Below are 57,596 nucleotides of genomic sequence, written 5' to 3'. Positions count from 1 at the left end.
CTTTGAAAGTATGAAACTTAGGACTTGTACACTCTAGCGCTTACTTTTTAACTTAAGTTGCTCAGAGATGTGGAAATGCCACCCCTTGAGCGATGTAAGTGACATCAATCTAAGTGCTAATGTGGACACCTCTATGTTGGTGGGAGATACTCTCCCACTGCCATAGGTACCGCTGCTTGGGGAGGTGGAGTAATTATGCCAGTGGGAGAGCTCGCTTTCATTGGCATAGAGTGTCTACACCAGCAGCGCTACAGCGGCGCAGCTACATCAGTATAGCTGTGCTGCTGTAGCAATTCTAGTGTAGACTAGCCCTAAGTAGTTAAGGGGAAAGTCTCCAGCATTCCTTGCCATCACATCACCTACAACATAGTAACAGGCTCCCTAAGACATTCACTTCTATCTCCAGCACGAACTGCGAAGCACTACACATCACAGCTTCACTAAACTCTGTGCTCTGATTCAAAATTTTAGCTGTTGGGCCAGCCTGCCGCAAAGCCAGTCTCTTGGCAACCTAATGAGCACAGCTGGCCCTGATTGAAGTTGGCTGACTGCACCACCTGATTGGGTGCAGGAGTCAGCAGGCTGATATCTAAGCTCAGCAGCTGGCCAGTGGCTGCTCAACGCGTTCTTCACCCAGCTGTGCTTGGCTCTCTACCTCGGTTATCTATAGCCTTGCTCCAATCCCAGCTTGTACTGGCTTGTACTCCAGCCTCCAGCTTCTTCCTGGTTTCTGATTCCCAGTCCTGACTGCAACTCTGGTTAACCCTTTGATTTTGGCTTCTGACTCCCAGTTCCGCATCACTTCTGGACTGGCCCCCTTTGGATTCAGCTCTACCTGGTAGGCTGGACTTTTGCTACAACCATTAGGCAAGACCACCCATGACTTGATCACCTGACAGGGACTACCTCATTCTTTCTTGTATTGACAGACTGACACATCTGACTGTCAAGCAGTCAGGTCACTTGAAAGTTATTCTGCTTTGACACTTTAAACGTGGTTGTTGTGATTTTGCATGACAGTGCACATTCGATGAAGTTGGGGTATGTATTACTTACAGAATTTATTGGAGATGGGAGTGCCTTAGGGAGTATTGTGCTCTACAGCTGTGTGAAATGTTACATTAGTAAAAGGCACATTGATAAATATTTTGTTCACATTATCTCAACTTCCTTCCTTTAGACTCGTGATTCTTAACCTGTGGCTTGTGGCTCAATCAGCACACAGTTGCGGCTCATGTGACATCCTCAGGGCCATACAGGTAGTATATATATTGTGTGGATGCAGTCAATATAACACAGAGAGCTGCATATGAGGCCCACAATGGTAAATAGGTGAGAACCACTGCTTCAGACTCTAAACCCTCTGAAGCAGAGATCATAGATTCATAGACTCTAGGACTGGAAGGGACCTCGAGAGGTCATCGAGTCCAGTCCCCTGCCCTCATGGCAGGACCAAATACTGTCTAGACCATCCCTGATAGACATTTATCTAACCTACTCTTAAATATCTCCAGAGATGGAGATTCCACAACCTCCCTAGGCAATTTATTCCAGTGTTTAACTACCCTGACAGTTAGGAACTTTTTCCTAATGTCCAACCTAAATCTCCCTTGCTGCAGTTTAAGCCCATTGCTTCTTGTTCTATCATTAGAGGCTAAGGTGAACAAGTTTTCTCCCTCCTCCTGATGACACCCTTTTAAATACCTGAAAACTGCTATCATGTCCCCTCTCAGTCTTCTCTTTTCCAGACTAAACAAACCCAATTCTTTCAGCCTTCCTTCATAGGTCATAGATTGTCTCTTCTAAGGATAAAATTCAGCAATGTGCTTAAAATGTAGCATATAGTTTACATTTAATTACATGAGTAGTCTAATTGACTTCAGTGGGACTATTTGTGTGGTTTAAGTTAAGCAGTTGCTTAAGCGTTTTGTTGCATCCAGGCCTATAATTGTAAAGTTCAGCCAATGGGGTACCAATCCCTATAGGGATTTTTAAGCGATATCTGGTGTGACAGATCCAAACCAGTGGGGTACAGGAGTCTGGTAGAGGGCAAATATACTGGTCCTGGATGAGCAGTTTTCTGTTCCCTGAGTGACCAGAGCAGGGGCTGCGCTAGAGTAATCAGGAACCTGCTAGAACCAATTAAGGCAGACAGGCTGATTAGCTCACCTGCAGCCAATCAACGCAGGCTAACCAGGGCACCTGGGTTTAAAAAGGAGCTCACTGCAGTCAGGAGAGGGGGAGCCAGAGGAGAGGAAGTGCGTGTGAGGAGCTGGGAGCAGGAGGCGGAAGGAGCTGAGAGTGAGAGGGTGTGCTGCTGGAGGACTAAGGAATACAAGCGTTATCAGACACCAGGAGGAAGGTCCTTGGTGAGGATAGAGAAGGTATTTGGAGGAGGCCATGGGGAAGTAGCCCAGGGAGTTGTAGCTGTCATGCAGCTGTTACAGGAGACACTATAGACAGCTGCAATCCACAGGGCCCTGGACTGGAACCCGGAGTAGAGGGCAGGCCCGGGTTCCCTCTAAACCTCCCAACTCCTGATCAGACATAGGAGAAGTTGACCCAGACTGTGGGGAAGATCACTGAGGTGAGCAAATCTGCCAAATAAGCGCAGGACCCACCAAGGTAGAGGAGGAACTTTGTCACACCGGATATAAATATTTGCTACAATTACTACAGGCAATATGTACTTTCATGTTACGGTCCTCCAAATACACACAAGCTTCATTGGACAAAACTAGTTTGATTCTATTTAAAGAACAGCATATGTTAAAACTGTGTTTTCAGAACATAAGTCTAAATAGGATACAATACGGTACTTTATTGTTATGCTTAGCATATTGGGTGTGTTTCTACACTTCCTTATATTGGTTTTATGTTTTGAGAACAATGTTATCCGTATAAAATTGATGTGCGGGAGGAGTGGTGAACCAGGGCTATTTAAGTTTTTAATGAAAATCTGCTGTGAAGTTTTCTACTGAAAATACATTAAATAGATTGAAATTGTTTATAATCATGAAATAGTCATGAATCTACACTTAAAAACTAGTGTTCTTGTTCTGATTTGAACTGTGTGCCTGCTGTTAACTTATTTAAATATTTTCAAAACTTAAGACCCATTTTTGAAGTCCTTATTCTGACAGATGTCCCATTAATGTCAATGGAATGCTGTGTGAATAAGGGCCAGAGGATCAAACCCTAATTTGTTCCATTTTTGGTTTGAGTAGCACAGAGGAAAGAGAGAAGTAATTTAACATTCTGGCTAACCCAACTGGAAAGGAAGGTCTCATTACAGCTTTGTCTTAGCATATAGTTTGGTTTAATTACAAGTCCTGATTTTTTCACACAAGCTAAGTCAGTTTCGCTTGTGCACAGTGGCCCAGCAGGGGAAATGACTGAAAATGAATGGCTTCCTATCACCACCAGTATGGAGTAAGGCCTGGTCTACACCTAAAACTTAAGTCGACCTAGCTATGTCACCCCTGAGAGGTAGTTAAATTGATCTAAGCCCTGGTGTAGATGCTGCTAGGTTGACAGAAGAATTTTTCCATCAACATAACCTACCTGTTGAGGGGAGGAGTTTACAACAGCAATGGGAAAACCATTTCTGTTACTATGCTACAGTGTTACAGTGGTGTAGCTGCAGCGTGACTGTGGTGCTTGTAGTGCAGCCATACCTTTACTGAACGATTTTCCAGCAGGGAAATGTTATAGTGCCCTGGTCTACACTGTGAGTTTAGGTTGAATTTAGCAGCATTAGATTGATTTAACCCTGCACCCGTCCACACGACGAAGCCATTTTTGTCAACGTAAAGGGCTCTTAAAATCGATTTCTATACTCCTCCTCGACAAGGGAATTAGTGCTGAAATGGACCCTACTGGGTTGAATTTGGGGTAGTGTGGATAGAATTTGATGGTATTGGCTCTGGGAGCTATCCCAGAGTGCTCCATTGTGACCGCTCTGGACAGCACTCTCAACTCAGATGCACTGACGAGGTAAACAGGAAAAGCCCCACAAACTTTTGAATTTCATTTCCTGTTTGGCCAGCGTGGCGAGCTGATCAGCACAGGTGACCATGCAGAGCTCATCAGCACAGGTGACCATGGAGTCCCAGAATTGCAAAAGAGCTCCAGCATGGACCGAACAGGAGGTACTGCATCTGATCGCTGTATGGAGGGATGAATCTGTGCTATCCAAACTCCGTTCCAAAACACGAAATACCGGAATATTTGAAAAAATCTCCCAGGGCATGAAGGGCAGAGGTTATAACAGGGACCCGCAGCAGTGCCGCATGAAACTTAAGGAGCTCCAGGAAGCCTACCAAAGAACCAGAGAGGCAAACGGCCGCTCCGGGTCAGAGCCCCAGACATGCTGCTTCTATGATGAGCTGCATGCCATTCTAGGGTGCCCCTACAACTACCTCACCCCTGTGCTTCCTTCCTATCCCACCCCTCCTGGGCTACTTTGGCAGTTATCCCCCCATTTGTGTGACGAATTAATAAAAAATGCATGAATTTGAAACAACAATGACTTTATTGCCTCTGCAAGCGGAGATCAAAGGGGGGAGGGGAGGGTGCTTGACTTACAGGGAAGTAGAATGAACCAAAGGGGCGGGTTTTCATCAAGGAGAAACAAGCAGAACTTTTACACCGTAGCCTGGCCAGTCATGAAACTGGTTTTCAAAGCTTCTCTGATGCACAGCATGCCCTGCTGTGCTCTTCTAACTGCCCTAGTGTCTGGCTGTGCTTAATCAGCGATCAGATGATTTGCCTCAATCTCCCATCCCGCCATAAATGTCTCCCTCTTACGCTCACAGATATTGTGGACCACACAGCAAGCAGTAATAACAATGGGAATATTGGTTTCGCTGAGGTCTAACTGAGTCAGTAAACTGTGCCAGCGAGCTTTTAAACATACAAAGGCACATTCTACCACTATTATGCACTTGCTCAGCCTATAGTTGAACTGCTCCTTACTACTGTCCAGGCTTCGTGAACCATGGGAGCAACGGGTAGGCTGGGGTAGGTGTGACCATGTGGTGCTGCCGACTGGGAAAGCAGCCTGAGGCAGAAGCCTCCAGCTGACAAGATATTCCAGGCAGGTCTGAATCTCCATTAGACGAAACTTATAGAAGAGAATGACCTGGAGTCATTCCCATTTTTGTCCAGGCGCCCCCAACCGACCTCACCAAGGTCGGCCAGGAATACCCATGTCTGCCCAAGACGCCTCCAGCCAACCTAACTGAGGTTGGCTAGGAGCACCTATGGGACGATGACGACAGTTAGCAGTTGTATTGCACCGTCTGCTGTCCGCAAGGCAAGGCAAGGAGATGCTGCTGTGTAGCACTGCAGTACTGCATCTGCCAGCAGCACCCAGGAGACATACAGTGACAGTGATCTGAGCAGGCTCCATGCTTGCTGTGGTATGTTGTCTGCACAGGTAACCCAGGAAAAAAGGCAAGAAACAATTTTTTGCCGTTGCTTTCATGGACTACATGTACTCTGAACCACCTGCGACAATGTTTTTGCCCCATCAGGCATTGGGAGCTCAACTCAGAACGCCAATGGGCAGTGGAAGCTGATAGCTACCACAGTACAGCGCTTCAAAAATCGAAACTAGCTTCCATACTGTGGATGCACACTACTGACTTAATGCGCTTAGTGGGGACACATACAATTGACTGTATCAAATCGATTTCTAAAAAAAGACTTCTATTAAATCGACCTAATTTCGTAGTGTAGACATACCCCGTGTTTGTGGAAGAGGGAAAGGAACATTTTGTTGTCATGCAGGCAGGGACGAGCAGCACACAGATGCATGTGCATCTACAAACAGGTGTAAGAGCTTTACTGAAGACCACGTGGAAGTGCCCCACACAAACACAGCCTGGTTTTGTCTAGGAACTGGATGACCAAGAGCTGTATGACTTAACTCCACACCTCCCTTTCTTTGTCATTTTAAACCTTTCTCATACCCAAGAATACAAGCCAGTAATAAAATTAATCTCCTTCAGAGCTATTTAGATGAATCTTTAAACCTCGAGTCAAACTTTCTGCCATAGGTCAACTGTTTTAATGCTTAGTTTTGATGCTAGACATTATTTTGTTGCTACTGAATTTTTTAACTGCAGCATTTTCCTTTGTCACTCCCTAACTATGGCCATTGCACCCCACCCCCAGCTGGGACCCCCATCCTACTGCTCTTGTCAGAACCCAACTGATTTGGGGAGAAATTTGAAAACTGGGAATGCCTGATTTTAGTGGAAATCAGGATTTTCAGATTCCTCCTTCGCAAAAATCAATAGGGTTCTGACCAGGATGGGTGGGTGAGGGGTCCAGCTATAGTGGGGCTGATGTCCTAGCTGGGTGTACAGGTTGGCCTATGTGAACAACAAAGTGTGTGACCCTCAAGTAATTTAATTATCATCTTCTATCTACGTTTTCAGATGATTTCTAGAGTCCTCAATCCAAGCAAAGAAAATGGATGAACTCCTTCTAAATGCTCTGGAGAATCTCTCAGAGGAAAACCTTAAAAAATTTAAATTTAAATTATTATATACTAATTATGAAGAAAAAGGGACTATCTCCAAACATCAGCTGGACAAGGCTGCTCATGTCACAGATCTTGTGCAGCTCTTGATAGAATTCTATAGTGAAGATGCTGTGGATGCAACTTTATATTTTTTTGACAAAATCTGTGTGAGAGATTCTGCTGCTAGACTCAGAAAGGCTATAGAGAAAGGTAAGAAAACCTAAAATTACTGCAACTTTTGAATCTTTCCCTTTGGCTGATGTGTATGCACAAACTGAGGAAGTGGAACTCTATGTGGGAGAGATGTGAGCCCAAATTCTGCTCAGTTGCCCCAATGTAAACAGACTAAATCCAGTTTCTTCAATATGATTTTTAATTCCTATGGAGCTGGGCAAGACCTAAATAGGTGCCCTAAAGATGAAAGGCTCTGTAGTTAATCAGCAATGCCCTAGAGCATCCAGTCTTCTGGATAAGCTAGTGTTACATCTATTGAGAATAAAAGCTCGTTTTCTAGAAATATACATTTGTTAAGTCAAATTTGGATTCTTTTGAAGTGTTCACAATCAGGGTCTTCATTGTCTGGACTAGGGGCGGCTCTAGGTATTTTGCCACCCCAAGCATGGCAGGCAGGCTGCCCTCAGTGGCTTGCCTGCGGGAGGTCCCTGGTCCCGCTAATTTGGCAGCACGTCTGCAGGAGGCAGCCACCGGCAGACCAGCGACCGGCAGAGTGCCTCCCTTGGCTTGCTGCCCCAGGCATGCACTTGGTGTGCTGGTGCCTGGAGCCGCCCCTGCTCTGGACACACGAACAAAATCTCCCATGCAAAGCTCACTATCTCCTGAAAACAGAGTCTATAATCAAGAGTCACAGACTATTTTTAATAGGACTGCTCTCATTAACCAAAATGCAAGCACTAAAGATACATTACCACAAATATTAAAACATTACAATTTACTTTTAAGTACAATGTTTTTGAATATATGATCTTTCCAGCAATTATTCCAAGCTCCTTAAGCTTTTTAAAAAAAACTACATATATATTGTTATGGCAAGTGCCACTATTCCTGGAAAAAAGGATTGCCCTGCATGTGATCACCTCTGTTCCAAGGCTGGTGCTTTATTTACACACACGTTACATTTACAGTTTATCCAGACTCCATATCACTGATTTCTTCTCCTTATGGAAAGCCACCTTGCAAGGCCCTGAACATCTGCTACTGCTCCATAGAAGGGCAATGCTGGTGTCAGGAAAAAAAGCAACACTTTTCATATGTATTCCAATCACCTCCCCTCATCAGCAGGGTTTAACACCCTCAGTCTTTGAATCTGCAGCACAGACCTCTTCAACGTTTGCCCTAGGAGTAACTGGCAGTGGAAAAACATAATAGTTACAGACAGTATCACCAAGTGTAATACCATGGTGGACATCTGTGGGGATTGAACACCAGACCTCTGAATATAAATGTATGAACCTTCACCACTTCAGCTAAAGGGTCAGCCTTTTTTGGATGAAGGTAATAGCACCTCTTCACCAGGAGGGTGATACAGAGCCTCTCTCTCTCACACACTCTCTCTCTGTCTTCTGGAAGTCACTGTGACAAAGTGGAAGAGATTTGGATCTATTGGATACCTGGTTTCTATGTCTAGCTGTTCCTGCAGTGGCCTTGTGCAAGGTCTTGGGTGTCTTATTTGTAAAGTCTGGGAATGATTATTGCCTCCACTAAGTAGCTGTATGAGGCCATAGACATACTAACGGCAGTTGGGGAAGGGCTAGGACTAGAACTCACAATGGTCTGTCTTGAACCTCCATGGGCCTTCCCTTATGCTTGCTTGAGTGAGACTCTCCCTTCTCTATCCCCTTATGTTTTTATGAATTCCTGGAGGAATCCCAATCACATGACTTGCAATATCTGTGCTGCAGTGCTCAAGAGTCAGGTTTCAAAACCTGCTGATGGTACATGATGGGGGGGCTGTTACAATAGTTACATACTACATTTGTGTAATGTGGGTAATCACTTGTGATTGACAAGTTGCTGCATTTCAGCGGTAGTTGAAAGGATTAATTCTTGTACATGGCCCCAATTCAGCAAAACACTTGTACTTGCACATGTATAACTTTAAGCTAGGGCTGCAGAATCTGGAACATAGATAGATGATCTGAGATCCTCTAGGATAAAATACATTTTATGTACTCTTATTATTATGATTTTAAATAGAAAAATATTTCATTTGTTAAAATTAAGGTCTCAGCTCCTAGTTCATTTTTTGTTTGTAATGCTTCTTGTCACTGATTTAGATTACAGGGTGAAGTATAAAGAACATATTAAAAAACAGTACCAGTTAATAAAAGAAAGGAACTCTCGTCTCGGTGAGAATGTGAATCTAAGCAAAAGATATACAAAACTGACTATTATAAGCAAGCTTCGTTGCAAAAAGGAGAGAGAACATGAAATAATGGCCTCCGGATGGAGACATGCAAAAATCATGACTGAACGAACTCGTTCTTCTGTTACCATGAACTCCTTATTTGATCCTGATGAAAATGGACAAACACCACAAATTGTTGTTCTGCAGGGTGCTGCAGGTATTGGAAAAACAATGACTGCAAAAAAGATCATGTTAGACTGGGCTTCTGGAGAAGTTTATGAGAACAGATTTGCATACATTTTCTACATAAATTGTAGAGAAATAAACTATGGAAGTAAGCAAGGAACAGTGATTGACTTAATTACTAAAAATTGTCCTGACAAAAATGTACCAATTGAAGAGATTTTGTTAAATCAAGAAAAACTTCTCTTCATAATTGATGGTTTTGATGAACTGAGGTTTTCCTTTGATCGAAAGGAAGATAGTCTGTGCACAGATCCAAGGAAGGAGATGCCAATGAAAGATACATTGAGCAGTTTATTTAGGAAAAAGTTGCTTCCTAAATCCTACTTAATGATCACTACGAGACCTACTGCTCTGGAGAAACTCCAACAATGTATGGAGTGTTCACGTTATGCAGAGATACTGGGATTTTCTAAAGATGACAGGAAGGAATATTTCCACAAGTTTTTTGGGAATAATATTGATGCAACAAGAGCCTTTGATATTGTGAAACAAAATGAGATGCATTTCACCATGTGCTTTGTCCCCATTGTGTGTTGGATCACCTGCACTGTTATGAAACAACAGCTGGAGGCAGGTAAAGATTTTGCACAAAATTCAAAAACACTCACTGCTGTGTATGTGCTTTTCTTATACAGTTTATTAGAGCCACACAGCAACAGTCCAAACCAAAATATGCAAGATAATCTGAAGAAACTTTGTTCTTTGGCTGCAGATGGAATTTGGAATCAGAAAATACTGTTTGGGGAGGAAGAAATAAAGGAGTACAGTTTAGATGAATTCTACTCTCTCCCCCTCTTTCTGAATGAGAGTGTTTTTAAAAGGGACATTGATTGTGTAAGTGTCTACAGCTTCATTCACTTAAGCTTTCAGGAGTTTTTTGCTGCATTGTTTTATGTACTGGAGGAAGATAAACAAATGAAATATTCAGTGACTCCTAACAGAGATGCAAAACTGTTATTAGAAAACTATGGAAAATCTGGAAATTATTTAATGTTAACAGTACGATTTCTGTTTGGTCTCTTAAATGAAGAGACAATGAAGGACATCAAGAAAAAAATTGGCTTGAAGATTTCACCTAAAATAAAGCCAGATTTACTGAAATGGGTAAAAACAAAACAAAAAAAATTATCGTTTTCCTCTTCACATGATGAGCTGATTTACAAGCTTGAAGAATTTCATTGTTTATATGAGATCCAAGAAGAAAGTTTTATGAAAAATGCTTTGGATCATTTCACTGAAATAGATATAAGTAATTACTCTTTAACCCAAATGGATCAAATGGTTATTTCATTCTTTGTAAAGAACTGTCCTACACTGAAGTCACTTTGGCTCTCTGGATGTAGATTTGGAGTTGAAATCAAGAATGGAGAATTAGCTCCACCACCAGCTAAGCGGTTATGTCTGTAAGTATTATCTGAGTGCCACCAACCCTTTGCAAAGTTTCTTTAATAGTGGAAATCTGTTTCTTTCTTGTTTTAATAACTCATAAATGACTTAAGTGACCCACCAAAAAAAAAAAACCCCAACCCAATTTTAATTTCAGAAAGTTAGTGACACAATTGTGGAAGCTTCTCTGGGTGTTATTATCAACAAAAACACTGATCCTATAAGCAGAAACTTGCACCCATATAGAACATTATTTAAGCCCATTGGAGGATAGAAGGGGAAGAAGGGTCAGACACTCCATCTGTATGAACCATTGGGGCCAAAGTTACCTTACTCTTTTGTCTAACACTTTTTTGTTTGTTTGTTTTTGCCCTCTTAGTGACTGGGACAGACAGCTGTTTCATCTTCCGTATGCATATCACATACCAGATAAAATAAGATAGCTATCGATTGGCAGGTTCTACTAGTCTAAAAAAAAAGATACAATTGTTAACCCTGAGATTTATTTTATTGAGCCTGATTCTTATTTATGCTAAGGCTACTTTATATCACCGTGGTAAAGGGTATACAACCCTTACACTCAAAGTGAGAGGACTTAGTTTAAATGGGAATGAGGCCTGTTCTTTATGCTTTAATATTGACAGTAGTGTTACTTTTGCTAGCTGAAAGGCATAAACTAGTTCTCAGTTTTTGTTTCAGGTGCATTGTATGATTGATATATAATTCTGTACAATAAAAATAGAACACATCACAAAAACTCTTATAGCCAGCAAAGTATTTTTTTAAAAGCTAAAGATGCCTGAAAATGTCTAAGAATTAGTTTCTTCCATTTATAATTCTAATAACTGATACAAAGCTATGACATGAAATGTACATATGGCATTGTATATTTTCACACCAAAAATTTCATCAAGGTTCATGAGTATATTTTCTTCCAACACAAACAACTATCCAGGATTTGACTAAGTCAGGGCGTGGTGGTGGTGGCAACAGAAGTGTTATTTTCCACCAAAATATACCAATTTCCTAAGGCTACAGAGAGCTATAAAACAATTAGCAATGCTTTAGAGTGTAAATATGCATGTGTCGTTTCTTTAAATCTGTAAGAGGAAGGCAGGCTACAGGAAACTGGGAGAAGTTCCAGGCCAACATCTACAGGGAAGCAGAAATAAACAGTAGCTTTGGGGATAAAATTGTTTGCTTTATTCTTTTTTCAATGTGAAAAGTTAGTAATTCTTTCTGTGATTCTCTAGCTCGGCCATATGACATGGTGTCATTGACTATCCAATCAAAGCCTACCTTTATGGATTGTGCAAATGTGTTTTTCGTTAGTGAGGTGTATTTTCTTGCCTTGTATGTATTTTCAGTTCCCTGCTATTTCAGTGCTAAAGCTAGCTTAACAGTAGTTTCAATGTGTTTTTAAATATTGAGATGTAAAAGGTCGGCAATGTTTGTCTGAGAATCCTGTCATTTAACAGGAGTTGATCCCACTGAAAGATTTTAAGTATTGACTCAGTGTTGCATGTATCTGTCTAATAATAATAATAATAATACTGTTCCATCACTATATATATTTTTACAAGTGTCCTAACCCTTCCAATATTGCACCAACTAGACTGCTTTATTCCCTACCTTCTTTTTGTCCAATAACATGGTCATAGGGATACAAAGTCCCTCCTACTCTTTTCTCCCTTTCTGGACCCACTAGGTATCACTTGTTGGCTGGTATGCATTTTTGGCACTATTCAGACATTTTGAAAGATGCTATTTTTTCTTCTATTTAATTAAACCTCACAAGAATCATTACAAATATATTTTATGCTTTTTTCTCTTCAGAGGGAAATAGGTTAATGCATTTAGCACACATTCTAAACAAAATTTATTTGTGCAAAGCTGCTAGTATAGTTCTTAAATACGTTAAATAAATGAAACAAGGCAGAACGCTGGAATTAAATAAAGGCAATAAGACACAAAGTATTAGAATGAGAAAAGAACTTCTATATTGCACTTACATATGTCTGGGAGGGGATTGTTCCACATACTTTGAGAAATATTTTTATCAAAATTTGTCCCACTGTACTACTTATATATATGTGCTGTGTGATGGGGCAAGGCCAGATGGTTACAGTAAAGTACTGAGAAACAGGTATGTTAGCCTCAGGCTAAACAAATCCCTAGTACCCTGGTAACCAAATGGCAGTTGCTCCAGGTTAATCAAGGCACCTGGGGCCAATTAAGATCTTTCTAGAAGGCAGTGGAGATAGCTACTTTAATTAGAACACCTGCAGCCAATCAAGACAGGCTAATCAGGGCACCTGGGTTTAAAAAGGAGCTCACTCCAGTCAGACAGGGAGGCGCCAGAGGAGAAGGAGTGTATGTGAGGAGCTGGGAGCAAGAGGGAAAGGAGCTGACAGTGAGAGAGTGTACTGCTGGAGGACTGAGGAGGACGAGCGTTATCAGACACCAGGAGGAAGGTCCTGTGGTGAGGATAAAGAAGGTGTTTGGAGGAGGCCATGGGGAAGTAGCCCAGGGAGTTGTAGTTGTCATGTAGCTGTTACAGGAGACACTATAGACAGCTGCGATCCACAGGGTCCTGGGCTGGAACTTGGAGTAGAGGACGGGTTCGGGTTCCCCCCCAAACCTCCCAACTCCTGATCAGACACGGGAGGAGCTGACCCAGACTGTGGGTTCCACAAGAGGGGAGGATCACTGAGGTGAACAAATCCGCCAATAAGCGCAGGACCCACCAAGGTAGAGGAGGAACTTTGTCACAACTGTCATAAAATGTCCATGACCTGTGCTGCTCTCTGATGTCAGGACCTTTCTGATAACTGAAATGATGATAAACTCAGTACAGTGTACTTGGGGTTATGCTTTTTTAAGTTAAATCACTATAAGGCTTTAAGCAAAATTCCTCTGATTTTTTTTATTGCATCTTTAAAAGTGTTAAGCAATTAGGGCTTGAGTTTCAGAAGCACTAAGCGCCAGCATCTCCAGTTGATATCAATAGTGGCTGCTCAGCGTCAGTGAAAACCAGACTCTTGTTCACGAACCCAAAGGCATGTAATCTTTGCAGAGACCACAACTTGCGTGAATGCCTAATACAGCATGTGAATGTTCAAATAACCACTGTACTGCAAGTAGAGAAAATGAACTGGTTGCACTTAGAACAGATTGTACAATTTGATTGTGATATTGAAAGTACATCTTTCTGAGCTAAACACATTTTTGTTTAGGGGAGCTTACAATGAACTGCAAATGTAGCAAAATCCATATCGTCATATAGAAGCCCCATTCAAAGTACCATGTTCAGGGAAAAAAAATAAAAATCTATTTTCCATTTTTTCTAGGCAAGAACAGGCTGAACCAAATAATTCACCTGTCTACCTGCTGTGTCAAGCACTGAAGGATCCAAACTGCAAATTAAAGAAACTGAAGTAAGAAACTTTCTCCTTTCCCTGTTTTAAAATCTTCTTTTTACTTATCTCAGAGGGGTAGCCATGTTAGTCTGGATCTGTAAAAAGCAACAGAGTCCTGTGGCACCTTATAGACTAACAAATGTATTGGAGCATGAGCTTTCATGGGTGAATACCTACTTTGTCAGGCGCATGTTGCTTTTTACTTATATTTTCCCAGAAATTAATTAAGAAATTAACCGTGTAGATGCTGATTGGTCAGTGAGTTGTGGCTGCCAGGGAAGGCCCACTTGTTAGAACAGCCATAACATATGTTCTCTCTGTGCTCCATTCTTCTGCAGGTTAGAGATGTGCAGTCTCACAGTTGCTTGTTATAGGGACCTATCCTCTGCTCTCAGCATTAATCAGACCCTGAGAGAGCTGGACCTGAGCTATAATGACCAGGGAAACCTAACAGTGCCGGACCTATGTAAGGGACTAAAACATCCAAACTGCAAACACTCAGGTAAGTAGCCACAAGTATGTACATAGCCCCCCCTCGGTGTGTGAGGATTTTAGGTGTGTGAGGAGACTGAAAACCGAGTGTGTGTCTAGCACTTAACATGTCAGTAGTTCACATTGGGTGTGCATCCTGGAAGGTTTATAACATAGCGATTTTAGAGAAGCGTGGGTTTAAACAAGAGCACTGTATCTGAACCTCTCTGAAATCAAGGGAAAACAGTTCAAACTTTTTAATAAAGAAAATCTCTCAATGCATTTTCCAAGAAAAATTGGAACATCATATTACTCTTTCCGATAATAGCCTACTTTAAGTACTTGTTGTTTTAAAAGTTACTTTACATTCATTTTCATTTAAAACAAATAAAGCACAGAGTCCCATGGTACCTGAGAATCCTAAATATCTCAATAGGCTTAATTTATGTCTGACAGGCATCATCCCATGATGATAGCCTGGTGCATGATAAAACCTTTGAACAAAGACTGGTACATTTACAAGTGGTCTGTGATAAGCTAAAGGGCTGCCGTTCTGGAACTGAACCCAAAGAGATGTGAATAGTTCCAAAAAGAGATATTCAGTCAGTGACGGGGGTTGGGAATTTCCACTGACAGAAAACTGAAGCTTTGCAGAGCTCGCAGACACTCACAGATGTGCAGAGGTTTGTAGGGCTCTGCTTCAATTACAGAAGGGTCCTCCTTGGGTTTACCAAAGGATTGCATTGGCAGGGTGAGAGAAGGAAACTGTTGGAGTGCTCAGCAGTGTGAGATTTAGCATTTTTAGAGTTGAAATGCTTGTGACTGCTCCTATCTTGGCCTAGCCACGTTACAAAACCCCTTACATACTGCAAACAGATGCTAGTGCTTATGATTTGGGGATAGTGTTGACACAAGAACACAACAGATTTGAAAAGGTGGTGGCTTATTACAGCAAAAGTCTAAATTCTCCAGAGAGAAATTATTGCTCCATGAGAAGATTTCCTGGCAGTGTTTAAATCTATAGATTATTTTCATCACTATTTGCATGGGAGGAAGATTACGGTCGGGACAGACCATGCAATCATCAAATGAATGGGCTTTTCAGATTCAGGAACCCAGAGGGGCAACTTGCCAGGTGGTTGGAAAAACTGCAGTGCTGTGATTTCACAGTTACATACAAGCTTGGGCACAAACATGGTAAAGCTCATGCCTTGTCCAGTTGGCCATGTTGGGAGGCTTATTGAAAATACTGCCCTAAGCAGGAGAGCAAGGAATTGGTAACTCACATGCAGGAGTATGCTCAGGAAGATGTGGCTGTCTCCTCACTTCCTATGATTAACAGAAAAGCAAATGTACTTTGTTTATCTCCTGGTACTAGTAATATGGAGTTGCTGGAATGAACTTCTTGAGCAACAGAAAGTTTCCCAAAGAGAGGATCCTGATATGAGAATGGTGCATGATAGAAAAATCCATTGCTAATTTCAGACTACCTTCCAAGGTGCATTCTCTCACCACAACACATTTGAAAGCTAAGTGGTAAAACTTGGAAATTAAATATGCAATACTATATGAGAGATGGGGAAAAGACAGGTGATGGGTACGGGTACCAGATCCATTAAAAATTGAGGTTGTCATGATTTTAAAACTCCTGGGCATTTTGGGGCTATAAAAGCCTTAGCCAAGCTAAGAGAGAATTTCTGTTGGGTAAAATGCAGAAAGGATGCAGAAAATAGGTGCAGGAAATGTGATGTTTATATTGCAAAGAGAGGCCCCGGGAGATAAGGAGAGCTCCAAGGCAGGAATATCTGGTGCCAGAGCCAATGTAGCGCATTGCTGTTGATGGGCTTGGGCCTTCATGCCTAAGATAGACTGGCAATCAGTATTTGCTGGTAGTATTTTTTGTGAATTAATTTCATGTGCTTAATTTCAAGCTTCTCCAATAAGAAATCAAGAGGCTGTGACACTAACTGGGGTCCTAGTGAATGAATTCTTCACCGAAATTCAGGTTCTATACTCTAATGGGGTGGTAGAAAAGCTCAGAAGGACTCTGAGGTTCAGCTGGCTACCCTTGTAAAACAGTCCCTAAGTAACTGGGACCAGCATATCCAATTCCTTTTGCTGGCTAATGGGACAGTGATCAGTGAGAATATTGAATGTAACCCAGCACTCCATGTGGTTGGGCATGAGCTGCAGACCCCAGCAAACCTCTTGTAGGAAGTTCCTGAAGAGGAAGAAAGTGTCTTTCACTGTGTAGAAACCCTACAGCCCCAACTGAAACCCTACAGCCTTTGCTAGAGATAATTTGAAGATAGCGTCTGTAAAAATAAGACTATGCTGGAAAGTCATATTGGGACACTTTTAAAAAGCAGGGATCGTGTCTGGTGAGCAGAGGACCTACATTCGGAATAAACATAGAAAGCAATTGAGCTCTGTTAGGAAACAGGTGGCTGAAACAATGGGAATATCACCCAAAATGTAAGCAGATGGCAAGTCTTGAGTAGAAGCTGAGCCATGTGGCTGAAGGAGCTAAATAGTTTCCTTGAAGACTGCTAAAGTGAACGTGGGGCTGGGCTGTGGAGCTATGTTCCACTGCCTCAGGGAGAAGCAGCAGAAAATTAGACACACTCAGAGAGATACTCTGGAGTGTGATCCTGAGAAAAGCAAAGACAGAAATTTACGGCTCAGTGCAAGATCAGGGTTTCTCAAACTTCATTGCCCCCTTCTGACAACAAAAATTACTTCATGACCCTGGGAAGGGGGACCAAAGCCTGAGCCTGCAAAGCTGAAGCCTGAGCCCTGCCCAGGACAGAAAAGCTTGAGGGTTTCAGCCCTGGGTGGGGACGGGGGGGCTGTAACTTGAGCCCCACTGCTCAGGGCTGAAGCCAAAGCCTGAGCTCCACCACACAGACCTGAAGCTCTTGGGCTGAAGCTTCAGCCCTCGACCCCAGCAAGTCTAATGCCAGCCCTGGCAAGCCCATTAAAGGGGTCATGACCCACTTTGGGGTCCCGACCCACAGTTTGAGAATCTCTGTGCTAGATGAAAGAGGCAAACAACACATTGATGAAATCCTGTTTATTTACAAAGAAATACCTGACTCTTTCAACAATTTCTCCTCCTAACAGAAATGACCCACAGGACTCCAAAAGCCAGCTAACTGCTTGGGTTAAAAGGGGGTAACAATACTATAAGGAAGCTGGTTGCAACCCCTATGTTGAGGTATCCTAACCTCTTCCAGTATAAAAGATTCTTGAAAAGCTCTAACTCCTCCATTGTTTACAGCAGGCCTTAAATAGTTGCCCATAGCGTGGTGTGGAAGGCAGAGGTGAAAGTGGTATGGGCCAGTATGACATACCGGTAAGAACTGGCTGCCAGTACCAGCCTGTAAATGGCCGACATTAAAGTGCTGCTGTAGCACTGCTGGACTCTACTGGCAGAGCTGCCGATGAGGGGGAGCAAAAGGGGCAGCGGGCCTGGGGTTCCTGGCTGCTGCTACTTCTGCGGCAGTGGCCAGGAGCCCTGGATCCTTTAAATTGCCACCTGAGCCCTTGGGCCCTTCAAATCACAGCTGCAACCCCTGGGCTCCTGGCTACCATGGCAACAGGAGCCATGAAAGGCTGGCTGGGGGATTCTGATCCCCCAGCCCTGCCCCTTATGCCCGAGGCCTCACTCCTTCTGGAGGCCCAGAGCTGCTTCCCCACCTTGCCCAGGACCCTGGCGTACTGGTAAATCGGAGCATTTACTTTCACCACCGGTTGGATTAGAAGTGGACAAGAACCAGATTGCATGTTGGCTCTAGTGACTCATCCCGCCGTGAGCATTGCATGAAGCAGGATCTCCCACAGTTACTTGGAAATGTGCCGGTGGGAGAGGGAGATAGGGCTGAGCTTTCCCATCATGCCTCAACCAACTCTGGGATCCAGCACATGTTGCCTGTGGCCCATACAACCACCTCTTTCCCATCCTGAGATTACAGCCACCTTCTGCTGCAAGCTAACATGGCTAGTACAGTGGCTCAGATGGTAGAAGTCTGTGCTTCAGTGCTGAAGGTTCAGTGCTGATGCAGTGATTGTTACAAAGGTACAGCATACAACTGGTTTTTGCCTTTGCCCTTTTAAAGAATAAATTTGGCAGTTACATACCAAAAGTGTGTTACAAAAAAAACATTATTGAAGTTGCAAAATCAAGTAGTTGAAAGTTAGGAAACACCAGAATGAAGGTTGTCTATGCATCCTTAATTTGGCCCCCTTCTGTTTGTGCATTATGAAAAATTAGAGCTGTCCAAACGATTAAAAAAATTGATTGTGATTAATTGCAATTTTAATCGCACTGTTAAACAAAAACAGAATACCATTTATTTAAATATTTTTGGATGTTTTTTATATTTTTATATATTGATTTCAATTACAAGGCAGACTACAAAGTGTACGGTGCTCACTTTCCATTATTTTTTATTACAAATGTTTGCACTGTAAAAAAGGTTACAAAAGTGTTTTTCAATTCACCTCATACAAGTACTATAGTGCAATCTCTATTGTGAAAGTGCAACTTACAAATATAGAGTATTTTTGAGTATAACGGCACTCAAACTAAAACAATGTAAATTGTAGAGCTTACAAGTTCACTCAGTCCTATTTCTGTTCAGCCAATCACTAAGACAACAAGTTTGTTTGCATTTATGGGAGATAATTCTGCCCGCTTCTTATTTACAATGTCACCTGAAAATGAGAACAGGTGTTCACATGGCACTATTGTAGACAGCACTGAAAGATATTTACATGCAGATCTGCTAAACATTCATATGCCCCTTCATGCATTGACCACCATTCCAGAGGGCCTCTGGACCTGGTCACTTATTATCATTTAATTTATTGGTTTGTTCCAAAACCATCTCTAGTGACACCTCAGTCTGGGACAATTCCGTAGATATGTCACTTAAAAAGAATGGGTCAGATGTGGGAATCTCCCTCACATCCTCTGCAGTGAAAACCAGTGCAAAGGATTCTCCACAACAGCCTGTACTTTAGCTGTACTTTATCAACTTCTGTCCTCTCCTCTTTACTAGGAGACAGAATGTCCCCTTTAATAAATCCCCGCTTAAGAAGTGTCTCTGTCCAAACCATATGCTCCACTGCACCTGTTGGCTTTTCCCCCAACCCTTAGTTTAAAAATTCCTCTATGATCTTTGAAATTTTATATGCCAAAAATCTGGTTCTGTTTTGGTTTAGATAGAGCCCATCCTTCCTATGACGGCTCCTCCTTTCCTAAAAGGTTACACAGTTCCTAAATAAACCAAAATCTCTTCTCTGAACATCATTGTCTCATCCACGCATTGAGACCCTACAGTTCTGTCTCTTATCTGACGCTGCATGTGGAACTGGAAGCATTTAACAAAATCCTCCCATAGAGGTCCTGGACTTCAGTCTCTTTCTTACTTAGCAGCCTAAATTTGTTCTCCAGGACCTCTCTACTACCTTTCCCTATGTCATCCGTACATCTACACTGCCACTGTCTCCTTCTCAGTACCGTACATAAGTCTATTGAGATGTCTTGAAGTCTTCAATCTTCACACCTAGCAGGCAATTGACCATCATCTCCCAATCATCACAAACCCAAACTGTCCATTTTTCTAATAACTGAATCCCCCATTACTGGATCTGGCTATACTTAATAACTGGGGTTCCTTAGTGCAAGATACCATGACATCATGTGGAAGGAGAGTCACAACTACTGGATTGTTCACTCTGTTTACAGCTTGATGTTCTCTTCCCCAAGACTTTCTCCTTCTCAGCACAACTCTAATCTTACAGTTTAAAGAAAAAAATCTTTCTAGATGCTTCTTGACCTTAGTGAGTGAAACACAATGGCATTGAGCAGAAATAAGTGATTTTTCTTCTGTTTATCTCTGGCTGTTGCAGGTTGGAGAACTGTGGTCTCACGTTTGGTGGTTGTGGGTCTCTCTCCCACATGCTTCGTGCCAACCCAACCCTCTCAGACTGGAGCTGAAGTGGAATCGACTGGAAGATTCAGGAGTGAAACTGCTGTGTGAAGGGCTCTAAAATGTCAAAATAGCAGATTGCAAAAAATAGTGTAAGTACCCGCTGGTTTTCTGTCGTCTGAGTCTGCTATACCAAGCTACTGGGAAGGTTGTGGAATACTTGTCACGGAAGGTTTTTAAGAGCAGATTACACAAACACTAGCCAGGGATGCCTAGGTTGACTTAAACCAGCCTCAGCACAGGGGGATGGAATCCTTGAGGTCCTTCCAGCCCTACCTTCTGTGCCTGTAGTAAGTGTCATACTGGTATTGTGCTTAACTTTTTTTTTTTAATTTGTGTGACAAGAGTACTCAGCGGGCCTAGTGGAGCCTCACCTTTGCTGGGCACTGTATGGCACAACTGGAAGACAGTCTCTTCACTGAAAAGTAATGCTTGTGGGGCACAGATATCTCTCTTGGAGTCTTCTCCTCATGAGATCCATCACAGTTGCAGTTAGTGAAGAACTTCAAGCTAAGCTGGTTTAAAAGAAGGGATCTAGTGTCTTTTTGTGAAGCGCCACTTTTATTCTTAAACATACTCTCCTGCCTCCATTAGGTCTGATAACTCAGGTTGGTGATTTTCAGAGCATGCTGTAAGACTCTATTTTCTTGGGCTTTCCCTCATGGTATTAGTGTACCTGTCATAAATAGATAGCTAAGGGTTAATGTCTCTTTTCACCTGAAACACCTGACCAGAGAACCAATCAGGAAACCGGATTTTTTCAACTTTGGGTGGAGGGAAGTTTGTGTCTGAGGTCTTTGTTTTCTGGCTGCCTGCTTTCTCTGAGCTTTGGAGGAGTAGTTTCTACTTTCTAGTCTTCTGTTTCTAAGTGTAAGGACAAAGAGATCAGATAGTAAGTTATATGGTTTCTTTTCTTTGGTATTTGCATGAATATAAGTGCTGGAGTGCTTTGATTTGTATTCTTTTTGAATAAGGCTGTTTATTCAATATTCTTTTAAGCAATCGACCCTGTGTGGTGTCGTCATAATACAGAGAGACCATTTGTAATTTTTCTGTCTTTTTTTATATAAAGCTTTCTTTTAAGACCTGTTGGAGTTTTTCTTTACTTCAGGGAAATTGAGTCTGTACTCACCAGGGAATTGGTGGGAGGAAGAAATCAGGGGAGATCGGTGTGTGTTGAATTGGCTAGCCTGATTTTGCATTCCCTCTGGGGGAATAGGAAAGTCCTTTTTGTTTCCAGGACCGGGAACGGAGAGGGTGAGTCACTCTGTTTGGATTCACAGAGCTTGTGTCTGTGTATCTCTCCAGGAGCACCTGGAGGGGGGAAGGGAAAAAGGATTATTTCCCTTTGTTGTGAGACTCAAGGGATTTGTGTCTTGAGGTCCCCAGGGAAGGTTTTTTCAGGGGGACCAGAGTGCCCAAAACACTCTAATTTTTTGGGTGGTGGCAGCAAGTACCAGGTCCAAGCTGGTAACTAAGCTTGGAGGTTTTCATGCTAACCCCCATATTTTGGACGCTAAGGACCAAATCTGGGACTAAGGTTATGATATGGTGTAGCAGTGGTGGGATATAGACAGAATCCAGAAGCCAGTAGGAATATTATATTTTTCTTTTCTCTGCTAAGGGCTTTTTAGCAGAGAGAAAGAGTTGGTTTTAAAAGGGAACCAGAGAGAATTTTTTTTCTGCTCTCTCTGGCAGTTTGTGGCTTGCATGTTAAGCAAGAAGCCATTACCAGACTATTAATGGTCTTTTGTCACACATAGCACTCCCATTGAGAGTCCATTACCAGCACTATATGAATGCAAATAAAGTGGTTTTTCAGGTTTACTTACATGAAAATTAGCTAAAGGCACTGTTGCTAGGCAGACTTCAGGAGGCAACAGAGAACTGCAGTCAGAAGATAAACACCGGAGGGCACCCCAACACAAGAAAACAGGAACCATGACTTCTAAGGCAAAAATCGAGGCCGAAGAACAAATCAAAGAAGCTGACACAGGCGAGAGATGGAAAAAACAACAACAGAACTAGAAATAAAACAAAAAGAGATGGAGCGAAGAAGGAGAAAGCATCACACTGGCAAGCCTTAGAGGCAGCACACAAAAGAAACTAGAAGAAGAAAGAGGTGGCCTACGAGGAAACAAGCAGAAGAAGAGTTGGCCCCTGCCGTAGAAATGGAAAAAACAACAAAAGAGAATGAAGAGAAGGAAAAAACAGAGAAAACATGAACTGGACTTGGCAAAAGCTGGGCTGCATGTGCCAGCCACCCTAACAACCCGGCGCCAATATTGCTCCAGCAGCACAGGAAAATTTCCCACCTACAAGGCAGGTGATGACACCGAGGCCTTCTTGGAAAATTTGATAAGAAGCCTGTCTTGGGTACCGCATCCCCGAAGACCAGTACATGGTAGAATTAAGGCACCAACTCAGTGGACCTTTAGCAGAGGTGACAGCCGAAATGCCTAAGCAGCAAATGAAATGACTATAAACTTTTTCAAACCAAGGCCAGATACAGGATGGGGATAACCCCGCTCATGCCGTCGGCGCTTCAGAACCCAAAAGTGGAAACCAGAGGTGTCATTTCCCAAACACGCCTACTACCTTGCAAAAAACTATGAGCCTGGATAACAGGCAAACAACGTTCAAACCTGGAAGAACTGCACCTCCTCATACAAATGGAGCAGTTCTTGGATGGTGTTCCTGAAGCCATAAAACGTACATACAAGATGGAAAACCCCAAAGATATCGCTGAGGCGGGGGAGATTGGAGCCAAATGGATGGAACTGGCAGAAAGCAAGAAAGCTACTGTCAAGGGGAACGATTACCCCAGGGGGCACAAGACCATAACCTTACAACCGAGGACAGCCAAAGACCCCACTACCACCCAAGTAAAGCCACAGACATCCTACTCTTCCACCCTCACCAGTCTCCAGTAACTCACCTCGGCCCAGTGACCCATCAGATGGAAGATGCTTTAAGTGTAATGAACTGGGACATATCAAGGCCAACTGTCCAAAGAACACCATGCGAGTGCAATTCATTACACCACCATCACACCAAAGATCCCCAGGCCTAGATGCCTCTCAAATACCCTTGGAGCGAAGGGAAAATTTGAGAGTGGGCGGAAAGAAGGTTACCGCATGGAGAGACACGGGGGCACAAGTGTCAGCTATCCACCAATCCTTCGTAGACCCCAAATTCATCAACCCAAAGGCCAAAGTTACAATTTACCCCTTCATGTCACAAGCTGTAGACTTGCCTACAGCTCAACTGCCTGTCCAGTACAAAGGCTGGTCAGGAATGTGGACTTTTGCAGTCTATGACAATTATCCTATCCCCATGCTACTGGGGGAAGACTTGGCCAATCAGGTGAGGCGGGCCAAGAGAGTGGGAATGGTTACACGTAGCCAAACCAGGCAAGCTTCCAGACCCATTCCTGTTCCTGAGCCGTCCACAGAGGGCCCCGTCTGTGTTACCAGAGACCCGACAGAGGTAGTGGGACCCGGATTCCATGCCTACCACTGAAACAGCCCAGCATCTCCAGTCCCAGGCCCGGAACTGGAACAGCAACCAGCACCAGCAAGTGCAACCACATCTTCAAACTCAACGCCAGTGGGCGCCACGAGCCAGAATGGCAGAAGCAACAGACAGCCATACCCAAAAGGCTCAGCCAGAGCCTGAAATACCCTCAGGTGCACCAGCGTGAGAGCGGTTTCACCTGCAACGGAAACAACCCCATCACCTACATCACTTCCAGAGGGAACAAGCCCAAGTCCACAGTCTGAGGAAGAACTGTGGACCCCCAGCCTCAAGGGAACGTTCCAGACTGAGCAGGAAGCAGATGACAGCCTTCAGAAGGCTTGGGCGGCGGCAACGGAGCACCCCACCGCCTCTCAGCTCTTCTAATCGATCCCGGTTTGTTATAGACCAGGACTTTATACAAGGAAATTCTTTCTGGTGGACACCGGGAAGAATGGCAGCCGCAAAAACGTTGGTGGTTCCAACTAAGTACCGGGGAAGCTCTTAAGCTTAGCCCATGATCATCCCAGTGGCCATGCTGGGGTGAACAGAACCAAGGACCGGTTGGGGAAGTCTTCCACTGGGAGGGGATGGGCAAGGATGTTGCCAAGTATGTCCGGTCTTGTGAGGTATGCCAAAGAGTGGGCAAGCCTCAAGACCAGGTCAAGGCCCCTCTCAGCCACTCCCCATAACTGAGGTCCCATTTCAGCGAGTAGCTGTGAATATCTGGGCCCTTTCCAAAAAAGACGCCCAGAGGAAAGCAGTACGTACGGACTTTAGTGGACTTGCTACCCGATGGCCAGAAGCAGTTAGCTCTAGACAACACCAGGGCTAACACTGTGTGCCTGGCCCTAACAGACATATTTGCCAGGGTAGGTTGGCCCTCCGACATCCGTACAGATTCAGGGTCTAATTTCCTGGCAGGGACCATGGAAAAATGTGGAAACTCATGGGTGAATCACATTGGTTGCCACCCCGTACCACCATCAAACAATGGCCTGGTGGAAAGGTTCAATGGAACTTTGGGGGGCCATGATACGAAAATTCATCAAAGAATTCATCCAATAATTGGGACCTAGTGTTGCAGCAGTTGCTGTTTGCCTACAGGGCTGTACCACATCCCAGTTTAGGGTTTTCACCATTTGAACTTGTGTATGGTCACGAGGTTAAGGGGCCATTACAGTTGGTGAAGCAGCAATGGGAGGGGTTTACGCCTTCTCCAGGAACTAACATTCTGGACTTTGTAAGCAACCTACAAAGCACCCTCCGACACTCTTTAGCCCTTGCTAGAGAGAACCTAAAGGATGCTCAGGAAGAGCAAAAGGCCTGGTATGACAGACATGCCAGAGAACGTCCTTTCAGGGTAGGAGACCAGGTTATGGTCTTAAAGGCGCAACAGGCCCATAAGATGGAAGCATCATGGGAAGGGCCATTCACGGTCCAAGAGCGCCTGGGAACTGTAAACTACCTCATAGCATTTCCCAATTCCTCACTAAAGCCTAAAGTGTACCATGTTAATTCTCTCAAGCCTTTCTATTCCAGAGATTTACAGGTTTCAGTTTACAGTCCAGGGAGATGATGCTGAATGGCCTGACGGTGTCTACTACGACGGGAAAAAACACGGCGGCGTGGAAGAGGTGAACCTCTCAACCACCCTGGAACGTCTGCAGCGGCGACAAATCAAGGAGCTGTGCACTAGCTTCGCCCCATTGTTCTCAGCCACCCCAGGACGGACTGAACGGGCATACCACTCCATTGATACAGGTAATGCTCTCCCAATCAGAACCCCACCCTACCGGGTGTCTCCTCATGCCCAAGCTGCTATAGAACGGGAGATCCAGAACATGCTACAAATGGGTATAATCCGCCCATCTACCAGTGCATGGGCATCTCCAGTGGTTCTGGTACCCAAACCAGATGGGGAAATACGCTTTTGCGTGGACTACCGTAAGCTAAATGCGGTAACTCGTCCGGACAACTATCCAATGCCACGCACCGATGAGCTATTGGAAAAGTTGGGACGTGCCCAGTTCATCTCTACAATAGACTTAACCAAGGGGTACTGGCAAGTACCGCTAAATGAACCTGCCAAGGAGAGGTCAGCATTCGTCACCCATGCGGGGGTGTATGAATTCAATGTCCTTCCTTTCGGCCTTCGAAATGCACCCGCCACCTTCCAGAGGCTGGTAGATGGTCTGCTAGCTGGACTGGGAGAATTTGCAGTTGCCTACCTCGATGATATGGCCATTTTTTCAGACTCCTGGCCCGAACACCTACTACACCTGGAAAAGGTCTTTGAGTGCATCAGGCAGGCAGGACTAACTGTTAAGGCCAAAAAGTGTCAAATAGGCCAAAACAGAGTGACTTACCTGGGGCACCAGGTGGGTCGAGGAACCATAAACCCCCTACAGGCCAAGGTGGATGCTGTCCAAAAGTGGCCTGTCCCAAGGTCAAGGAAACAGGTCCAATCCTTCTTAGGCTTGGCCGGATACTACAGGCGATTTGTACCACACTACAGCCAAATCACTGCCCCACTGACCGACCTAACCAAAAAGACCCAGCCAAATGCCGTTAAGTGGACTAATGAGTGTCAAAAAGCTTTTACCCAGCTTAAGGCAACGCTCATGTCTGACCCTGTGCTCAGGGCCCCGAACTTTGACAAGCCATTCCTAGTAACCACGGATGCATCTGAGCGTGGTATAGGAGCAGTGCTCATGCAGGAAGCAACAGATCACAACTTCCATCCTGTCGTGTTTCTCAGCAAGAAACTGTCTGAGAGGGAAAGTCACTGGTCAGTCAGTGAAAAGGAATGCTATGCCATTGTGTACGCCCTGGAAAAGCTACGCCCATATGTTTGGGGATGGCGGTTCCAACTACAAACTGACCATGCTGCACTAAAGTGGCTTCATACTGCCAAGGGGAACAACAAGAAACTTCTTCGTTGGAGTTTAGCTCTCCAAGATTTTGATTTTGAAATTCAACACATCACAGGAGCTTCTAACAAAGTTGCTGATGCACTCTCCCGTGACAGTTTCCCAGAATCCAGTAGTTAAAAAGTGTTCTTAAAATGTAAAAGTCTGTTAATTATATACTTAGTAGTATATGTAAAGGTGCATGTGTTGTAGTAATCTGTTTATTTTCAAGTTCTAGAAGGAAATCGCCGCCAGTGAGCTTCCCCACTGTCTGCAATTTGGGGGGCGTGTCATAAACAGATAGCTAAGGGTTAATGTCTCTTTCACCTGAAACACCTGACCAGAGAACCAATCAGGAAACCGGATTTTTTCAACTTTGGGTGGAGGGAAGTTTGTGTCTGAGGTCTTTGTTTTCTGGCTGTCTGCTTTCTCTGAGCTTTGGAGGAGTAGTTTCTACTTTCTAGTCTTCTGTTTCTAAGTGTAAGGACAAAGAGATCAGATAGTAAGTTATATGGCTTCTTTTCTTTGGTATTTGCATGAATATAAGTGCTGGAGTGCTTTGATTTGTATTCTTTTTGAATAAGGCTGTTTATTCAATATTCTTTTAAGCAATCGACGCTGTGTGGTGTCATCTTAATACAGAGAGACAATTTGTAATTTTTCTGTCTTTTTTATATAAAGCTTTCTTTTAAGACCTGTTGGAGTTTTTCTTTACTTCAGGGAAATTGAGTCTGTACTCACCAGGGAATTGGTGGGAGGAAGAAATCAGGGGAGATCGGTGTGTGTTGAATTGGCTAGCCTGATTTTGCATTCCCTCTGGGGGAATAGGAAAGTCCTTTTTGTTTCCAGGACCGGGAATGGAGAGGGTGAGTCACTCTGTTTGGATTCACAGAGCTTGTGTCTGTGTATCTCTCCAGGAGCACCTGGAGGGGGGAAGGGAAAAAGGATTATTTCCCTTTGTTGTGAGACTCAAGGGATTTGTGTCTTGGGGTCCCCAGGGAAGGTTTTTCAGGGGGACCAGAGTGCCCCAAAACACTCTAATTTTTTGGGTGGTGGCAGCAAGTACCAGGTCCAAGCTGGTAACTAAGCTTGGAGGTTTTCATGCTAACCCCCATATTTTGGACACTAAGGTCCAAATCTGGGACTAAGATTATGATAGTACCATAGCACCTCGGAGCCACAGTTTTGGACTGAGACTCCATTGTGCTAGGTGCTGTACAAACAGACACTCAGGGGTTAGGGGGCTTTGGTTAGGACAGTGGCTCTCAACCTTTCCAGACTACTGAACCACTTTCAGGATTTGTCTTGTTTTTAAGTTTCACCTCACTTAAAAGCTACTCACTTACAAAAATCAGACATAAAAATAAAAAAATGTCACAGCACACTATTACTGCAAAATTGCCGATTTTTCTCATTCTTACCATATAATTCTAAAATAAATCATTTGGAATATAAATATTGTACTTGAATTTCGGTATATAATATATCGAGCAGTATAAACAAGTAATTGTCTGTATGAAACTGACTTTGTTAGTGCTTTTTATGTAGCCTGTTAAAATTAGGCAAATATCTCGATGAGTTGATGTACCCCCTGGCAGACCTCTGTGTACACTCAGGGGTACATGTGCCCCTGGTTGAGAACCCCTGGGTTAGGAAGTTATTATTTTCTGATGGATGGATTACATAATAATTTATGCAGAGAAGTGAGTGAATTAGAGGATAGATAAGTCTATATACTGTCTTGACATATACTGAGCCTATGTACTCGGGTGGCTAGCCTGTGCCACTGCTGACTGTACTACCACAGCTGCATTAATCTGAGTGTGCTAGCTCTGCTCAGGTTAGCATAGGTACATCTGCACAAGCAGGGAATCACATCTCCAGCCCCATAGTGCAGACATAGCCTATGATTATCCCAGTACCACAGACTGGCATGTTATTGCCTGGAAGTTCAGTGAGATGTTGACAGAACGGATAGAGTTAGTTATTTTTTATCTCCAGGGCCGCCCAGAAGATTCAGGGGGCCTGATGTCTTAGGCAGCGGGGATTCCCCGCCGCCGAATTGCCACTGAAGATCCGGCTCTTCGGCAGAGGGTCCTGGGGCAGAAGGACCCCCCGCCGCCGAATTGCTGCTGAAGACCCGGAGCAGAAGAAGCTCCAGGGCAGGGCCGGCCTTAGGATTTATGGTGCCCTGGGTGAGATTATTAAACTGGTGCCCCTGTGCCTGATCTGCTCTTAGCAACACAAACATAAGCTTACAGTACTGGAAAACTTGCCACATTCACGTTATTAAAACCAGTTTAACTTAATTAAGCACACTGTAATGCTGATGGACTAGCACTAAAGAAGCAGCACTATAGAAAAAATTCTGATATCACAGAATGATGCAAATAATATATATTTTTTAATTTATCAAAATTTTATTGGAAATTTATATGAAGAGGTATTGAAACAAAGATTTGTTTTTAATTAAAAGCAATCTTTCTGGTTTTTTTGGCTCCAAAATCAGTAATAATGTCATCGTATGACAAAGACAAAGTCGTGTCTTGTTCGATTGCAAGAATAGCAAGATCAGTTAAGCGTTCCTGACTCATTGTAGAGCGGAGATAGTTTTTAATGAGCTTTAGTTTTGAGAAACTCCATTCTCCTGATGCTACTGTTACAGGAATTGTCAGTAGAATACGAGTGGCAATGTACACATTAGGATATATGTCAACAAGTTTGCGGGTATGAATACACTGTACTATGTCCATCACCAATTTTGCATGTGGCAACATTGATGACAGTGTACTCAATTTTTCGTACAGTTCAAGTCCATTTAAATCAAAACTATCACCGTGCTTCCAGAGGCTCTCTAGGTTCTTGCACTTTGTCATTAGTTGCTCTTGTTTTCCTATTTCGTTGAATTTAGTTATGTCATACAAAAATCCAAACTGTTCATGGTGTACTTGCAAGATATTAAACCTTTCATCAACAGCAGATACTGCTTTATCCATCACAACATTAAAAAATTCAACCTCAAATTTCTTTTCTGGATCGTCTATGGGCTCATCTGCTCCTTCATATTCCATTTGTTGTTTTTTCCTTGAAACTCGTGTCACATTCACACATGGAAATTTTGGTTCTACACCGAGTGCCAGTGCAAGCTCTCTTGCTGTAACCTGTGCTTCTTTGAATCCATGTTCTCTGTATTTCACTAAAGTCTTGTGTGTTGTTTAGTAAGGTAAGTGTTGAATCAAGCTGCATCATTGGACTCTGCATTATTTTGCTTACACTTGATATTTTAACAAGAATGTCATACCAGATTACGACAGATGTTAGAAACTTGAAGCTGGATATTTCAGAGGCCAATGACTGTGCTTCGCTTTTAGCTTTTGGATCTCTGGCTTCTTCCGAAATAGCAACCAATGCTTCATAAACTTCCTCAGATTGATATCTCAACGTTTTTACACTTTCTACTCTGCTTTCCCAGTGTGTCTCAGATAGAGGCTTAACGGTAATACCATTGACATGTGCTTTGAATATTTGCCATCTTTGAGTGGAAGCTGAAAAGAGCACGTAAATGCGTTGCAGCAAACCAAAAAAAGATATAGCTTCTACAGAAGACTTGGCCATATCACACAATATCAAATTAAGGCTGTGGCATGCACATGGAACAAAAAAGGCTCGTGGATTTTCTCTCAGCAATCTAGCTTGCACGCCAGAAATGCATCCTTTCATATTGGCGCCATTATCACAGCCTTGTCCTCGAATGTTCATTATGGACAATCCCATTTGTTTTAGTTCATCAAGGAGAGTTTGAAGAAGTCCAAAACCTGTAGTGTCTTGTACTTCTAAAAATGTGATAAACAATTCCTTAACTGTAATCTGTGCTGAATCACTAATGTCGACAAATCTCACTATTAATGACATCTGTTCCTGATGACTTATGTCCGGAGTGCAATCTAGAATTACGGCAAAATATTTTGCCAAAGTAACCAATGAGAAACAATTTTGTCTCTCACTTTATTACTCATTAGCATGATCAGTTCATTTTGAATTCTTGGTCCCAAATAGTGGTCATGTATTTCATTTTCGGTTACTTTTCGGAGATGTTCACTCATCACTGTGTCAAATTTTCCCAGCAGTTGTACAAGGCCCAAAAAATTTCCATTTTGGGGCTGGAATAATTTCTCAACACTTCCTCTAAAAGCAAGATTGTTTGTTGATAGATATTCAACAATAGATAATAGGCGTTCAAGAACACGACGCCAATGCTGCTTTTCTGACTCCAGCAATCTTTGATTTTGGGCATCAAGAGTTGTCTGATTTTTTAACCTTACACTCAGCTCACACCATTTGTGCATACTTTCAATGTGGTATTGTGCCTTTTCATGTTGTGGTAATATGTGACTAAGATTTTTCCAATCATTAATATCCATGGTTGCTATCTTAAAATTGCAACTATTGAAAATCTTGCATGGGAAATAAAATACAGCATCCTTGCATTTAGAGTACACAAGCCACCGTCTGTTGACAATTTCACCATTAGAAAGTCTTTTGTAATAATTGTTTTTTGTGAATTTCCTACCTCTAATGTCTTTAGGATATTCAAGACCTCTTATTCTCACAGGGCCTTTCTCAAGTATAATGGCACGGTATTCGTTGTTTAAAGATTGTGGCCATGTGCCAATGTCATCTATATCCCATGCTAGTACAGTTTCAAACTGTTTTAATTTCTTGTTTGTGTCTGCATCTGTTTCAAATGATTGTTCTGTGTGTTCTTGCATTTCTTGAGCTCCATCTGCATAAAAATTTTCTTGGGAAGTTACATGATGATCTTGATCAACTTCGTTGTTTTCATGATGTACAAACTTAAGTATAGGAACCGTTCTGTGCTTCCACAGCTAATCCTATTTCATTTTTTCCGTTTTTCTTTTTTGTCCCAGAAGGTTGTTTTCGATAGGACATAACTTATAAGGGTGTTCTTAAGAAATAACTGTTTACATTATTATTATCAGAAATATTATTTAAAATAGCTAATATAGGATAGCTGTGAGCCTGTGAACTTGAGCTAGTGTGAAGACTGAGATACAGTAGAGTTGGAAACCCATGTCATTTTTACAAAGCCACTTTTTAGTTTTAAATGTATAATGGCATCAGTCTTAACATTAGTTACAACTCTATATCAACTTTATACTGTAAATAGATCAATGGCATTATCCAGTTAATAAGCTGGGTTTCCAACAGTGGGAAAATATAACCCTAGTTTTACTCCTAGGTAAAGCACAAAATGACCAAAATGAAGTCAGTACAGAATCATCTCATCTAGATTAAGGTAGCACAGAAATGTTACAGAAGTCCTGTTGTGCCTTATTTATGTTTGGAAAGACATTAGCAATAGCAGCACATTCACATGATAAAATACATGATAAATCACTGCCTCTAAAATTCCATCAAAAACTGACATTTTCACAGCTCTAGCATGATCTGCTGTACAGATTCTTCACAAAGAAGTGTCCCTGGCCTTTTAAACTCATATTAACTATGTATTTACTTTATGAAAGTTGGAGAAAACATTATGAAAATGTAAAACATTGGCTGCCCAACTTCTGGGCTGGCAAAAGTTCTACTGACTCACAGGGGAAAAAAAAAGCAGGAGAATCTTAGTACAACATATGGTCACTCTATGCCAGGGGTCGGCAACCTTTCAGAAGTGGTGTGCCAAGTTCACTGTAATTTAAGGTTTCTCGTGCCAGTAATACATTTTTAATGTTTGTAGAAGGTTTCTTTCTATGTCTATATTATATAAATAAACTATTGTTATTATCTGAGGTCTTGGCCACCGGTCTTGCTCAGGCCACTGCCAGCTGAGTAAATGAAACCCCAAACTGGCAGTGGGCTAAGCGGGGCTGGTGGCTGGAACCCTAGACAAGGATCCCAGGTCCTGCTCAGCCTGCTGCTGGTCTGGGGTTCTGACCACCAACTCCTGCCAGCCAGGATCCCGGCCGCCAATCCCCCCTCAGCCCGCTACCAGCCTGGGATTCTGCTCACCCAGGCTGGCAGGAGGCAGAGTGGGGCTGGCGGCTGAGCTCCTGACTGGCAAGGGGCCGGCAGCCGGAACCCCGAAGTAGCAGTAGGCTGAGTGCTGCTGGCACCCCAGACTGGCAGCAGACTGAGCCACTCAACTCCCCACCAGCCCTACTCAGCCCCGCTGCTGGCTGAGTGAATGGAACCCCAGGCTGACAACAGGTTGAGTGGGTCAGCTGGCCTGCTCAGCCCACTGCCAGCCTGGGGTTCCTTGGGGGTCCCCAGGCCAGCAGCAGGTGCTGAGTGGGGCCGATGGCTGGTATCCCAGTTGGCAATAGGGCAGCAGCCGGAACCCCCCGAGCAGTGATGGGCTGAGCCGCTCAGCCTGCTGCTGCATACCATCAAAAATCAGCTCACCTGCCACCTTTGACACGTGTGCCGTAGGTTGCCGACCCCTGCTTTATACACTAGTAAGGAGATGAGCATATTACAGTTGTTGGAGGGCTCTTATCAGGAGTAACAGGCTATAGGAAAGTCAGTCAACATTTTTTGTTTCTCTGATGAAAACTGGCCCACTCCCTGCCTCAAACCAAACCTGTCACTAATAATTGTCACAACTTAATTTTCTGTTTTTGGCTAAGATATTGATTTTTAAAAAAAAATATTGAAATTGGATTCAGGATTGTTAGCAAGAATTTTTGGCAAACAAAGTTGTTAAATGACAATCTAAATGGCAACACAGTACTGCTTTCATGCTTGGCTCACCCCTCAGCCTGCTGGTCCAACAGCTGCAGTAGAGGAGGAGATAGGTGGAAAACTGCAAGACCCCAAAATCCACCTCTTGGGGTGCAGAATGGCAACAGCAGCAGCAAACCCTCAGGTCCAATCACACGCCAATGGGCACCACCACCAGCCTTATGGACCATGGTGAAGTTAGCACAGCATCTGATCTCAGGGATGGTGCACCCATGGAGCCACAGCAGCTCATCCTGCCCTGTGCAGTTCCGCCCGGATGAGATGGATCGCTGGCAGCTGCCAGCCCGGGGGAGAGGCGCTCCCCAGCTAGGGTGGCCAGATCCAGATGTCCTGATTTTATAGGGCCAGTCCCGATATTTGGGGCTTTGTCTTATATAGGCACCAATTACCCCCACCTAGAGTGACCAGATAGAAAGTGTGAAAAATCAGGATAGGGATGGAGGGGTGGGGTAAAAGGAGCCTATATAAGAAAAAGACCCCAGAATTGGGACTGTCCCTATAAAATAGGGATATCTGATCACTGTACCCCAATCCCCTATCCTGATTTTTCACACATCTGGCTAACCCCAGCCAAGCCCTGTGTGACATTCCAAACCTGACTGCCTGCCGAGGAAGTGAGATACTTTCACTTTCATTCCTCAGCAGGCAGCCAGCCAGCCCTCCCCCCACCCACTCCCAACACCTCACCCAACCTGACGGAGGGGAGGGAGGAGAGAGAGAGGGGTGCTCCTGGGGAGGAGGGAGAAAGGAGAGGGTGCTCCGTGGGGTGGGGGGGAGAAGAATGGATGTTATGGGGAACAACAAAGGATACTGGTTCCAGAGCCGCAGAGCCTGCCTCACCTCACCTCAGCCGGGGGGAAAGAGTCACACTCACAGGTGAGCTCCTTTCCCAACCCTACCCCCACCCCTTCCCAGAGACCCCAGCAGCCAATCCCATTCCTCAGACTGTGCTGCATTCGTCTCTCTCTAGGACCCAGCAGCCCTGCTTCTACGCTGTCTGGGCTGCCTGCAGAGTGGTGCCCCCAGGCAGAGTGAGGCCCTACGCGGCTGCCTATTCTGCCTATGCCTAAGGATGGCCCTGCTCCAGGGGCCCGGGCTCCGCAAGAGTTTTCTGGGGTCCCTGCAGCAAGTGAAGGAACCCGCTCCAGGGCTCCCGAAAAACTCTTGTGGGGGCCCCTGCGGGGCCTGGGGCAAATTTCCCCACTTGGCCCCCCCCCGGGCGGCCCGGTTCATCTCTCTCTCTCTCTCTCTCTCTCTCCTGCAGACTATGGGGTTGCCAACTTACAGCTGATTGCTGTGGGGAGCTCTCTTCTGTTCTCGCTACCAGAAAGACCGTGACTGAGGTTAACCTGAATTTAAATGAACTGGGCGATTCTGGTGTGAGGCGGCTGTGTACGGGGCTGAAACATCCAGACTGCAAACTGCAGAAATTGTGGTAAGAATTTTCATGTGCCCTTTAAGAATTTGACAGGATATGTGGCTGGTGTGTGTTGCCAGCTCCCTTCAGGCATCTGATATGTAGGACACCCTTCAGGCGTGTGTATGTGTAGTATAAGCCATCTGCCAATAACCTTCTGTTCACACTTGTGATGGGAGAGTCATGGCACCATCTGCTTTCGTACTCTCTTCCCTCTTGGAGGAACCAGTGAGCTTCAGATTCTCTCAGTCAGTGTACACTCGCCTTCCTGAACCCTCCTGAGGAGGGGGGTCACTGGGGCCTCACTGTGCTGGGTGGAAGGAGATGCAGCAGCTCCTTCTGAGATGATCTGTTGCTGATGGTTCCACTTCTCCCCCTCCACACTCCCTTGCAGGGAGTTGGCCTTGTCCAATTCAGAGTGGAAAGGGTGGGGAGAGCGAATGAGTAAATCATGCATGAAAGCAGGGGGGAAGGAGAGGGTGTCATACCTTACTGAAGGATGTTGCCCTGACACATCCAATTAGCCCATGGAAAAGTCTCCTCACAGATATGTTAGTAGCTCTGTCTCTTAGGACATTAAAAACTGCTCATTGGAAAGCATCTTATAGGGAAAAAAATCTCTCCTTAGCAGGGGGTAACCAGGTTAGCTAATGGAGGCTGTTGATTTACAAGCCAGAGGTGACTCATGGGAGGGGCAAAGTGGGTCGTGTAACTGCCAGCATGGCCCACACTGGCCCCTCCCCTAGGCTCCAGATCTAATGTTCTAGGGAGAAGAGGAAGGGGTGATGACAGATCACTCTGCCTCCCACACAAAACTTTGATATGAAACAGCCACAACCAGAGGAGCCTCTGCCATTTTCTGGGATGGAGCAGCTGTACCCAACTTCTTTGAAGTACATGGGTGATATCTGTATTATTTTTGTCTGTGTGAGAGCTTAGTTATTGTATTGCTTACTAAATGGTAACCAAGATAATGGCTGTAGATGGGCCCCAATTGCTAGTACTCAAATGGAGGATGGAGGTGTTAATTCCTTTGAAGTTCACCTCCACTAGTGTGGAATCAGGGGATCTGGCTGGGTGAATGAGGTCCCATCTTGTAAGCTCCATGGGGTCCAGGCAGGAAGACTTGCATGAAGAGCTTGAAAGTGTATAAAAGCTGAGCCTCTGAGACAGAGGATACAGGCTGTAAGGTCCCCAGGAGAACAAGATGTGGGGAGGGGTAATCAATGCTATGTCAGGCCTACATCAGTCATGAGGGAGATGCTAAGCTTAGGTAAGCGTGTATAGGGTTTTATAGTTTTAACTCTTTTTTCCTCCCGTGTATCTTCCTATGGATGGATAAATAATACTTTGTTTCAAACAAGCTGTTCAGAGTCACTATATCTTCATAATGATCTAGGCCCCCGAAGGGAAGCATATAGCAGGGGCCAAAACCAGTTAGATGTGTGGAGGAAACACAGCTGGTGAGCAGGAGTGCTGTTGATGTCTGACTTTTTCTGACCATGAAATGACATCTCTCAGAGGAAATGACTGTGGGGTGGAGAGAGAGGGACGAATGGGAGGAACCATGGATTGGCCATAAATCTATCCTAAATTTTGGCTGTCTGTGGAAAGGGCTAGGGTCAGTGCTGCTTAGACAGGAAGTCAAACTCCAAACTTTTTTGTTAACTGGCCAATGGCAGAACTTTGAGGTTTAGGCATCTGGGCCATTCTTAATGCTGATTGGACAACAGTGAAGGGTGAGTGATGTGGCTTAAGTGGGAAGCCACAATCAAGTTGGCTTCTTATTAGTCTCAAAGCTCTTTGGCTAGGGAGATGGGCCAGAAGGCAATTTTACTTCTTAAAACAAAAGCTGTGATCATGTCCCCTCCGTGCTTTTCTCTCTGCAGGTTAGATTAGTGTGGTCTCACAGCCAATTGTTGTAAGGTGCTCTCCTCTGTTCTCAGCACCAGCCAGACTTTGATAGAGCTGAGCCTGAACTTGAATAAACTGGGCGATTCAGGAGTGAAGCAGCTGTGTAAGGGACTGAAACATCCAGACTGTAAACTGCAGACACTAGGGTAAGCGTTTACAGGCTTTACTTTACGTGAAGAGTTTGCAGGTCATGTGTGATGCCATCTCCTTTCAGGTACACAGAGATTCCAAAAGCTGAGAATGTCTCCAGCACTTGAAAAATCACTGGCCTGCAACACGGGTGCAGCCTGTAAGAAGTTATTCTGTTTGGAAATCAAGGATTTTAAAAAGGTAGTCCTGAATTGAAGAACTGGATCTGAAACTCCTCATTCCTGGGTTTAACTATTATTCTCACGCATCAAAGGAATCCGCTAGCCTGGGTATGAGACTGATGGACTGGGGATAACACTGCCTATAAAAGCCATAGAGGGCACTGAAACTCTTAGAATTGTATCGTGCAAATCCTTTACCCTATATAAGCCCTGAACTGCATCACAGTCCGAGACATCTACCTCTGTGTTATAGTCAGTAGTTCTCTGTGTCTTTCAGCTTGTGAGGGGAGGGAAGAACCTGCTAATTTGGAGGATTTCATTGGCTATGCTTTCTCTACTGAACTGCTCGCTCCTTCCTCCTCCTCCTCCATACACAGACATCAGGAATTCATACCCATCCCTTAGGATTAGTGGTGCAGTTGGAATCCAGCACTCCAGGTGCAGATGAGGCATGCTACCTTAAAAATGTTAAAGATCTGGTCCCCACCCTATCAGAGATCGTTGAGGATCAATGGACACCTCTCAGGGACACTGAGTGGAGGGGCTGAAGTCCTAGTAGTTATCAGAGTCAAGTGGCTGGACTTGACTCTCCCCCTACCCTCTGCCCCAGGTCTCACAACACTATAATCTGTGCTCCAGACCTATGCTTCTGTTTTATATAGCAATTTAATACAGTACTTGCAGTCTTTACAGCATCCTACAAGACAATATGATTTAATCCACACTTCCAGAATGAATTAATTCTTTCTAGATGCCCATTGACATCAGTAGATAAAAATTGAGCAGGGAAGAAATTAGAAGTAATTTTCTTCTTTATGTTTTTGGTTCCTGCAGTTTGTTTAGCTGTGATCTCACAGCTGATTGTTGCGGGGATCTCTCTTCTGCTCTTGGTATGAATCAAATCCTGACAGAGCTGGACCTGAAGTGGAATCACCAACTGGGAGATAAAGGAGTGAAGGTGCTTTGTGACAGACTGAAACATCCATGCTGCAGACTTAAGAAAATAAGGTCAGTAACAGCTGTGTCTGTTAATTAGTCTGTGCCTGTTAAAATAATATCATCGTAATTTTAGCTCATTTATTAGCATTACAGTACTACAGTGCATGCACTGCCAGTGCTGGGCTAGCACCACTGCCCATCATGGGGAAGGAGAGAGAGAACCACTGCCATACTGTTTGGCCATATTTTACTAGATAAAAAAATGGCTAGAGAACCGGTGGTGAATGTCTCATGCCAACTGATTGCAGCATACAGATTGATTGATTGATTTTTTAAAACTCCTAATCTTGGTTGTGTGGGATGCCATAAAAAGATTTTTTGCCTCTGCCATAGCATCCGCAAAATCTCAGACAGGTTTGTTCCCGGTGGTAGATAGTCTGATAAATCCAGCCTGTCTCATTTTAGTAGCAAATCTGAGTCCTTCCTGTTGTGAAGAAATTATTTTGCACACAAGACTGATCAAATTAAAGACTGACCCTCTGCTTCTGTAGTGGCAGAACAAGGTTTTGAGGGAACAAATTGTCTTCTGCTCGTGTTTCAGCCAGTGGTGCTCCCTCAGGTACTGGAGGTGTTGAGCGAGTGATGTTTCAGCCTGTGCTTTGGATCTATGGCCTTCCAGGCTGGTGAAGGCCTCTGAGGAAGTACTTGGGTCCCTCACTTATGGAGATTGTCAACACTTCTCTTAGAGAGGCCAGGCTGCCTGTTGCTTTGAAGGAGGCATAACTCATACTGACAATCTTGCTAATTATTCAACAGTATCATAGAATATCAGGGTTGAAACAGACCTCAGGAGGCCATCCAGTCCAACCCCCTGCTCAAAGCAGGACAAACAACAACTAAATCATCCCAGCCAGGGCTTTGTCAAGCCAGGCCTTAAAAACCTCTAAGAATGGAGATTCCACCACCTTCCTAGGTAACCCATTCCAGTGCTTCGCCACCCTCCTAGTGAAATAGTGTTTCCTAATTTCCAGCCTAGACCTCCCCTACTGCAACTTGAGACCATTGCTCCTTGTTCTGTCATCTGCTACCACTGAGAACAGCCGAGCTCCATCCTCTTTGGAACCCCCTTCAGGTAGTTGAAGGCTGCTATCAAATCCCCCCTCACTTTTCTCTTCTGCAGACTAAATAAGCCCAGTTCCCTCAGCCTCTCCTCATAAATCATGTGCCCCAGCCTCCTAATCATTTCCGTTGCCCTCCTCTGGACTCTGTCCAGTTTGTCCACATCCTTTCTGTATTGGGTGGCCCAAAACTGGATGCAATACTCCAGATGTGGCCTCACCAGTGCCACATAAAGGGGAGTAATCACTTCCCTTGATCTGCTGGCAATGCTCCTACTAATGCTATGCCGTTAGCCTTCTTGGCCACAAGGTCACATGGCTGACTCATATCCACCTTCTCATCCACTGTAATCTACAGGTCCCTTTATTCAAAACTGCTGTTTAGCCAGTTGGTCCCCAGTCTGTAGAGGTGGATGGGATTCTTCCATCCTATGTGCAGGACTCTGCACTTGTCCTTGTTGAACCTCATCAGATTTCTTTTGATCCAATCCTCCAATTTGTCTAGGTCACTCTGGACCCTATCCCTACCCTCCAGCAAATCTACCTCTGCCCCCAGCTTACTGTCCTCTGTGAACTTGCTGAGAGTGCAATTCATCCCATCATCCAGATCATTAATAAAGATGTTGAATAAAACTGGCCCCAGGACTGACCCCTAGGGCACTCTGCTTGATACCGGCTGCCAACTAGACAATGAGCCATTGATTACTACCCGTTGAGCCCAGGTATCTTTCCTTTTTTGGATAAGATTGTGGGGTAGGTTGTGGTGAGACAATCCACAATATCTAAATGCCCGTGATGTCCCTGACCCTTGTCAATCTTGGCATAGACCTGGCTTGGTCACAGAATGCCTGGATGGAAGTGAATGGAGGCTGCTCTTCAGTGGTTTCATTCTTTTTCCTCAGATCTCAGCGATAGTTGTGGGCAATTGCTCCTTTTCTATTACCCGCACAAATTCTCTGTCACTCACACACTGTCGGGGCACCCACCTTTACCCGTTTTTAGGGTTCAGGCATAATCCTGTTAATTTAAATACCCACCCATACCCAATTCCTAGGGCTCAGGGCGTAACTTCCTGTGGGTTTGCAGGATCTTTTACCAGTGAAAGAGCCTTACACAGTAATATCCTTATTCTATTTATTAACAATTACCAACCAAGCAGAATACACACGCTAAGCATACAATGCTATCCTCACCAGTTCTGATCAGGCAGGCAAACTTTCCCTGTTGGCCAGGCAAGGTCAGTTGCATCCGGGTTCTGGTTGCTGCACGTCACGGTCTTGCAGAGGATTCTTGGCAGCTCTGGTCTTAGGCTGTGTTTTGGGGGTGAGTTCTTCTTCCAGGTCTTTCCTTCTTATTATTCTGTTCCTTCTTTTCTCCTCTTCTGGTCTTCTTGGACCCCAGTTTGCATAGTGAAATTTGAGTCCTGCTTAGCTATACCTTAACCAATTACTTTACTACATTTTTACTTACCAATCCTAACCTATTGTAACATAATTCTCTAACCAGTTATATTCCACCACCTTCATTGATTTACATCTAGAAAAATTAATTATACAGCAAACAGAAACAATTAAAGAACCAAACACAGATCATACAGACAAACAATATGGCAGTGTGGACCATAATGACAAAACAATAAAGAAATGGGGATTTCACAGCCCCAACTATTGATAAGTGTTTTCTTGTCAGACAGAAGGTATCAAATCAAGTTTTTCTTTAACCATCTTAAGATCTGTTTCTTTATCTGGTGATAGTGGCTGCCATTGGGACTGGGTCTCTTTTTTAACAGCCTGATTTTACACTACTTTAATCTAATTTAGATAGAATGAGAGGATGTGACTTTCTGCTACTCAGCTAATAGCTGCTGCTCTTTCAGTCTGGCTGCAGACAAAGACCATAGGATTTTAGGCCTTACAATATGACTACAGGCCTTATAATATCCTGCAGGAAAAGGGCCTGATCTTTACAGTTTTCTGAAGAGCTCTCAGGTGTGGGATGCCATGTGGGGCCATTCTGTCACCCCTCTTGTTCAGTGTGTCAAGGGGGCAGTGAGGAGGGTCTAGTGAGGAGGCATGGGGTTTGGTGTTTTCAGTATTCTGATGGCATCCTGCTGCAAGTCTTTCTCTCATCTAACTCAGATGATGCAGTTCAGTGCTTCAGCCGGAGTCTAGACTAGATTGTTGCATGAATGGGAGCAAGCTGGCAGAAGCTTAACCCAGATAAGACTGAGGTGATGATGGTTGGTTGGTGGAAGCAGATGGAGGACACGTTTGAGATAATATCAATTCCTATGATTGAGGGAGTACATCTACTGTTAGTTTCTAGGGCTTGTAACTTAGGGATAGTTCTAGACCCCAGCTCCTGTTTGACGATCATGTTGCAGCAGTGACTCAATAAGCTTTCTATCATCTGTGTCTGGTTAGCGGGTTACAACCCTTCTTTTTGGATGTAGGCCTTGCCATTGCTATCCATATTTCTGTTCTCTCAAAATCAGACTATTACAATATGCTCTATGGGGTTACACCTTAACCCACTGAGAGTCTAAAGCTGGTGTAGAACAGAGTATCTCGCTTGGGAGCACATGACACCAGAGCTCCAGGATCTCCATTGGCTGCCCTGTGGTCTCCAGGTGGAGTTTCAAACTGTGGATTATGACCTATAAAGCCTTATAAGACCTAGGACTGGTCTGCCTGAGCCCTAGGGCAGACTGCCACACCCATGCTCAGTAGAGGCACCTCAGCTGGATCCCCCTTTATAAAAGAATGGGGGTGGCTGGCAGGACGTTCTCTGGTGGGCTCTGGGACTTGCTACCCCTGCTCGGTTGGATATAGCTTGAATTGGGTGACTTTCTGGGTATGCTGCAAAAAACATCTGTAGGGTCTTTGCAGAGGGCTGAAGATGTGCTTCCCAGAACGATAAAGGGGTGGAAAGGAGCTTTTGTAAGTGGCCGAGTTCCTGTTGAAATGATTACTTGGCGGCTGCTGCTGCTGCTAGTTTGTTAGGGAATGTCAAGCCTTGGATAGGTACCTTTTTTTCAATGATTAATTGAATGGAAATAAAGGGAATTAGCAACATATGATCAGGAAGGAATCCAAATATGCACGTTGAGAGAGGTGCTGAAAAGGACGTATGCACTTTACTAACACTTCCCTGCTTTTTTCATTTGGATGTAATAACATTTGCTCTAAGTGTGCAAAGATAACAAAGATATTGTGGATCCCGAAAGAAAACAAAGAATTCTGCAGTAGTACAACCAAGGCATGTGTATCATTGCTGCACTCAGTTGAGCCTCTTTACACTTAGATTTGTTTTGATACAATTCATTTCAGTAGGCATTTTTGTCAAGTCTCACACCAATCTAGAGTCTTTACATAGAGGTAACTGAATGTACCATATACAGAGGAAACAAGATGTAAGCTAAAGTAGTGTTTAAATATGTTTCTCTCATTTAAACAAGGAGTGCTGGTTTTCAACAATTATTCACTGCCACAAACTTCGGTAATGTAGTGTTAAGGGTCACTGCTGGTGTTTTGCATCCTTCCAAAATGTCAAATGCATCTTTGAAAACCAAGAGATAAAGAATGAGGTACATAGTCATCAGGTAGCTTGTCTGGGGGTGTGAGGGATGTTGACTCCTGCAACACAAGGCTCACAGTTTTAGCAATGAGGAACATTTCTGGAGAAAGAGAGCTGATACAGAAGCTGTGACTCAGTCTACGTAACCAGAAGGGAACAAGAGTTCTGTGCACCAGTCAGAGAGGTTTAGGCCAGTTTTCCAGCAGCATCCTTCTGTAGGTTGACTCCCCAGCCCTTTGCCATGATGTACAGTCAACGCCTCATTCACAGAATATTCACTTGTGCAGTACGTGGAGAATGACTTAACAGGTGCATATGGCAAGGAATCCACTGAGAGGACTTTTATTGTTTACTGTCACATGGCTTCCCTTATGTCTACATCCAGAAATAAGAATCTGTCTAGACACCTACTGATGTCAGTGGGAGAAAGAAATAAGGAGTAACTTCCCTCCCACTATTTTTGCCTCCTGTAGATTTTCTTGGTGCAATCTTACAGCTGATTGTTGTATCGATATCTGCACTGTTCTCAGTACAAATCAGATCCTGACAGAGCTGGACCTCGGGGAGAACAACCTGGGATATTCAGGTGTGAAACTGCTCTGTGAAAAACTGAAATACCAAAATTGCAAGCTCAGGAAAATAAGGTAAGTAACAATTGACTTCCTTTTAGTGTCTTTTAAAATCATACAATCCTGATTTTAGCTTTTGCTATTAGGATTGCAATATTACAATGAATGCACTACCAACCCTTGATCAGCACCACTAACCTACATGGGGAAGAGAGAGAGACACGGCCGTGTTGATCAGCCATCTTTTGGCAGACCAAAAGTGGGATCATGTCCTAGTTTTTACTACATGAGGTTCTGACATCAAAATCTGCTCCATTTATATTTTGCTCAGAAAGGCAGATGCGGAACACAAGTCTGGGATCCTATCATCATTCAAAATAACCCTCTTCCTTCATTCCTCTCATTTACTGCCATGAGGATAATTAATCCTGGGACAAAGATGTAAGGGAAAAAGAGAGACTCAAAGAAAGAGAGCAGGGACAAATAAATCAGGACTGTCTGTCAAGCAGCCCAGTTTCTTCATTCTTTAGTGCAAGCCTGCCCCTCTCTCTAGGCAGCAGCCCTCACAGGTGTTAACAGCACTGGCAACTGTAGTTAAGAAAGACATCAGGAACATGAAGAGCTTGGTTCAGCATACATGCCAGGCAGTTATAAATTGTTATAATTTTCCTTAATTCACAAAATTTCAGACAACTAACTTAGTTCCCTGTAAATCCAGCATGGCACTCAGCGATGTGTTCTAAATCTACAAGTACAAGAGGATGTTATGAAACAAAATGATGAAAGATGGACTCAGATAAATGGAGATAAGTTCTGTGGAGACTCTGGGCTTGTACGATTATTGATACATTTAAAATAAAAACACCCCAGGAGGCAAACGTGGAATATTAAAGCTGAAAAGTTAAGCTCTTAAAGTTTAGGAAATGCTAGAATTGAACTTGCTTTTGCAACATTAGTTCAGCCCCCTGGTGTGTAGGCATCGTGATAAAACCTTTAATTACGTGATCACAAATTCTTTTTATTTTCTACAGGCTCCTTGCCTCATTAAGTGCACAGGATAGATAGCGTTACTGAATGGACAGTCATTCGATATTCCTTGTTAGTGTTCTAATAGACATATTCAAAGTACATAATCTTTTTTTTAGGATATGATTTTCTTTTGAGATGCCTTTGAGGAAAAGAGAACAACTTGTAACATGTGTCCCTCTTGTACATATGTCAGAGTTTAGGCTGTATAGCAGTTTATGAAGCCTTGTGTGTTGTGGAAGGAGGATAGTGTGACAGGGTCAGGCCAGATGGCTACAAGAGAGTGGTCGAAGGTAGATACATTAGCTCCAAGTTAAGCAGGTCTTTTTTCCCTGTGTAAGATAACAGGGACTATTCCAGAACACTCAGGAACTTTCTAGAACTAATGAAGGCAGGCAGGCTTATTAGGAGGCCTGCAGCCAATTGGGAAGTTACTAGAATTAATTAAGGCTAATCAGGACCCCTGGTATAAAAAGTCTCTCACTCCAGTTAGTGGTGTGTGCATAAGGAGCTGGGAGTGAGAGGACATGCTGCTGGAGGACTGAGGAGCACAAGCGTTAACAGAGATCAGGAGGAAGGTCCTGTGGTGAGGACAAGGAAGGTGTTGGGAGGAGGCCACGGGGAAGTAGCCCAGGGAATTGTAGCTGTTGTGTAGCAGTTCCAGAAGGCACTCTAGATAGCTTCAGTCCACAGGGCCCTGGGCTGGAACCCAGGGTACAGGGCAGGCTTGGGTTCCCCCCAAAACCTCCCAACTCCTGATCCAACACAGGAAGATCTCTGAGGCTAGCAAAATCCACCAATAAGCGCAGGACCCACCAAGGTAGAGGAGGAACTTTATCACGATAGTAATGGGTAAGAATTAATACATTTTTATACTGATGTTGTTAGAGAAGCAAAAGTATTTGTTTTGTTTTTATTTCCTAGCTTTTCAGCACTGGAGAATAATGTTGTTAAAGCAGAACAGACCAACCTTAACTAACAGCACACACAGATTTTTTTTTTAATCTGTGAATATCCCTAGTTTTTAAGGTGACTGTATAAATTGGAGATGAAAAATGAAATCCAAATAACTTACTTCTTGGTAAAGAATCTTGGCAACACAGTGAACATGGCAGCAGCTGTCTATGTTCCACAATGGAAAATCTTGACATCTAATTAAGTGTGGCCAGCATGACTCCTGTAATAGCCCTCCAAACATACCATAAAAGGCACCATGTTATCCATGGAAGGGAGCTATGAAGCCTTGGCAATGGGTATACATTGATTTGCAGGAAAAAAACAAGCAAATGATCCTTATTCTTGCTAGCCAGAGGGAGTTCACATGACAACCTCCTCTTCTGGAAAAACACCCGAAGTGGTTTGCAATACATTTGCCACCTACTTGAGGAGTTCATTTCAGATAATGGTCCACAATTTATTTCTGAGGACTTCCAGACATTTCTATGGCAAAATTCTGTGAAACTCATGCTAGGTTAGCTACCTGTCACCCAGCCTCAAATGGCCTGGCAGAGTGTTTTGTGCCATCGCTGAAACAAAGATTACCCAAAAGTGGTAGGAAATTTGCAAAATCCAAGTGGCAAGGATCTCCTGTTTTCATATAGGTCAACCCCCCAGTCTACCACTCCGAAAACTCCCAGTGGAGTTGTTTTTAAGATGTCAGTTATGTACTAGGCCAGACTCATTGAGAGCACTCCATGAAAGACAGCAAACAGGGAAAAACCCACAGCATCATAATCCTGACAGGTTTGTCTGCCAAGGGCAGACAATGTTGGTACAATATTACAGGGGCGAGATGAAGTGGGGGGGGGGGGGGCGGGGAAGGTGTGGTAAAGCAAATATTGGGACCAGTGAGAGGTAAAAGGAGAGATCATGAAGAGGCACATTGACCAACTGTTATCAGTATTATCAGCCCAGCACAGTTACAGCCTCTGAAGTTAGAAAAAAATATTACAGGTGGTGTTAGCCAGAGGAAGAGGGAGGAGATGGTACCAGACAGTGTTGGAGAGGGGGACAGCAAAAGGTGCTCCTGCTGGGGGTGAGCCAAACTTGCTCTTCCTGATTAGCACCCACCAGCTGAAGGGAAATCACAGACCTCCCGGAAAGGTCAACTTGTGTTGCCCTTCTAAGGGACTGTACTCAGGGAGCATTTGAATTGGGAGCTGGATCGCTCCTTTTGTATCTAATAAAATTAATACTTTTTTTTATCACACAGGTTGCGCTATAGCAATATGAGTGAAGAAATAAGGAGAGAGCTGAGCGCTGTGGAAACAGTGAACCCTCATCTGGTCATACAGCTATAATGTTGTGCAGCCCAAGAAGGGCAATAGTTAACTTATCTTCAGGGTGTTAAGGATTGTTTCCACTGGGTGGAGCAATTGATAGTATGGGAAGTATACTGCAATCTTGTTTGTTTTTTTTAAAAAAAAAGGCAGAGTTTTGTTTGCCTGATCACGATAAGAGAAAAACAGCAGGCTGTTCCTTGCTAGGAAATCCCCAAGTCTGCTATGTAGGAACTTGTGCCCAAGAAGACCTGTCTCTTTGATTCCTCTCAGGGTCGAGTTCACAACTTTTGCTGGCTTGCTCACTCCAACACACACAACCTGCAGGCAGTATCCTACTCCCTACATTTGTGTGTGTTTTTTCCCCATAGGTTTTATTTTTTTCCTGCCTTGTTTTTAAAATAGAAATTCAGGTCTTTGGAGGCTGTGCAGCTGCATCTACTCTAAGATGTTACATGATACTTCCGTAATGTGATGCTCAAAGCAGTGCCTCTCCGTCACTGGCAGCAATGGTGGGAGTGGTAACAGCTGTGTAGTAAATCTTCACATTAGTTAAGCACTGATTTGGACAAAGTGTGGTCAACTATACATTCCTTCACTACTACTGCCCCAAGGCAATGAGAGATATACCGGCTGCTCCAAACCCCAGAAGAGTGCATAGCACGCGACTGGACCAGTGTATGAGTGGCTCAGTCTGCTGAGGAGGAGGACGACAACTTCCCTGATGACTTTTAGCCCAGTGGTTAGGATACCCACCTGGGATGGGGGAGAGCTCCAGTTCAGGCCCCCTTCTCCCTCTCATGTGGAGAGGGATTTAAACAAGGATCTTCCACATTTCAGGGGAGCGTTCTAGCCACTGGACTGAGGGGCTCCCTCAGTCTTTCCTGTTGAAGTTGTTCCACGTTAAGTAAATAATTAAATATTAGGTGAGCCCAGAGAAAGAGTTAGGATATTTCTATGCCTACTGGTTAGGGATACTCACCCCAGAAAGGGCTGATCCCTTTTCAAATGCCTTCTGCCTGTCAGGTGGAAGGGGGGACTTGAACTGGAGGTCCCCCACATGCTGGTGAGTACCCTATCCTCTAGGCGAATGGCTGGGAGGGCAGGGGGAATGCGGTACGTGGAGTGCCTCCTCCTGGTTTTGTTTCAGCCTCCGCATGTGACAGTGGCCAAACACCTAGCTTCTCCTCCCAGTTCACAGATCACAAGCAGAGAAGTCCAGACTACAGGGAGACACCTAAGTGCCTATCTCCGAGAGAGAGGCAAATCTTAGCTCACACCCCTCTTGTAAGCATCTTCCATTGGCTAGTGTAAGTGCCTCACCCCTGGCAATGCTGGTTTTGTGGAACGCAGTCTAAGGCACCTCTCTCCCCCTGCTTCATTGTATAGGGAGCCTAGGTGCCGAACTCAGGCTTTGTGGATCACAGTGTTGTTCCTGTGATTTTTCTAGGCACCATGGTGCTCAGTATCTGTGTCCATTCATGGATCCCACCCCTGGCTACTGAAAATGAATGAATAACAAAAAACAGTCCAAATGCTCACAGTGGCCAGTTGGAGTAGGGCCGGGCTCACAGGGAGCCTGATGCTGAGAAAAGCTGATCATGTGCAATTCCAGTTAAAGTCAAGATTAATCCCAGGTTGGGGGCCTAATTTACTGGCATTTCTCACTGGCATTAAATGATTTAGGGCTACAGTTTAAAAGAATAGCAGCTTCCTTCAGCAGTTCCTGTTGTTCTTAACAGGAGCTAGAAGCTAAACACCTTGAAAATCTGGCCGGGTAGGTGTTTAAAAGGGAGCTGTTGGGTGCTGAGCTAACTCTAAATCTTTAGTGAGATTGAATGTAGACAACCTCACTGTAGCAAATTTTTTTGGTTCTGTGTTTTCTGTTAGTTTACTCTGAATCAATAGAAACATAGATTTATTCACAAAGCTTTATCATTTGGAAAGAAATGCATTACTTAGTTGAAGGCTATTCTGTTCACTCTGTTGCACTAAACCAATGTTAAAATAAGAGGTCCTGGTTATTTATAGATCACCTGATTCAACTTTCACTGGGAAAGTCGATGGGAGTTGGATCAGGCTCTCCATGAAGAAATATGGTCCTGCTGCAATTATTGTCCCTACCTAATAACAAAGTGAACTATGCACACTGGACGGAAATGCAGAGAACTTCATTTGTTTTAATAGGGTAGCTACAGTTGCTTTGGGATCTTAAGGGAAGAGATGATCGCGATCATCTCTATAGCTTATACTGTCCTGAGTTTAATTTTGCAAACATCTTCCTCTGTCATTGTTTTTCTTTCCTGTGCTATTTTGTTTATGGATTTTATATTAATAGTCATTTTAAAAAAGTTTAACTACTAAACACTTGTAACAAGATGAATAAATTATGATGGCTTGTCACCATATCTGGTGCTGTATCTTTCACAGTGGTTGGCTCTCCCCATGCTCACAATGACCGTCACCTGTCTTTCTGTGGTACTGTCAGGGAGGAGTAGCACAGTCCCATGTTCAAGCTGTACCATACTACCTTGCTAGAGTTCAGAACTCAATTTCTCTCTCCAAGGCATCTACCCATAACTGCATCAGTAAACTGCATCCAAAACTATTGCCTTACATAAAAGCAGGTTTAATTGGGAATTTTACAGAAAGTTTTTATTCCATGATTTTTTTCTAAGTGTAAAAATAAGCAGTGCTAGCCCAATGCAACACAAAGCATAGCTGACACGGTATTGGACTCAGTAACAAAATACCAAATGTTACCTGGGGCAGCAGCCCAGCAGCAACCTGTATTGTTCTCTGACCCTTGTCAGGGATTAGGGCTGGTTTCATTGTTCACAGGAAGTGACCCTATGCCCTGATTGTACCAGGACAGTCAGTGGTGCTAGGCCAGTTTACACCAGCTGAGGATCATGCCCAGTCTTTTGAGTTAGTCACCCGCGTGGTGCACCTGCAACACACTCAAACTCACGTGCAGTGCTATTCTAACCACTGGGCCTACACAGTTACCTTAATTTACCACACAATTCCTAACAGGCCCCAAAACTTCAGGGGCAGGAAGAGCACAGGCCACCACAGTACATGCTGTGACTGACTGTTAAAATGCTCTGTCACAGCCTCCCTCAGCTGCATAGCTCTGCATTGAACTCTTCTAATAGCCCTTTTTTCTGGCTGTTCAAACTCAGCAGACAACTTCTCCGCACCCGCCCTGGTGGCACACAACAGGCAGCTATAACTATTGGGATATTTTTCTCACTGAGATCCAATCTTGTGAGTACACACCACCAGCATCCCTTTAATCTATCAAAAGCACATTCAACTGTCATTCTGCACCTGCTGAGCCAGTAGTTGAATCTTTTCTCACTGCTGCCAAGGTGGCTGGTGCATGGCTTCAGGAGCCAGGGGAGCAAGAGGTAGGTGGGGTCCCCCAGGATCACTATTGGCATTTCACATAGCCAGTGGTAATCCACCAGTTGAGAAAGCATTTCCCTGCTTACAGCTTTCTGAATAGTCTTGTGTTCTTAAAGTGTCATGCACCTTCTCTGTCCAGCCAAAATGGATGTCGGTGAAACATCCCCAGTGATCCATCAATGCTTGCATAATCTAGAAAAGTTGCCCTTTTTGTTGATGTACTCTGTGACAAGGTAGGTTGGTGCCAAACAGGGACGTGCATGTCATCTATAACCCCATGGCAGTTTGGAAACTCCAGTGTTGCAAATCCATCCACTATGTCCCACGTTACCAAGATTCACCATCCTACAAAGCAGGAGACTATTAACAGCTCTGCCCACTTGCATGACAACAGCCCCCACTGTGCATTTTCCAGCTCCAAAATGGTTTCCCACTGACCAGGACAAATCTGGCATGGCAAGCTCCTCAGTGCAATCGCCACTCACTTCTCAGTTGTCAGAACAGTTCTTATTCTGGTGTCCCTGCACTGGAGGGCTGGGTGAGCTCGACACACAGATCCAGCAATGTGACCTTTCACATCTGAAAGTTCTGCCGCTACTGCTCGTTGTCCCAAGTCTGCATTACAATGGAATACCACCAGTCAGTACTTGTTTCTTGGGCCCAGAACCTGCACTCCACAATCTCCAGCTGCTCTGTGATTCTCTCAATAAGCTTGAATTGGTTTTTGCTGTGTCCCACATCACTCTGTCCTCCACTAATTTGCCATGTCTCCCATTGCTGTGGTGGTTCTTTTGGCTCTGCATTGTTCATCCTGTGTTTGGAATGCTCATGACAATAGTGCAGAGCTGTGTGGGTACCCTGCTTCTGTCAGAGATGGCAGATGGTGAAAAGTGCTGCATGGGTTTGTGGGATTTTTAAAAAAGGTGTGTAAATTATGAGATATGGATGGAATTAAAGCTGCATGATGGGAACTTGAACCCTTGCTCCCAGTCACCCCTGCGTGATTCCTTTCTGCCCCACCATGGGTTGCCAAAATTTCCCAAAGAGTGTGCTGAATGATGGCTAGTTGTATGCTGGGATACCTACCCACAGTGTATCAACACAAACATTCCTGGTGCGTGCATGCAGCACCAGCACACAGAGCCGAGTATACATGTGAACAAGTGATCTACTAACTGCTGCAGCCTTATGTCAACATAACTTACATTGACCAAAGTTTGCAGTGTGGCCATGGTGTATGTCTTGAAACACCTGGGAGGTTCTAGAAGACTGGAAGAAAGGTAATGTTGTGCTAATATTTAAAACGGGTAAATGGAATTATGTGAGTAATTATAAGCCTATCAATTAGACATTGATTCTGAGCAGGATAATGGAGTAGCTGATACAGGACTCGACTTAACTAGATGATTTAGTTGGGGTTGGTCCTGCTTTGAGCTGGGGGTTGGACTAGATGACCTCCTAAGGCCTCTTCCAACTCTAATCTTCTATGATTCTAAAGGAGGACTATAATTAATGCAAATCAGCATGGCTTTATGGAAAATAGATCCTGACAAGGTAACTTTATATATTTTTTTTATGAATTACAAGTTTAGTTGAAAAAGGTAATAATGTTGGTGTAATATGCTTAAGCTTCTGTGAGGCATTTGACCTCATGGTACCGCACAACATTTTGTTTAAAAATCTAGAATGACAGCAAATTAACATGGCACATTTTAAGTGGATTAACAAAGAGAAGGTTAAGGGGTGATTTGATATCAGTCTGTAAGTATCTACAGGAGGAACAAATGTTTGATAATGGGCTTTTCAACCTATCAGAGAAAGGTATAATACAATCGAGTGGCTGGAAGTTGAAGCTAAGCAAATTCAGACTGGAAATAAAGTTTAAATTTTTAACAGTGAGGGCAGTTAACCTTAGAAGAACTTACGAAGAGTCATGGTGAATTCTCCACCCCTCACCATTTAAAAATCAAGATGGGATGTTTTTCTAAAAGATTTGCTCTAGGAATTATTTTGGGGAAGTTCTCTGGCCTGTGTTATCCAGGAAGTCAGATTGGATGATCATAGTGGTCCCTTGGAATCTATGAAACCGCATTCTTGGGTTGCGCTTCCTCTCTGTGTTTTGAATGAGATTTGTGTAGCCTAAGAGGCAGACAGATCTGGGCTTTAGAATAAAGTTCTAAATTGCCGACTAGACAACCAGATACATAATCAATGAAGAGGAAAAATAAAATGCCTTTGGCCTCTTCCACTGCTATGTTTGTATGCAAAGTAATTCCATTTCTAAGTAAAAAGCATATTTTATTGCTAGCAGAATTTTTTTCTAAAACCAAAAACTATTAAAAAAAATTGTTCTCCCTAAATGGCCAAAAGTTACAGAGTCTGAATATGCAGAGTCCAAAAGGATATTTTGGGCAGGAGTTGTATTTTGGGATACCAGAATTAGTGTGCACTATTTAACAAAGAATATTTAAATTCAGGTCATTATTTTCTATACAAAAGTTCATTAGTCAGAAAATGGTCAGTGCTGCCGAGTGTATTATACATATAAGCAGGGTCCTGTGCATTCCTATGAATTTGTGGATGCAGAATTTGCTGTGGAATTTACCTGACACAAAATTGTGTTTCAGAAGTTGAAAATTTTTTTCTAGTCTGTATGATTGTCAAAATAGCCTTGAAAACATGACTCAGCTGTAACTGGTACAGTGATGCCTGCCTGAGTCTGCTGAGAATCTGAAAAAAAATATATCTCTGGTAGATTGATCTCAATTAGGGCCCCATCAAGTTTGATTCAAGGGCCTCAAAACTGAGTATTTTTGCCGTGCATTTAGCTGCTGCCAAGTGCCCAATATTTTGTTATCTGTTCCCATGCCTTGATGGGGTATGCCTGCAATTGTCTTTCTCTACAGCTTTCCCCACAAGGGGGTGCTAATTGCATTTGTACAGTGCTCTGCTCTGTGCTCTTTTCTTGAAGCCAGGCAATGGGGCTTGGGAAGCGAGAGCTGGAATCCAGCTGGCAGACAGGAAGCGAGGGATGGGGGAACCAGAAGTATAGGTTGGTGATCTGGGGCCATGTGAAGAACAATACAGCAGCCAAGGCCACAGGAGTTGGGGAGATGAGCCACTTAGGGTTCCTATAAGTAGGGCTTTCCACCCTAGGGTTAGGGTTCTTAAGCGAAGGGCACTTGGTGCTAGGCTTCCTATGGGTAGAGGTTCCCACCCTAGGGTTAGGGTTCCTAAGGGTAGGGAACTTGGAGCTAGGGATCGGGTTCCTATGGGTAGGGCACTTGGAGCTAGGGTTAGGGTTCCTGAGGGTAGGGTTTCCTGCCTCAGGGTTAGAGTTACTAAGGGTAGGGCACTTGGAGCTAGGGTTAGGGCTGCTATGGATAGGGCTCCTGGCCCTAGGGTTAGGGTTCCTATGCATAGGGCACTTGGAGCTAGGGTTAGGGTTCCCATGGGAAGGGCACCCTGCCCTAGGGTGAGGATTCCTAAGTGTAGGGCACTTGAAGCTAGGGTTATGGTTCCTATGGGTAGGGCACTTGGTGTTTTGGTTAGGGTTTCTATGGGTATGGCTTCCCACCATAGGGTAAGTGTTGCAAATGGTAGGGCACTGGGAACAAGGGACAGGGTTCCTATGAGTATGGTTTCCTGCCCTAGGGATAGGGTTCCTATGGTTAAGGCATTTGGACCTAGGGTTAGGGTCCCTATTGGTAGGACTTCCCAATCTAGAGTTAGGGTTCCTAAGGGAAGGGCACTTGGAGCTAGGGTAAGGGTTCCCATGGTAGGGTCCTTGGAGCTAGGGTTAGGGATCCTATTGGTAGATCTTCCCGCCTTAGGATTAGGGCACCTATGGGTAGATCGCTTATAACTATGTTTGGGGTTCCTATATGTAGGGCTTCCCACCCTAGGGTTAGGGTTATTAAGGGTATGGCACTTAGAGCTAGGGTTAGGCTTCATATGGGTAGGGCACTTGGCGCTAGGATTAGGGTTCCTATGGTTAGGGCATTTGGAGCTACGGTTAGGGTTCCTAACAGTTGGGAACTTGGAGCTAGGTCTAGGGTGCCTATGGGTAGGGCTCCCCGCCCTAGGGTTAGGGTTTCTAAGGGTAGGGGACTTGGAACTAGGGTAAGGGTTGCTATGGGTAGGGCTTCCCGCCCTCGGTTTAAGGTTTCAAAGGCTAGGGCACTTGGAGTTAGGATATCGATGGGTCGGGCACCCCGACCTAGGGTTACGGTTTCTAAGGGTAGGGCAGTTGGAGCTAGGGTTAGGGTTCCTATTGGTAGGGTACTTCGTCCTAAGTTTAGAATACGTAAGGGCAGGGCACTTGTAGCTAGGGTTAGGTTTCCTATGGATAGTGATCCCTGCCCTAGAGTTAGGGTTCCTATGGGAAGACACTTGGAACTAAGTGTAGGGTACTTGGAGGTAGGGATAGGGTTCCTATGGGTAGGGCACTTGGATCTAGGGTTACAATTCCTATGGGTATGGCTTCCCGCCCTAGGTATAGGGTTCCTCTGGTTAAGGCACTTGGATCTAGAGTTAGGGGCCCAATGGGTAGGCCTTCCCAATCAAGGGTTAGAGTTCCTTAGTGTAGGGCACTTAGAGCTAGGTTAGGGTTGCTATGGGTAGGGCACTGGATCTAGGTTTAGTGTTCCTATGTAGAGGGAACTTGGAGATAGGATTAGAGTTCCTAAGAGTAGGGCATCCCACCCTAGTGTTAGGGTTCCTATGTGTAGGGCACTTAGAGCTAGTGTTAGGGTTCCTAAGGGTAGGGCATTTGGAGCTAGGGTTAGGGTTCTTATGGGTAGGGCACTTGAAGCTAGGCTTAGGGTTCCTAAGAGTAAGGCACTTGGAGCTAGGGTTAGGGTTCCTATTGGTATTACGCTTTGATCTAGGGTTAGGGTTGCTATGGGTAGGGCTTCCAAATCTAGGGTTAGGGTTACTAAGGACAGGGCACTTGGAGCTAGAGTTATGGTTCCTATGGGTAGAGTCCTTGGAGCTAGGGTTAGGGTTTCTATTGGTAGTGCTTCCCACCCAAATGTTAGGGTACCTATGGGTAAGGCGCTTGTATATAGGGTTATGGTTTCTTTAGGTAGGGCTTCCCACCCTATAGTTAGGGTTCCTATGGGTAGTGATTGCCTCCCTAGGGTAAGGGTTGCTAAGAGTAGGGCACTGGGAGCTAGGGTTAGGGTTACTATGGGTAGGGCTTCCCAATCTAGGTTTATGGTTCCTAAGGGTAGGGCACTTGGAGCTAGGGTTAAGATTCCTATGGGTAGAGTCCTTGGAGCTAGAGTTAGGGTTCCTATTGGTAGGGCTTCCCGCGCAAGTGTTAAGGTATCTATGTGTCAGGCGTTTGTAACTAGGCTTAGGGTTCCTTTAGGTAGGGCTTCCCGCCCTAGGGTTAGGGTTCCTAAGGGTAGGGCATTTGGAGCTAGAGTTCGGGTTCTTATGGGTAGGGTCCTTGGAGCTAGGGTTAAGGTTCCTATTGATAGGGCTTCCCGCTCTAGGGTTAGGGTACCTATGGGTAGGACGCTTGTAAATAGCGTTAGGGTTCCTTTAGGTAGGGCTTCCCACCCCAGGGTTGGGATTCCTATGGGTAGGGTACTTGGAGCTTGAGTTATGGTTCTTATGGGTAGGGCACTCCACCCTACGGTTAGGGTTCCTTGGTGTAGGGCACTTAGAGCTAGGATTAGGGTTGCTATGGGTAGGGCACTTGGAGCTAGGGTTAAGGTTCCTATTGGAATGGCTCCCTGCCCTAGGGTTAGAGTTCCTATGGGTAGGGCACTTTGAGCTAGGGTTTTGGTTCCCATGGGTAGGGCTCCCCGTCCTAGGATTAGGTTTCCTATGGGTAGGGCACTTGGAACTAGAGTTAGGGTTCCTATTGGAATGGTGCCCTGCCCTAGGGTTAGTGGTCCTATGGGTAGGGCATTTGTAGCTAGTGTTAGGGTTCCTATGGGTAGGGCTTCCCTCCCTAGGGTTAGGGTTTCTATGGGTAGGGCACTTGGAGCTAGGGTTAGGGTTTCTATGGGTAGGGCTTCCCGCAATAGTGTTAGAGTTCCTATGGTTAAGGCACTTGGAGCTAGGGTTAGGGTCTCTATGTGTAGGGCTTCCCAATCTAGGGTTAGGGTTCCTAAGGGTAGGGCGCTTGGAGCTAGGGTTATGGTTCCTATGGGCAGGGTCCTTGGAGCTAGGATTAGGGTTCCTATGGGTAGGGGTTCACACTCTAGGGTTAGGGTTCCAAAGGGTAGGTCCTTGGGAGCTAGGTTTAGGTTTCTTATGGATAAGCCACTTGGAGCTACTGTTAAGGTTCCTGTTGGTATTGAACTTGGATCTAGGCTTATGGTTCCTATGGATACGGTTTCCCACCCTAAGGTTAGAATTCCTAAGGCATGTCTGCAGAATATATGGCCTGCGGGCCGCATGCGGCCCGCAGAGGCTCACTGTGTGGCCCATGGCTGGGAATCAAAGGGCTCTTGGGTGCTGGCAGTGGTGGGGAGCCCAGAGCTCTTTAAATCTCAGCCGCAGCAAGGATTCTTAGGGCCCTGGGCTGTCCACAGCGGCGGGGAGCTCAGAGCCCTTTAAATCTCAACTGTGGCCGAGATTCAAAAGACTCTGAGCTGCCCGCAGCAGCGGGGAACCCAGAGTCCTTTAAATCTTAGCCGCGGCCGGGAAACAAAAGGCTCTGAGCTTCTCGCAGCCGTGGGGAGCCCAGAGCCCTTTAAATCCCAGCCGCAGCCGGAATTCATAGGGCTCTGGGCTGCCCGCAGGGCAGGGCTTCTACTTCATTCTTCAGGTGGATTGGTCAGGCAGGGGGCTGTTGGACCGGGCTGCCTGTCAGAACAGCTTTGATGCACCCCATTCAGCCTGTGATCCACCTTCTCTGTGTTTCTCTCTCCTGCAGCTTGGGGAGTTGTGGTCTCACAGCTGCTGGCTTTGGGGATCTTGCTGCTGTTCTCAGAACCTGACAGAGCTGGAGCTGTGTAATAATGAACTGGGAGATGCCGGAGTGCGGCTGCTGTGTGAGGACTGAAACATGCAAACTGCAGAGACTGAAGTAAGTAACATTTGACCTCCTCTGTGTATTTACAGGTATCCTCTGTGTAAAGTTCTTGACACAGTGAGAGATGGTGGAGGGGAGGAGAAGAATTTTTTTCTCTCTGTTCCACTCTGATGGTTCTCAGGGACTGAGAGTCACTTTGTTACCCCCTGGTTACAGCAAGAGGAAGTCTTACTAGTAGTACCTGGGTGTCAGCCCTCTGGCATCAGCAGCCTTTCTCTCATTGAAGCACTCTCCTCTGGGCTTATGCAGGCCCCAGCTTTGCCTTCCAGGCTGACAAAAGGGGAACCCTAATCACTGAATCCCTGATTCATTCTCCTATGATATCCAGCCCCTGACTCTGGCTACTCACAGAAATACCAGAATCTCTACACCCA

At 44.4% G+C, this 57,596-nt stretch overlaps 1 protein-coding gene across 3 annotated transcripts; it reads left to right on the top strand.

Annotated features, from left to right (window-relative positions):
• The first annotated feature begins 8,904 nt into the window (after positions 1-8,904).
• On the top strand, positions 8,905-49,142 carry LOC115650602 (NACHT, LRR and PYD domains-containing protein 3-like). Of its 3 annotated transcripts, none has more exons than XR_004000134.1 (6): positions 8,905-10,546; positions 13,880-13,966; positions 14,287-14,450; positions 20,336-20,507; positions 34,873-35,043; positions 37,154-37,304. XR_004000134.1 is itself a non-coding variant. In XM_030560791.1 (5 exons), exons 1-5 carry the CDS (start codon positions 35,890-35,892, stop codon positions 46,776-46,778), a joined length of 576 nt encoding a protein of 191 aa, XP_030416651.1. In that variant the 5' UTR covers positions 35,852-35,889; the 3' UTR covers positions 46,779-49,142. The 3 variants fall into 3 exon arrangements, 1 of the variants encoding a protein (XP_030416651.1); XR_004000133.1 differs by lacking the exon at positions 37,154-37,304 and adding an exon at positions 36,972-37,051; XM_030560791.1 differs by lacking the exons at positions 8,905-10,546; positions 13,880-13,966; positions 14,287-14,450; ... (1 more) ...; positions 34,873-35,043; positions 37,154-37,304 and adding exons at positions 35,852-35,918; positions 36,972-37,085; positions 38,085-38,258; positions 43,357-43,527; positions 46,691-49,142.
• Positions 49,143-57,596: the final 8,454 nt, after the last annotated feature.

This window comes from Gopherus evgoodei, chromosome 4 (genome assembly GCF_007399415.2).
Source record: "Gopherus evgoodei ecotype Sinaloan lineage chromosome 4, rGopEvg1_v1.p, whole genome shotgun sequence".
In the NCBI taxonomy this organism is placed as follows: Eukaryota; Metazoa; Chordata; order Testudines; family Testudinidae; genus Gopherus; species Gopherus evgoodei.
This window is presented reverse-complemented; position numbering and strand designations above follow the sequence as displayed.

Coding starts and splice junctions, on each gene's coding strand:
- LOC115650602 (XM_030560791.1), top strand. CDS start 35,890: ATGGAGCAGCTGTACCCAACTTCTTTGAA. Junction 38,259..43,356: donor TGCAGACTTAAGAAAATAAG/GTCAGTAACAGC, acceptor TGCCTCCTGTAG/ATTTTCTTGGTGCAATCTTA. Junction 43,528..46,690: donor TGCAAGCTCAGGAAAATAAG/GTAAGTAACAAT, acceptor TTTATCACACAG/GTTGCGCTATAGCAATATGA.